Consider the following 69,348-nt stretch of genomic DNA (forward strand, 5'->3'; position numbering starts at 1 on the left):
GCCCACCTTGAGGACAGTCGGGAGTCTGGCCCCGACGGTTCCCACCTGGGGCTGCACCTGCTCTGGTCGCTGCCCACAGACCGGCAGCGGCAGCACGGCGGGAGTGGTGGTTGGGCCTCTCCCTCCTGCGGCCCGCACTGGCGCCCGGAGATCTGGCTTCCACACCCGGCCTGCCCGGGGTGGCCTGGCTTTCTTTGCCCCAACCCTACCCGTGGCTTTCCCAAGCACGGAAGGAACTCGTGTGCTTGGTGGAGGCACCTGGCTGGGGCTCCTGAAGTGTGAGTGTGGGGGGTGGGCACAGCCCACGAGCTGGCGGGGATGGTGGGGAAGCCGCCCGGTCCTCCTGGGCTCTCCTGGCACGTGCCCTGCCGCCCGGTCCTCCTGGGCTCTCTGGTACGTGCCCTGGGCGGCCCGACCGGGGAGACCCACCTGTGCAGCCTGTCCTGGCAGGGCCCCCGCTGGGCTAGTGACAGGGTCTGAGCCCTCTCGGGAGCTCAGCCCTTGTCAGACGTGCTAGGGACGTCTGGCTCCCCCCCTGCTGTGACCGTCACTGAGTGGGTGTGCTTCAGGAAGGGGTGAGTGTCCCCACAGCATGTGTCCTCAGTCTGGGCAGACACCCTGCCCCCACACGCACCCAAAGGTTGACTCCACTCAGAGACGACGGCAGAAAGACCTATGGCAGGACGCCTGGGAGGTGACCTCCAAGCAACTGTGGAGAGAGCAAGAGCACATATCTGACTGAAGGCGGCGGGTGGAGAATCCTGTCTTCCGGTTGTTGTGTGGAGGGCCCACTCCCGTGTCTGCGGGCTGGCGTGTGGAGGGCCCCCTCCCGTGTCTGCGGGCTGGCGTGTGGAGGGCCCCCTCCCGTGTCTGCGGGCTGGCGTGTGGAGGGCCCCCTCCCGTGTCTGCGGGCTGGCGTGTGGAGGGCCCCCTCCCGTGTCTGCGGGCTGGCGTGTGGAGGGCCCCCTCCCATGTCTGTGGGCTGGCGTGTGGAGGACCCCCTCCCGTGTCTGATCCCCTCCCGTGTCTGTGGGCTGGCGTGTGGAGGGCCCCCTCCCGTGTCTGTGGGCTGGCGTGTGGAGAATGCCACCCTTGCCCCTTTGCTGATATGCATTTAAAGCTTGTGGCTGAGGGTCTGCTGGTGTTTTCTCCACAGAGGAAGCCGAGGAGAGGAACGCGCTCACGTTGGCTCGCTGGGTCTCTGGGACGGGCTGTGTCAGGAACCTGTCCCACAGCATGAGGCGTCCCGCCGAGGGCCGCGGCATTGGCTCTCCCGTCAGCGTCACTCCTGCAGGCTCCGCTGGAGACACCCAGACCCCAGGCCACTCTGCAGCACTGTCCTCAGCACATGCTGCCCGCCGGGCTGTGTCCACACAGATCACTGGACACAGGAACTCAGGGACACAGCAGACATGGGACACACAGAACCCTCCAGGCACATGGGACACAGGGCACACAGGACACACGGACACACGGACACAGGGACACAGAGACACAGGGACACAGGGACACACAGACACAGGGACACACGGACAGAGACACAGGGACACAGAGACACACGGACACACGGACACAGGGACACACGGACACAGGGACACAGAGACACAGGGACACAGGGACACACAGACACAGGGACACACGGACAGAGACACAGGGACACAGAGACACATGGACACACGGACACAGGGACACACAGACACAGGGACACACGGACAGAGACACAGGGACACAGAGACACACGGACACACGGACACAGGGACACAGAGACACAGGGACACAGGGACACACAGACACAGGGACACACGGACAGAGACACAGGGACACAGAGACACACGGACACAGGGACACAGGGACACAGAGACACAGGGACACACGGACACACGGACACACGGACACAGGGACACACAGACACAGGGACACAGAGACACACGGACACAGAGACACACGGACACACGGACACACGGACACACAGACACAGGGACACACGGACACAGGGATATGGACTACGTAAGACGCACAGGACAGTCGAGACACAGATGAGACACACGAGGCTTTGGGGGGTTAGTTTGGGGGCCACCCGGCGATGCTCAGGGCTGACTGCTGGCTCTGCACTCAGGAATCACCCCTGGGGCTGCTCAAGGGTCCCCAGGGGATGCCGGGAATCGAGCCCTGGTCGGCCACGTGCAAGGCAAGCGCCCTCCCCGCTGTGTCATCACTCCTGTCCCCAACACACAGGACACTGGAGACGTGCAGGTCATCTAAGCCACACAGGACACAAGGACACTCGAGACACTCCGGCCACGTGGGGAGTGCTGGCACCCTGCTGTGCTCCTGCCCCGCTCCGTGAGGGGCCGCCGGGCGCGGGAGCCGCCGTCACCGGGAGCCCGGCCCAGGTGCTGCGTGTCTTCGCGTGGAGACCACGCTCCTGCGCGGCCCGCTGGGCTGCCAGCCTCAGTTTGTATTTTTACAGTCCACTAATTAGGCCATTTTAACTAATTTGTTTGCATTTTGTATGAGCAAGTTGGGCTTTTGGATTGACTAATGTAATTGCAGCTGGTTTCTGCCAAATACAAATTACTCAGTGTAGTGTGAGCTGGAGAGAAAAGCAAATATTTAACAGACATCGTCCCCCGGAGACCCGCGTGGGGCCTTCCCCTGTGGAACGTCGAAGCAATTTCTGCCGCATCTGATTGAACTTCCGTGGCAGGGAACGACTTTTCTGTCGTTTTTCAAACATGATGAGATGCAGGCTCGGGTCCCTGGGGGCCCATCCACCGTGCCGGGGCCACACCGGCACGCCCACTCCACGCCAGCGCCAGGCCTCTCGAGACAGCCGCGCGTGAGTGGGTGCAGGCTGGGCTTCGGGGCCCGCAGCCTCAGACCCACCGAGCCAGAGGGGCTGGATGGTTGCGAGCAGACGGGGAAGCCGGGAGGCCCGGCCCGCCTGCCCCCCCCCAGGCCCATATGCATGTCAGCGGCCCCAGAGCTGCTGGTCTGGGCTTCGGGTCAAAGGGTTCCCACAAGAGAGAACACCCACTCTGGGACACACACACACACACACACACACACACACACTCAGACACACACCACCCTCAGACACACTCTGGAACACATACATACCCTCAGACACACAACCACCCTGGGACACACACCCCCTCAGACGCCACCAGCCATCAGACACACCCTCGGACATGCACCCACACTCACACACACACACTCCCTCAGACATGCACTCACACCCATACACACACAACCTTGGACACACACCCACACCCGTACACACACCCTTGGACACACGCCCATACTCATACAACCGCTCATCCTCGGACACGCACCCACACTCTCGGACACGCGCCCACACTCAGCTGTCCACCTGGGCTCGCAGAGACACTGGTCCTGAGCTCAGCTCTGGCCCTCTGGAGGCCCGAGGGAGGCCTGCAGCCTCTGCTCCCCACACATGCACAGCCGAGCAGCCGCAGCACGAGCACACATGTGCAGTCTTGTGCGAGCTTTGGTGCGTGCGTTGTGGTGCTAAAGATATCTCACCTATATGCGTGCACGTGTGGGCCTGAGTGCACATGTTGGTGTGTATGTGTGTGCTCAGGTGTAGGCATGTGTGTATGGGTGTAGGTATGTGCTTGTTGAGGACATGCATGTGCCTGCATGTGTGTATGTGCATGTTCAGGCACGCTTAGCCGTGATTAGACATACATGTACGTGTGGGTGTGTGCATGTACCCGTGTGAGTGGACATGCCTGCGTGTGCTCAAGCATGTGACACATGTGTATGTACCTCCAGGTGTGATGGGCATGTGTATGCTAATGTGTACATGTGTGCGTTGTGTGTGTGCTTGCACACACATGTGGAGGCGCCCCCTGGCTGTCTGCAGGGACAGGTGGCACACATGCTTGGCCAGTTGTCATTGGTCACCAGGTTCACAGTCGTCAGAGTCTATTATGGGGTCAGAGATGTGCAGACTGTCCGTGACAGCTGACGGGACAGCGTGAGGAGAGTCACCTGGGCAGGCGTGGGGCAGAAACAGGGGGCTGGGGGAGGGAACGATGGCTGGGAGAGGCAGGCCAGGGGCTGGGCCCCAAGGCCCGGGGTGATGCCGTGCTGAGACGGCGCAGGGCACGGGGCTACACACGCAAACACACTCACACACATGCACACACACTCACAGAGGCACTGGGCGTGGCAGTGGCTCAGGCACCCTCATGCCCCAGGCCTGCCGCACATGGGTGCCGCCTTCCTCTCGCCAGGGCCCCGCAGCGCCCCTTGGAGGCCTCGGGCAGCAGAACACTGGATAGGGGCTGGATGTGTGGTTGGAGCCAAGAGGGCAGGGTGGGCCAGGGGTGGGCCAGCCCGGCCACACGCAGGGGTGCAGCAGGGACCATGGCAGAGAGTCCAGGGGATTCTAGCCCCTACAAGGTCAAGGGAAAGAGAAACGGCCTCAGCGTGCAGAGCGGACCTGGCCCCGAGCCCCGTGGCTCTGACCTGAGCGCCCAAACAGCTGGCCAGAGCCGAGAGAGACACCTGACCCAAGACTGCGCCCGCTCTCCTGCGGCAGGCTGAGGGGGAGAGCGGGACAACAGGCACCCTTACGCTCCCGGGGCTCGTGGCCCTTCTCCACTCTGCACCCCAACAGAGCCCAGCCCCCGCAACACACACTCAAGCACACAGCCACACACTCACACAGTCACTCACACGTGCATAGTCACACCCTCCCACATGACGACACACATGCTCACAATGCACTCAAACACACACTCACACACTCACACAGTCACACACGTGCACATGCCCTCCCACATGAGGACACACATGCTCACAATGCACTCAAACACACACGCACTCACACAGTCACACACATATACATGCTCTCCCACATGAGGACACACATGCTCACAATGCACTCAAACACACACTCACACAGTCACACACATATACATGCCCTCCCACATGAGGACACACGTGCTCACAATGCACTCAAACACACACTCACACAGTCACACACGTGCACATGCCCTCCCATATGAGGACACACGTGCTCACAATGCACTCAAACACACACTCACTCACATACACACTCACACATACTCACATAGTCACACACACTCACACAGTCATACACACACATGCACACCCACTCATACTGACACACATGCAGAGTCAGACCCTCCCACATGAGGAAACACATGTTCACATACACTCAAACACACACTCACACACATGCACTCACACTCACACACTCACACACGTGCACAGTCACACCCTCCCACATGAGGACACACGTGCTCACAATACATTCAAACACACACTCACACAATCACACACTCTCACACACACACACACACACACGCCAGGCCCCAGGAGTCCCCGCTGTCACCTCAGGCCTGTTTCGGCACCGGGAGACAGTGGTGCATTCACTGGTTCCAGATGAGACTCGCAGGAGGGAGCCATCGAGTGAGAACCGGGTGCTGGTGTGCCTTTTCTGACAGAACCGCATCCCCATGGCAGCCTTGCCTTCAGTGTCCTCTCAGGTCCTGTCTGGCTTCCGGTGGGTCCCACAACCCCCCAGGCTGTCCACGGGACCCTCCCCCCCACCCCGCGCGCACACACACACACACACACACACACACACACAGAGGCTGAGCCCCCAGGCAGTGGGGAACCTGCCCTTCTGCAGCCCCACGTCTGGCCACTGGGGGCGCCCGAGTCAAGTCAACCACCTGGCTTGAGACAGGAAGTCCCACTTCTGGCATAACTGGAAGATTCCGAAACAGCCAGAAGCGAGATACAGCAGGCAGGGCTCTTGCCGTGCATGGAGCCCCACCACCTCATACGTTCCCCTGAGCCCCGTCAGGAGTGAGAATCCTGAGCACTCTTGGTATGGAGCCCACCCACCCCAGCCCCCTAAACATAGCCGTCACAGAGCAGCAGAAACAGAGGCACTCACAGTCCCAGGGGCCCGGGGCAGGGACCAAGGAGACAGTTCTCAAACCCAGAGGGAGGAGCCCAGCCGGGCAGAGGAGAAGCAAAGACAACTCTGGGTCAGAACTTTAGCAGAGCCCAGGGCTAGGGCTCGGGGAGCCTGGGAGGGGTGTGGTGAGCCCCACTACCCATCGGCATCCTGGGAAACGGGGACCCAGCTCTTCTTCTCGGCTTCTACGCCTTTGACCTTCAGACATGGAGGTAGGGGCAGCGTGAGGCTGGAGGTGCAGTGGGCACTCCTCAGACTACGCCCGCCGGGGATTAGCGACCCCTGGTAGGGGGCCCCAGGTGAGCTGCTCTGTGCAGGGATGAGGGACAATGAGTGAGTCACTTTGAGCAGGGGTGAGGGAGGATGTGGGTGAGACACCCTGAGCAGGGGTGAAGGAGAACTAAGCTACCCTGAGCTGGTAGAATAAAAGATGAGTGAGCATCCCTGTGAAGGGGTGAGAGAGGATGTGTAAGCTGCCCTGAGCAGGGGTGAGGGAGGACGAGTGAGCAGCCCTGAGCAGGGGTGGAGGTGTCTCAACAGGCATTGCCAGGGTGGGACTCAGCTGTCAGGAAGCACGGTGGGGGGCAGGCAGAAGAGATAAAGGGTTCTGCCTCAGGACACCTCACTGTCCTGAGCACCCCTCTCAGAGCCAGTTCCTGGGGGCCAGGCTTGTGGCTCAGAACCGGATGGTGGGCAGGGGGGAGGGGGGAAGAGAGAAGCAAGGTGGAGAAGGCGGGCGTGCAACTCAATTACAAGTTGGGGTGGCCGGGTGTAGCAGGCTTCATTAGAGTAACAGATTTCTGGGGCTGTGCATTCTCCAGGGGGAAAGGAAGTAGCAGAGATGAGATGAGAACAAAACTGAGAAGGAACTAGCTGATATCACATGTTTTCTCCTTGGTTTCTGCTTGCCCAGGTCTGACTGGTGCGGCTTATAATTAGTCTCTGCTTGCAGATGTGAGGTTCCAAAGACTTGTGGATTAAGGAGAAACTCTAGAATTTCTCAGTCCCTGACAAGTTGTAACGTGAAAAGCTACACTTAGTCCATTAAAGATTTTCCACAGTGACATTTGAGTGCAGCTGGAGAAATACGCCACCTGGCCATTTATCATTCTCCCGGCCCGGTGTCGGAAAGGGGCCGCGAAGGAGAACAAAACAAAATGGATTGCGTGCGTGGAGGTGAGCGGGCGACTCCTGATAAAAGTGCCTCGCTGAATGTCAGAAAATGTCGTGGAGAGCCATTTGCAGCGACCAGAGCTGCCTCCCCCAACAAAGGCAGCAAAACAGGGCAGAGAAAGGCGTCCTGCTTCTGCGTGAATGAGCAATCAGCACTCAGAGAAGTTACCCAGAAAGTTGTTCAACTCGATCGGAAGCGCTTCCCCCTCATGGGGGCCTGGCAGAAGCTCCCTGGGGCAGGACCGAGGGCCTCCCTTGCACAGGTGGGTGCTTCTCTGGGCACTGGGCACGGGGACTGGCTGCCTGGCCGTCCCTCCCAGGCTGCCTGGCTAACCTGCAGACCCCCTTCCTCCCTCTCTGCCCTGCCACATGGGTGACCCAGACTGGGCACAGCCTGGCCATGACCTGCAGCCCGGCTCTCACCCCAGGCCAGGCCTTGTCCACGTCCCCACAGTCCCCCCGACCCACACTTTCCTCCAGGTGGGCGATGTTCTGGGCATGAGGGTCAGTGGTCTTTGGGGACACGGTCTGCCTGGCCCTATGGGATGGGGATGTAGAAGGGAAGAGAGTGACGCTTGCTCTGAAGTGCTCTTGAGGGAACCGACCCCCTTCACTTCCCAACTCGGTGCCTCCTTGCCAGACGCAGAGGTCGGACTACCTTTCTCTCTTTTTCCCAAGACTTCCAGAAGCGCTTGCATCTGTCTAGCATTGCGCGCATGCGTGCGCGCGCGTGTATACACACACACACACACACACACACACACACACGATCTTTTGTTGACCCACCCCCCCAGCCTGTCCTTACCGGGGTCTCGCACAGCTTGGCCTGGGGTCGGCCTGAACACATCTCACACCCGAAGCTCCCGGAAGAGCAAGTCTGGACCCGGGTTCGTGCCATGAGGGGGCAGAGGCAGGTGGGGGCTGGCGCCTCTCCAGCCGCCCACCCAGACCCTATTCCAGGGTCCTCGCTTCCTCCTTTTGAATCAGGGTTTCCGTGGGAGGAACTCAAAAGACATCTGTTTATTATTGAAATTGAATTGCCCTCAACTTGTTGACTTTCAGGCTTAGTTTAGGAAGAAACAGTGACTTGTTTAGAGAAGGAGTCCAGCAGGGGCCAAGCCGGTGAGGGGCGTGGGGCCCCAGTCTGTGATGGCCTCAGCCAGGGGGACAGGGGGGGAGGACAGGAGGAGACTCACTGTCCACCCGCCAGCTCCGAGTCCTGCTCTGGTGGGGACGTCTTCAACTCAAGTCAAGAAGCATCTGTCCTCAGAGGAGAAAGAAACTGCCCAATGCGGCCACTTGGAGCTAGAGCTGACGCAAACCTTCCTGGTTTGTCTTTCAGAGCAGAGCCGAACCCTTGTCCCAGCAGCCCAGACTGTCCTGGGGAGGGAGGGGGAGGTGTGGGAGCCAGGGCTGCACCTGCCACAGCCTGGCCCCCTGCTGGCTTCCAGCCGTCCCTCTCCCCAGAGGGGTGAGGAGGAAGGTGAAGACTCTGGACCCTCTCGCTCACAGCAGGAGCTGTGCAGCCTGCCCTCCCGCCCTGCCCTGCACAGAACTGCCAACCCAGGCCTCGCCCCAGGGAGGCCGAGAGTGTCTGAAACTTCGGGTAGGCCCAGAGGAGGGTTTCAGGCGAGCCCACTAGAAAAAGCCTTTATTGGGTTGTCAGGCAATTTCACAATTTGTGTTTCAAAAAAATAAATAAGCAAAAGACTTTAAAAGGTCGCCTACTTAAAACAGTCGCCTATTTAGTCCCATCACCCCAGGTACATTGAAGGCAAATTTGGTAACCATGCTCAGGAGATGCCATCCATCTCCAGCCAGCCCCAGTACCGAGGCTCGCACAAAGACCCCTCTTCCAGAAAGCCTTCCTAGCTTTCTCCCCGGTGTCCTCCTGGGGTCCCAGACAGGATTAGTCTGATCCTTACCAACAGGCATACAGTACCTAGAAAAGGCTCTCTCCTGCCTGCGCTTTCTCTCTTTCTTTCTCTTTCTCTTTCTCTCTTCCTCCCTCCCTCTCTCTCCTCTTTCTCTCCCTCTCCCTCTTTCCCTCTCCCTCCCTCCCTCTCTACTCTCTCTCCTTTCTGTCCCTCTCTCTTCCTCTCTCCCCTTTCTTTTCTCTCTCTCCCTTGCCCTCCCTTCCTCTCGCCCTCTCTTTTCTCTCTCTCCCTTGCCCTCCCTTCCTCTCACCCTCTCTTTCTCCCTCCCATCGCCACCACCACCCAGGTTCTCTCCACAGCTGCTGTTCACAACTGCAGTGCAGGTTCCTCTCCTCTCCTGCCCTGAGATGTGGGACTGTCCTGGTTTCCGTGGACAGAAGTCTCTCCTCCCTGGGCAGTGCTGGTCCACACGGACTGGGAAGTGGGTGATGAGGGAGAAGCAAGTGGGCAGTGAGATGGGTTAGCTCAGGGTGAGGCGAAGGAGCTGGGTCACCCACATCATCCTGGCCCTGCCTTTCTGTCAATGTTTTCTTTCCTAATACTCAGGCGTTTAAGCCATTTCCCCAGCTCCATAGCAAACTTGCCTTGCTTTAAAGAAAGGTTTGCCACCGCTGGTGCAGAGAAGAAAGGGAGAGGGCACTTTCTCCCGGAACTGGGGCACCGCAAACGGGGGCTCCGATCAGCATAGAAATGTAGCACTTCCCTCCCTTGTACCTCACCAGGTAGTCACAGGGGCAAGATTCCGGCCCCACCACAGCAATTGAGTTTTCACATTGAAAATTAAGATTCTACGAGATTCTACGTGGAGATTGAAACTGCTCGGTCCCTGAAATGAGTGCTCCTTCCCGTCCTCGTGCTACCTGTTGTTGCATTGGGGTTTGGGGAGACCGCCTCCATACACATTTTCAATCTTTTTCATGCAAAACTTCTTCAAAGTCAGCAGAATACTCAGACCCGGTGCAGAGAAGTGAGGCAGAGCAGCTTGGTAGATATGCCAAGTTCAACAAACTGATAACTATTATTTTATTTTCCCACCCATCCATACACAAAATAATCCTATCTAACATAATCCAAAATAACCCTTCCTTATTTCAAATATTTCATTTTGGTTTCTCTCTCTCTCTCTCTCTCTCTCTCTCTCTCTCTCTCTCTCTCTCTCTCTCTCTCTCTCTCTCTCTCTCTCTCTCTCCCTCTGCCTGCACAGTTAGGGAGGCGAAAAAATCAGCATCCAGTTTTAAAGAGGAAAAGTTTCGAAATGTCAGAAAGTTCTCCCTCGGAAACAGCGGTGATGTTACTCACTGAGGCTCAGGGAAAAGTGCCTGACCGCTCTGCGCCTGGCCGGGTCGGGCCCCAGCATCTCCTCCCTTCCGCAGCTTCCCCTAGACCCACCGGAGCAGGCACCTCCGCCCCATCGGGGAATCGGGAATCAGCCTGGGAGAAGATGCAGCCTGGGGCAGTTAAGCACTTGTAACCGTCCAAACAAAAATTGTTACTGTCACAAGAACTCTTTCCCCTAGAGGAAACATTTAATCATCTGCATCTGCTCAGACCTGGCCCCTGGCAGGAGTGAGTCCCCTGAGCTCTTGACGGCGAGCAGGCGGCTTGGTCTCCTAACCCAGAGCCTCAGATGCCAGAGTGCAGTCGGAGTGCTGGGCCCTAGGACCCGGTCCCAGCCAGGGATGGTTGCTTCTGACCTGACACATCTTCCCAGCACTCCCCGAGTTTCCAGGCAGAGAGCATATATAGCTCCAAGGGAAAAAAAATACGTATATACTTTGCCCTTTTTAGTTTAATGGACAAACATTGTAATGCTAGCTAAATAGAAATTCTTCTCCGTTAATAGGTTCCTTTAGTTTGTAATAAATAGGAATGCTAATGACTAAAATTTGGTATTTGGTATGCATTAGCTTTTGTGAGTCGTGCTTACAGCCCTCATTGACATGCAATATGGCATGCTTCCTTTGAAACATATTTATAAAATAACTACAGTATAATTAAACCAACAAAGCCATCTTTTAAGTAAGCGTAATAGCTCAGTTTTTTTTTTTTTACCTCGCTAAAATTTTATTTTAAAAAGCTGTAGTTCTGCCTCGGCCCCACTGTTTATTCTATGCATCTAATATCTTCTTTGCATCCACAATCTATGCATACCTAATTCTTTTTGACAACTATGATTATTAATAAAGTGGTCATGAAAGATAGGCTTCATCGCTTTTTCCACAGAATCCTGGCATTTTTTGTTGTTGTTGTCCTTAATGGAAATGGTAACATATCCTGACAGAATATATAAGATGTGCTTTTTTCTTAATCGTTAACATTGTCGCGCCGACTACGCAGAAGCTGATGAACAGATGTGGCAGGTAATAATCAGAGTGGATGCTGTTTTATGCAATGTAACTAAAAATATTTTAATGATATAAAGGCAATAGATAAATAAAAGCAATCATGCTTAATTTTGCTTTCGGGTGCACGCCGACCTGCTGGCTGCTGCCGCCGGAGAGGGGAGCGACCGCCGAGCTGTCCCGCACGCTGGGCGCCGGCCCGCCGGCCCCGGCCCGCCTCTGCGACTTCACAGACGGGGAGACCCATCGGCCCGCGCGGCATCTCCGCGGCTGGGCCCCCACGGGCCGGCCCGCAACAGGTCCCGGAGCGCGGGAGCGGGTCGCTGCGCCCGGGACCGGCCGCGCCAGGCGGGTCAGCGGCCAAGACGCGGCTCCAGCCCGGCGTGGCCCGAGGCGGCGGCCGGCGCGCGGGAAGGCGCGCGCTGAGTGGACGGGCCCGGGGCCACGCGAGGGCCGGTGCGCGCGTGCTGGTCCGGGAGGCCGCGCCCCTGTGGCGTCCGCCGGGCCCCCGCGCGCAGCCGGACTTGGCCTTGGCCGCGCGCGCCGGGCGGCCCTTCCCGCGGGGCCCGGACGGCCCAAGCGCGGGGCTGCGGGAAGCGGCAGGCCGCGCGGGCGGGGCTGGGGAAGGGGCCTCCGGGCAGCGGCGGACAAAGCCCTCGCGGTGGCCCCGTCACCCCGCGGTGACCCCAGCTCCGAGCAGGCCACGCGGCGGCCCGGCCTCCCCGAAGGCGCCGGCGGGGACTAGCGTCCGAGGCCGAGGGAGCAGCGCGGGCGGCCGCTCCAAACGGGTGGCGTGGGGCGCGCGGGGCATAGCCCCGCGGCCACCCTGGGGACTCGAGCAGGTGCCCGGCGCTGGCCAGTGGTCTGCCCCTGCGCCGGGGTTCCCGCTTGCTTGGGCCGGCTGGGTTGGCGGCGGGAGGGACCGCTGCAAACAGCTGTTCCTCATACATATTTCATTACACAATCAGATAATGCGCCCCACCACCTTCTCAATTATTCACAGATAAACATTTTCAAGACGTTTTGACATCTGTCTTAGTGCCTGCTATTAATTTAGTAATGACTGCAGTTAAAAATGTATGGGCTGCGCCGTCGGAGCGGTCTGGGGGCTCCGGCCCTGGCGCGGGGTCTGGCGGCGCCGGTCGACGCTGGGGTAGGGATTAGCGGCCCGTCTGCGGATAGTGACTCAGGAAAATTGGAGGAGCGGCCCTCCCCCACCCGCAGAACCCTGCTTTCCCGCCCCGACCGGACAGACCCTGGCGAGTCCAGCCCTCAGCCCCCCATCCGGGCAGCAGGAAAGCCCTGGCAGTGCGGCTCGGCTTATCTGAGACCAAATACAACAAGAACAAGTAAAAGGGAGGAGGAAAGAAAACTCAGACAATCGCTCAGAATTCCTGACAACAAAGCCCCGCGCCACCAGCGGCGGTTCCTGGGGTCGGAGACCTCCACAGCTCTGCCTGCGGCCCCAGGCTGAGGCGGACGTGACAGGGCTTTTAGGAAACAGAAAAATAAACTCGCTCCAGTGACTGTCCACAGGGCAGAGGGAGCTCAGCGGCCAGAACGCGGCTTTTCTGCTTGACTGATGTGCTGAGACGGCGGTGCACGCCCTTTTTAAAAATCTCGGAGTTCATTGATCTTGAAGCAATAAAATGTAAGAGTGGAATCTACAAGTCTACCGGTCACTGTTTCTGTCCGCAAAGGAGCTAGGAAAACCACCCAGGCCCGGGGCTGCCTCGGTATGCAGGCCTGTCCCCGCTGAAGCCCATGATCCACTCCTTCCGACGTGCATCCCAGTTGGACTTTACTGGCAAATATAGGAAAAGCAAGGCTGTGGAGGAGAGAGGCCCTGGGAGAAACTTCCCATCTGAGGAAGAGGAAGGCGGTGGGAATCTGTGCACACTCATTATTGTTCAAAACACCCGCAAGAACAAACACTTGCTAAATGTCTATAATCAAGCACCTTGGGCACAGTGGGGACTTGGGGGTGTACAGAGGATGGTGTGTCCTCCCTTATGTCCCTCATGCCTGTTTCTAGGACAGCTCCATCTGCCTGGCAGTCCCGCTGCCTCTGGCCCGTGCACAGTGGTCATCGGCCTGAAAGCCTCCTTCTTCCCTTTGTTCTAAGTGGAAGGACCCTCCCAAAGCGACCCTGTGGTGTGCCAGCCTGAGTTGGGAGCCAGGGGCCAGCACTGCCTCTGCCCAGAATGCTCTTGGCTGAGAGGGACAGGGGGCACACCTTTTTCCCAGTCAGCCTGTGGCCAGGAAAGCCGTCTGCTCTGAGTTTTCTGAATTTCCCAGAGAATGTTGACCCAGTAAACCTGATGTTCATGATCACTCCTCAGGAGAGTCATCTGGTGGGAAGGGGTTGGAATGGAATGGGGCTGGAGGCTGAAGTTCTCTCCGTTTTTAGGGTATAACTAAGGCCTGGAGGATGCCAGGGAAAGATCCTCTAACTCCTGGAGATGTACTGGAGCCAGGGGCACCCGGCGGAGAGGAAGCTGGTTGAGGTGGGAGCATGAAGCTCGGATGCTCTGCTATACAACCTGAACCACTCCACGGTCCAGCTCCAGACCCAGAGAGTCTGTGATGGCATCCGGCACCTTCCCCTGCCCGGAACTTCAGCCTCCGTGACTGGGCCTGTCTGTCCTGCTTTGTTCAGGTTCCCCTGGAAGCCTGCCTCCCTGGCCTCCTCCCTGGCCCCCGGTGCTCACACCCCTCACGGTCCCCTCCTTTCCTCTCCTCTCAGGTGACAAGCTCTGGCAGGTGAGGCTGGTAAGGGGGTGATGGGGCTCTGGGGGGCCCCAGGTCCGCAGTGCATCCCCGCTTCAATTCCTTAACCTTCCAGGAGGAGGAGGTGCCTGGGAGGCTGGGACCGGCCCTGGATGTCTCCACGTCCAGGGTGTGGGAACCTCCTCCAGGCCATTGTCGGGGCTCAGGTGTCTCCCTAAGGACCCTATCTGCCAGAGATGCCTCGATCGGTGGGACCCTCCAGGAGAGGTCTACGAGTTCAGGACTAGCCCAGACCCCAGCCTCGGCAGTATTTGTAACTGGGAACCCCGGACCCGCCCCTAGCCCCTCCTCCCGCCCCACAGGGGCGCCGACCCGCGGCTGCAGGAGCGCCGCCGGCCCCCTAGCCCGGCGTGGCCCAGGGCTGGCGAGCAAGAAGCGGCCCGGAAGGGAGGCCCGAGCCGGGGTCTGCGGGCCTGCGAGGGGCTCTGGTGCGGTGGGGCCGCAGTGCCGGGCGCGGCCGCGGCTCTCGGGGACCGCGGGGCTCGCGCGTCCCCGCGCCCTGGCAGGTGCGTTCTCTCGCCGCTTTTGGCTCAGCCGTCGGCTGTTCCTAGCCTTCGAGTCGAGTGACTGACCGCTCCGGCCCGACGGTCAGGCCCGGGATCCGAGACGACGGGCGCCCCACAGGCCTGTTCCGCTCCGGGCCAATCTAGAAACGCCCATGGACAGGGGCCAGAGAGTCGCCCACGCCACGAGGAGTGCGGGGTGGCCCCGGCTGGCCCCGGCGGGGAGGGCGGGCCGGTGCCGGATGGGTGGAGAGGGAAGGGGTGGGGGATGGAGTCGGGCTACCTTGGAGAGCGCCGGCTTGTCGCCGAGCTGAGGAGGGGGTGCGTGACCCCCCGGAAAATCACGCTAATGATGTAGGATTCCGGAGGGGGCGAGGGGCTGGGCGGGAGGAGGGAGCGGACGGGCACGGCGCCCCGGCGCGCGGCAGACAGCAGTGGAGGCACTGCCGGGGCTGGGCGCCCGACAGGTTAGGGGGACGCGGCGGCCGCCGCGGCGGGCAGGAGGGCGGGGGAGCGGCGGAGGAGAGGCCGCGGAGTGCGCGAAGCGAGCGCAGAGCGCGCGGCGCCGCCGGGAAGGAGGCGCTCCCGCCGCCCGATGAATATTTACCCGCCGCTGATCGCTGCGCCCCGCCGCCCTCACCTGGGCACAGGTAAGACCCTCCGGCGCAGGCGTCGCGACCCACCCCGAAACACACCACCGCCGCGGCCCCGGGGTCCCAGGTCGGGCGGAAGAACCGGGCAGCGACGGAGGGGGCGCAGTGCGGTCAGGGAGGGCCTGGGCACGGGCTGGGAACACCGCAGGCCACCTGCGCCGACCGGCGCGTGCGTGCATGACTGCGGGGGCGCTGCAAGGGCATACCCCGACTTTGCACCGGACACCCCGGGCTTCCAGCCGTGCGCTCACCTCGCCCCTCCCGGGTCCACCCGCGGGCCGGGCGCCGCACGAGCCTTTGTACGCGGCGCGGGCTCCGGGAAGTCCTGCCCGCGAGGCTGAGCACCGCGCTTCTGCGGGCAAACCCTACACAAAGGCCGTCGGCCGGTCCCGCGCGCTGCCCGCCGCGCTCGGGAGGTGCTGGCGCACTCCAAGGCAGCGGCGCCCAGGCAGCCACCGCCGCGCGAAAGTGCCCAGGACCCAGGACTGGGCGGCGCTTCGCGGTGCGGGTGAAGGAGGGGGCGGGCACGGCGGGCGGGACCCCAGGGCAGCGCGCGGTCCGGGTTCCGTGCCGCCGGGACGCGGGAGGAGCCAGGGCCCGAGCGACGGGGCGGAGCCGGCCCCGGGACCGGAGTCTTGGAGGCACTTACCTGGCCACCTGTTGAGAGTCCGTTTGGGGTCGGCGCTCGGGCGCTGCGCGTGCTGGCCACAGACCTAGTAGCGACGCCGGAAAAGGTGCTTTCCTTCGCGACCCCGCCCGGCGCCCACAGGCCCGCTCAGGCCGCGCCCAGGACCTCAGCGGGGCCGCCCGCGCCCTCCCGCCGCCCGGGCCCGGGCCGCGGCGCGCGCCGGCTCAGCCTGACTCCCGGCGCGCAGAAGTCAAGAGCGGCCGCGCCGCCGCCTCCGCGCGCCTTTCAGGGCCCGCGCGCGCCGCATTCTTGTGCCGCGGCCTCCGGGTCCCCCCGACAAAGCCCCCGGAGCCAGTCGCTCCCTTCCCGCTAAATCCCCTTCGGGGTCAGTGCGCCAGCAGCGCCTGGCCAGCCCGCGTCTCTTAAAGACCTGCATCCCCTCCGCCCCGCGCCCCCGACCCCCGCCTCCCCCTTTCTGCACCGAGCCCCCCACCCGTGCCAGAGGCCCCGCGGCCCTGACCCGCCGCTTGCGAACCCCTCGCCCCCTCCCCTCGCCCCCTCCCGGGAGCAGCTGCCGCTCCGGGACGGGCCCCAGAGCTGCGATTCCATCGCTGGCCGGCGTCACCTTCCTGGCTTCGGTCCCCTAACTCTGCCCCGAGGGTCAAGGCCCCGCCTTTGCCCGCGGAGAGGGTCGTTCTCCAAGTTTGAGCGTGTACTTGACGGGTAGGGTCGGGTGGGAAGTGGGGCGGGGCGAGCGGGCAACTGGGGAGAGGCGGAGAGCAGAGTCCCTGGCGAGCAAGCCGGTCTGGCCTACCTGGTGGGCCCACCTGGCCTGTGGGCAGGGGTGAAGGCTGGGGGCAGTGTATGAGAAGCTGAGCGCCAGAGCCAGGAGTACTAGTTGGCTAGGCCCACCGTACCTTTGCCTGGGGGAAATGTGGGTATCCCTAGAGCCCCCCAATTGGATGGAAGAGGGCTGACCCCACAAAGCAAGTCCTCTGTGAGGCCCTCCAAAGTGGCCACCCTGAGTGCCTGGGAGCCCCAGAGAGCCCAGGAGCAGCTTACCAGGGGTTGGAGAGGGCCTGGGCAGGAAGAAGTCACCCGGGAGGGAGGGGACGGGCAGGTGGCTGGGGCTCTACCTAGGCAGCGCCCCTGCCCCAGGCCTGGGCACGGTGGGGTCTGCCTGGACTTCCTTTAGACCATGATGTCTGCGCCTGGGCAGACGCCGGAGAGCCCAGCTCGGGCTGTGCAGTGGTTTTGCCGGAACTAGCAGACACTGCACCTATGTGGGACCTGAGGCGTCAGCCTTTCCCCTAAGCCCAGGATATGATTCCCCGACTGAAGGCTTGCCACCCTCTGCCCAGGACCTGGCACACTGGTTTTGGCTGTTGCAGAGGGTCTCCGCTAGCCATGGGCAGCCTTCTGGGCCACAGGGACCAAAGTAGCTCAGGTAGCAGGAGCGTGGAAGCTGGCCTGGTCCTCGTCCATCCCTCTGTCCCAGCAGCAGTCCTGTCCCACTGCCTGCCAGAGCTTGGGCGATCAGCCTGAGTGGCGTGGGTCTCTCAGAGGTGCTCCAGGCCACACTGGCTGGCCTGCTAGATCCACTTGCCTGGACCTGTCAGTGGGCATCCTGGAGGCTCTAGATCAGCTTGCCTGGTTTGAGGATATGGGGGGCGGAGGAGCCTGCAACCACCTTCCGTGGCTCTCATTAGGCCTGGGGGTGCTGAGAGGTGCGGCGGGGCCGAGGCGGCTTTTGAGCGGTCGGGCGCTTCATTAAGCGGCGCTAACAAGGCTTACAAATGCCCGACCCGGAGCTTTCTGCAGTGCCTGGGCCTTAGCAGGGCGCCGGCCTAATGAGGGTCACTCAAAGGGGCTGATCAAATATTCAAATTTCCCCGCACGCCGGGAACTTTTATGTGCGGAGAAAGTTGAGGCAACTGAGCTGTGTTTACTGTCCAGGCAGACAATCGCTGGGCGCTGTGCGCGGGTCCGGCGGGGCGGGGCTGGGCGCGCGAGGGAGCAGTTGTTGTTGTTCATTCAGAGGAAGGTAATGCGGTCCTTGAAGGGCTCCTCGGCCTCCCCGCCTGTGAGTCCCGCTCCCCCAGGCCAGCGGGGCGCGGGGAGGCCTCCCAGCCTGGGGCTGCGGGCTGGCAGGTGCCCCCTAGGGCCCAGCAGCCAGGCTGAGCCAGTTGGAGTGGACGTTGCACCCATGCGCCGGGTCCTCCGCTCCCGAAACCTGCAGAGCCCCTGGCTTCTTAGTAACCCGGTCCAGGAGAGGGTGGGGTCTCCGGCAGGGTCTCCCCGGCTGGGAGCCTGCTGGGTTGATGCTGACACCGGTGACCCTGTGTGCACGCAGGAGGGTCCCCTCTGAGGCGCTCAGCCCCTTACTCCCACTCCCGGACTGGTGAACCTCGGGCCTCGGCCTGGCCACTGAGGCTGGACGCCAGGAGCCGGGGCTGCCAGGGCACGGGGGACACCGGAGTCGGTCATTGGCTTGCCCTCCTGATGTACTCGCTCTGAGAGACAGCTGGGCGCGGGCACTCCCAGGGCCCCGGGACCAGCTCTACGGTACTCCTGCTGCCCAGAGAGGCCTGCCAGGGACACGGGACTCCGAGCTTTCCGCTCCCAAGGGCCTCCCCACCGCCTTACGCCTGGAACGGGGCAAGCTGCGAGGCGGATGCGCCCGTTTCCCCTCCTCGCTCCTCTGGCACCCCCAGACCGAGCCCCGCGGAGCCCGCGCTTCCAGCTCCACCTGGTGGAGCCGAGTCCCAGCCACGCGGCCCCTCCCGCTCCCCGCCCGAACTCACCGCGGCGGCCGGGCACGGGGTTCAGCGGGGGTCCGTCCGCACCCCCACCCGCCCGCGCCCCGCAGCGCGGCCGCCCGGGAGCGAGGGAGCGGGCGGGCGTGTCGCCGAACTAGTCCGGGCCCCGGCGGCCTCGGTGCCGGCGCCGGGCGGGGTGTTGGATTTCCCGGCTCGGCTCGAGCCCGCGGCACCTGCCCCGCGCCCCGCGGCCGGGCGGGCGGCGGCGGCGGGGGGAGGCGGCCTCAGCCCGGGCGGGGGTGCGGGGCGGGGACGGGACGGCGGGGTTCGCCCGCCCGCCCGGCGCCGGGGTCCTCGGCTCCAGGGGATGCAGTTTCGGGGTCACGAGCTGCTTTCAAGAAAGTTGAGCACAATATTCGGAACCCACCCGTAGGAATTCTCCCCCACACGCGCACAATGCCCACTCCCGCCCCTTTCTCTCCCCCTCCCGCTTCCTCCCCTGCCCCGCCCGCCCGCCGGGGCCCTAATCCTCCCTCCAGAGAAAGGGCCGCGAAGAAAGGACCCAGGTCCGACTCGCGTCCCCGAGTGCGGCCGCCCAGCTCGGCCAGGCCCCGGGCCTGCGCTGCCACCCCCTCGCCCGCCTCCCGCCCCCCTCCCCCGCGTGCCCAGTGCCCGCCTTCCCGCGTGCCACCCCGGGTCCCCGGCACGGACTTCCCTGAGGACGACGCAGGGCGCGCGGCCAGGGGCGCGCTGCTGGGCGCGGAGCGGGCTGGCGGGGCCGGGGGCTGCCGGTGGGCGCCGGTGAATTCGCCCCGCCGCGCTCGCTCCTCCCTCCCGCCCGCCCGCGCGCTGCGCCCTCCGCGCCGAGCCCCCAGATCTGCATCGGAATGTGGAAAGGATCTTTTTTAAAAAAAGTTTTGAATTCCTCAATGATTTTTCTTCTGGAAAGGCAGCTTAGGGTAATTATGTCAGCTTTATTGAGCGCAGATTAAGTTGAAGTCTGGACGCTGCGTTTCAATATGCGTCGTACACGGGCCTACAATGCGGGCACTGTTGGCGACTGTGTGTGAACCCTTTAAAAATACACACTTTTTAACACCAAACGGAGTCGCAGCTAAATATGCACAGAATTAGGGGAGCGCGGCCGTGACCCGCCGCGGTGTCCAGTCCCGTCAGCGGGCCGTAGAGCCCCACAAAGGGGCTGCTCGAGTAGGGCCCTGCCCGGCGGCGCCCACCTTGGAGTCAGCCCCAGGCTTCGCCAGGGCCTTTGGGTCGGCTGAGGGGGTGGCGTTACCATCCTGGAGAAAGTGCCGGATTTTCGCTGGACAGATGAGCCGTTTTCGGGCCTATCTGCTTCCCGGGCAGCCTCCGAAGTCCGGCGCCCCGCAGGGCGGCGAGTGGAGCTCTGCAGCCGCGGGGGGCTGCGGCGCGTATGCGGCGGGCTTCGGGCCTGGGCCGGGATGGGGGTCGGGGTGGGGGAGCCTGCGGGAGTCGGGGGACGCACCGCAGGTGGGCGTCTAGGCCGGAGAGCCGGTGCGGCTGTTCACAAACGCGGGGAGGGCGCCCGAGCCGGGCGCAGGCGGGCACGGGCTCCGGCCCAGCGGGGCGTCGGCCTAGGGTGAGGCTCCGGGCTGGGCGCACGGTGCACCGTCCCGACTCAGGACCCCACCCTACCCTCGTGCTCCCACGGAGGCACAGGAGTACCCTCCCCCGGTCCTGGGGTGGGCGCTTCGACCCCCGCCCCCGCTCCCCTTGCCCGGCGCATCCCTTCGACAACTGCATTTTGGATTTCCTGCAGAACTTTGGGGGACCAGGGAAGACGGAGGCTGGAGGCAGGCGGTGAGTCGGCGACGGACGGCGGGGCGGGGGGAGCCGGGAGCGAGCAGGGGAAGTGCAGAGATTAAGAGTTGCAAAGATTTAAAAAAAAAAGAAAGAAAAAATCTCTCTCTCCCCCCCGGCGCTCGCGCCCTCCTCTCCCCTCCCCCCCACCCGGGCTAAGTGGTAAAACCGTCCTTACGTTCTCGGTATTGATTGGCAGCGCTGACAGTGATTGGCAGCGGTTGCCATGGCGACGCCACAACGACACGCCGCAGACCAATAGAAAAGCGAAACAAAATGTTTCAATGCCGCACTCACTGTGGATTTAGGGGAGATATTATGAGGCTGTTGTCATTAGGGCGATCGCGGCGGAGTCGCTGAATCCTGCTCGGCGCGGCCCGCGCGGCTCCGGCCCGGCTCGGCTCGCTGCGCGCGCGCCGCTTCCTCCCTCTATGCGGCCGCGCGGGGGTGTGTGCGCGGGGCTGAGCGCGGGGTGCGGGTGTCCCCGGCGCCCTTCCTCCTCCCCCTCCGCCGCCGCCCGCCGCCCCCGCCTCCCCCGCTCCGCCCCCCGCCGCGCGCGCTCCCCCCGGCCCGCGGCGCCCCGCGCCCGCGCCGCCTCCCCGCGCGCGGCCGCTCGCTGACTCTCTCCTCTCCTCCAGGTCAGCCCATGGTTTTCCGCTCCCCCCTAGACCTCTGTTCCTCCCACTTCTTGTTGTCCAACTTGGCGGAGTCTCACCACCGCGCCCCACTTCTGGCGAGCGGCGGCGGCGGCGGCTCCAGGGCGCCCCCGGAAGACCCGTCCATGTTCCAGCTGCCCACCCTCAACTTCTCGCCGGAGCAGGTGGCCAGCGTCTGCGAGACGCTGGAGGAGACGGGCGACATCGAGCGGCTGGGCCGCTTCCTCTGGTCGCTGCCCGTGGCGCCCGGGGCGTGCGAGGCCATCAACAAGCACGAGTCCATCCTGCGCGCGCGCGCCGTGGTGGCCTTCCACACGGGCAACTTCCGCGACCTCTACCACATCCTGGAGAACCATAAGTTCACCAAGGAGTCGCACGGCAAGCTGCAGGCCATGTGGCTGGAGGCGCACTACCAGGAGGCCGAGAAGCTGCGCGGCCGCCCGCTCGGCCCGGTGGACAAGTACCGCGTGCGGAAGAAGTTCCCGCTGCCGCGCACCATCTGGGACGGCGAGCAGAAGACGCACTGCTTCAAGGAGCGGACTCGCAGCCTGCTGCGGGAGTGGTACCTGCAGGACCCCTACCCCAACCCCAGCAAGAAACGCGAACTGGCGCAGGCCACCGGCCTCACTCCCACGCAGGTCGGCAACTGGTTCAAGAACCGGAGACAGCGCGACCGCGCCGCGGCGGCCAAGAACAGGTCAGTGGCGGGCGCGCGGCCTGGCCGGGGCGCGGGGCACGCGGGGGATGAATCTGCGGGGGCCGGGCGTGCGGGGGCCCACTGCCACGTCCTCCAGGCTCGCTCAGCGGAGCCCACGGGCGCCGCGGGCTTCTCGTTTCCACATTCGTCAAGCCTCGGGCGGAGTCGGGGAGGCTCGGCGGAGCCAGCGGGTCCCCAGGCACAAAGGCGGATGGGCTGGCGGAGTCCCCATCCTGCCGCAGACCCTCGAGCTCCCTGACCACTTCAGAGTGGGGAGGCCTTGTGCGTGTGTGCATGTGCGCCCGCGTGTGTGTGTGCACCTGTCCTCCTGTCCCTGCTAGACCGGGCATCTCTGTCCACTAAGTTGAAGAGTGGGCAGGAACAGGCTGACCCAGCGCCGCCCAGTTGCCCTGGGACTGGCGGTCTTTGGCTCAGGACAGGGGAGAATTGAGGGCCAGCTTGGAGAAGAGGGGAGCTGCGAGAGCGCAGGGAGGCCGGCGTCTGGTCTGAGAGCCAGAGCTCCCGGCCTGGCCGGTGCTGCCAGCGACCGAGGGTCTGCGGGCTGCGTGGCTCTGGGCAGCGAAGGGCCAGGCCAGCCCAGGGCTCTCTCCTGGTCGGAGGTCCCACTTTTCGCTGGATGGGGGGCGCCCCGCTCGGCTCCAGGCGGCAGCTGGCGGGGACCAGCGGCTCAGGGCGCCGCTGCCTTCTCCTTGCCAGCGCCCCGCCGCCGCCGCCGTGCCGCGTTAGCATCCCCGGTCCTGCGCTTTGCGCGGGATGCACAGAGCTCGGCGGGGACCCTCTGCACGCGCTGGGAGCGCCGTCAGTGCGGGCGCGCTCGGGGGCGCGGGGCCCAGAGGCTCCTGGACTGGCTGTGCAGGGCCGAGAGGCTGGGGAGGGAGAAGGGCCGTCTTGGTTCCGCCCGGGTTTCGGCTCCTTCGGGGCTCCGGGTCGGGCGCCTAGGCCTTCCCGGGCCTCAGGCCGAGGTCCCGGTCTCTGTGGGGGCCAGCCCTGCCCCGGGAAGTACCGGGAAGCCCGGCGAGGGGCGGCCCGGGAGCCTCCGCGGGAGCCAGGAGCGGCGGGCGAGAGCGCGAGGGCGCGCGGAGCCGCGGCTGCGCCGTGTCAGGGCGCTGCTCTCTGTCTCCGCAGGCTCCAGCACCAGGCCATCGGGCCGAGCGGCATGCGCTCGCTGGCCGAGCCCGGCTGCCCCACACACGGCCCTGCAGAGTCGCCCTCCACGGCAGCCAGTCCCACCACCAGCGTGTCCAGCCTGACGGAGCGCGCGGACACCGGCACCTCCATCCTGTCGGTAACGTCCAGCGACTCGGAATGTGATGTATGATGGCCAAGGCCGGCCCTTCCGCGCCCTCCCTCCCCTCCCTGCCCTCCGAGGCCTCCTCGGTCCCCAGAACCAGCCAGAATCAGGACACACCATCGTACACGCACGCAAGCACACACTCCCACCCCAGCAAAACCTAAAACGCAGGAGAAATAAGTCGAGCTCAGCCCATGAACAGCCCCAGCTACCGTCTGCCACCACCGTCACCCCAAACGCCCGATCGCCGCATGCAGGACCAAGCGGCCGGCACACACAAGGTGACAATTGTACACTTTCTGGGACAAGCTTCTCCTCCGGTCCCCTCGGACCGGCACCCCACCTGCATGATGATTTATTTGTATCTGGGAAAATATTCTCTCTAGTTTAAAACGATCTAAAAGCGTCTACTGTAACAACAGCAGCAACAACAACAACAAACCACAATGAGACAACAAAAGCTAAACAGACAAAAAGAGAAAAAAAAATGAAACTGCCATCTCCGTTCTTGAATTTGTTTTTGAGAAAAAAAAAAGAACTGGAGAGGAAACGGCCGAGGCCCGCCCTTTGTTGCCCGCGCGCTCTTTCCTCCTCTGTTCTGAAGTCTAAGTATCGGTCAGACAAGATGCAATCCTGTTTTTTGTTCAGCAGACAATCATTTTCTTCGTAAGCACCTTTTTCTCTCCACTCTGTCACTGCCTGTGTGGGTACTGGTTATAAATGTGGAAAAAGAATAGTTATGACTGTAACAGATTTTTATTTTTATTTCAAAATTTTATATGAATTATGTATATCTTAATGATCGGTCATTTTCCCAGTTTGTAATATATGTGTAGAAATTGCCTGTATATGATATTGCTTCCCCCCCTTCTCTCTCCTCCCCTTTCCTCCACCTCTACTCACCTCACCTTTCCTCTGGGCACCCCCCACCCGCTTGGCCGCCCTGTGGGTCCGGTGCGGTGGTGTGGGTTAGGAAGAGGGACCCGTCCTTGCGAAAGCGGAGAGTGAGCCCTTAGTATTCTTATGCAAAGGCGATTTCCGTACTTCTCAGCTGCTTTGGCGAGACCGCTCACTCTCACCGGGCTTTCACTGTTCTCTTAACTGCGTGTTTATCTATATGTAAAAACTTTCTAAAGCAAATACAGTATTCTCCATTTTCTTATCACTCCACAGACTGGTGTTTTTGTCCCTCCCAGAGCGGCAGCCCAGGGTGCGGCCCGCCGGCCTGGGTTTACACCTGGGCACTCAGGCCTGGGTGTGGCCTGTTGGGGGGGCCAGGTTGGGGGCCGGCTGGTGGGACCAGAGCTAAAGCCAAATCCCTACCAAGATGCACATTGGCTGAGGAGGATCCCCGCCTCGGGGACACTGTTAGCAAACCCAGTCACTTCGGGTTTCTTGTTGGTTTTTTGTTTTTCCGCTTCTTAATTATTTACTTTTTATTTATTTTTGTGTGTGCTAGGGACTTTGGCCATTCTTGGCTTTTTGCGGGTGGTGCAGGGCGGCTTTGCGAAACGCCGACCCCCTCCCCAAGGCAGCCAGAAGCTGTAGGCTGGGTCTTGTTTGGACAGTGGTGGGGGAAGGGTGGGTGCACTGGGCCGGGGTGAGCAGGGGGCTTGGGGAGGTTAGACCCTGGAATGCGATGGGGACGGACCTCGAGACTCCGGGCTCCCATTTCCTTCCTGCCTTTGGGCACCCACGGGAGGTTGTGCGCCCGAGGCCTGGCAGAGCTGGTTGGCACCAAAGTGAAACCCCGCGCCCCGCCCCGTGCACTGGTCGGTGCGGCCCTGCGGTGCTCCGAGTCGGCGCGGCCACCGGCGCCTCCGCCGCTTAGGGCCAGGGCGGCTGCGGGTGAGGAGGAGCCGGGGCGGTAATTCCAGAAAACTTGCCCTCACTTGAAAGGGCAGTTTCCAAAGCAGGATTAGGGCGAAACGTGCCTGGAATTTCGCGCCCGTTCCAAACTAATTTTGACTTCCGATTTCCGATTTCTTTTTGTCCCTGTCGGGGGCAGCACTCTGGGGGAGCCAAGGCGGTTTGGGCCGGAGGTTTTGGTGGGGGTGTCCTGGGGCCGTGCGATGGGAGGGGAAGGGGTTGTCTCAGCCAGTTCTGTGGCAGCCTGACCGCGGGGTGCACCCTCAGGCTCGAGAGTCCCAAGCCGGCTACAGTGACACACACACCTGGTGGGGACATGGGGCCTCCCAGCTCTGCTCTGACAGACAGCCTATGGGGGTGGGGGACAGGCCCAGACTGGAGGACACTCACCTCCCCACAGAGCAGGGTCCAGGCCAGGCCCGTGCCAGCTCTGGGCTGTGGGCCTTGTGTTACGCTCCCCTCTCTGCAGGCGACACCAACCCATGTCCAGTACTGGCTGAGCACGGGCACCTGGGGTTGCTGGCTTTAGGGGGCATGGGCAGGGGTGTCCCATGACCTCGCGGGCACCTGGATCCTGTGCCTGCCTAGGACGTTAGCAGGAAGGGCTGTCTCAAAGCGGGCAGGCCTGGGGTTCCTCTCCGCCGCGGGGCCTCCAAGCTTGGCAGGTGGGCAGTGGCCAGGTGGTGAGACGCCGTGAGACTGGGTGCCCTCCGTGGACTCAGCAAGCACCTCCTCGTGGACCCCGACTGCTCTGCTGCCCCGTGGCTGCTGTGGTGGGGAAGGACTTGCGAGCAGAAGGGTCTCCTGCCTGCCCGAGCTGGAGGGGCGGCGGCCTGTCTGCCCCCACTCTGGCCCCCAGCCGGGCCTGTCAGTCCCTCTGAGGACCCCGTTGCCGGTGGCTGGCGGATTCTTGCAATGGTGTCTGGGGCCCAATGGGAGGCCGGAAGCTTCCCCCTCCCGGCACTGCTGGGCCCTCTCCTGTGGGGGTGCAGTCCAGGCTGGTCTCTGGCCTCCCCAGGAGGACCCTCAGGCCCACTGTCTTCGTCCTGACTTGGGCTTTGTGTGCTGGCCCTGCCGCCAGGGGGGCCCTTCCCAGGCTCTCCTGCTGCTTCTACCCCAGCACCACACCGGGCTGGGCTCTGGGCTGAGCTCTGGCCTCCCTCCCACACACACACACACCAGTCCCGGTCCTTTGGAGTCTCAGCCCCCCTTAGCCCTGGGGTGCAGGCAGGGCAGCAGGAGGGAGTGGGAGGGGGAGCACACTGGCCGGCTCCGATTTCTCCGGTCAGCTGAGCACAACTTTCCATTCAAGTGTATTCATGCAGCTGCTGATTGAGTTCTGCTGGCCGGCAGGCGGGGCTGGATGGAGCGGTGGCCCAGGGAGGCCGGCAGAGGCCACCACACACACTCACACTCACATACATTCACACACACGCACAAATGCACACACGCATGCACACATCCATGCATGCATACACGCACACACATGCATGCACATTCATTTACATATGCACAGCACACGCATCCGCACATGTGCACAGCCAGCTCAGGGTGGCGCCTGCCCTCACTCCTTCCTGCCCCTCCTGCCCTACAGCCCAGCTGGCCTGCCCAAATGCCTCTCTGCAGGGCTCCTGGGTCCTGACTCAGACGCCAGAGTCTAGGTCCACAGAGCTCCTGTGGACACTCTCCAGGGCGCACACACTCAGTGCCCAGTGCTCATGCATGCACCAGCCTCCCAGGGTGCACACAGTGTGCTCCTCCCATGCCCCCTGTCCAGAGGAACACAGGACTCCAGAACCACCCGTCAAATAAGAAATGCCGGGTGAGGGGTGCTGGGAATCCACCAGGGGATGCCCAGAGCAGCAGGGGCAGCATGGACTGCAGCAGAGGGGCCTGAGGCACATGAACACACACACACACACACACACACACACACACACATGCAGGGGCAGACCAGAGCCCCTGAGAGAGGCACACGAACAGATGCACACACCCCCAGATGCACACACGGGCAGACCAGAGCCCCTGAGAGAGGCACACACACAGATGCACACACACAGATGCACGCACTGGGCAGACCAGAGCTCCTGAGAGAGGCACACGCACAGATGCACGCACGGGCAGACCAGAGCCCCTGAGAGAGGCACACGCACAGATGCACACACACAGATGCACGCACGGGCAGACCAGAGCCCCTGAGAGAGGCACACACACAGATGCACACACACACAGATGCACGCACGGGCAGACCAGAGCCCCTGAGAGAGGCACACGCACAGATGCACACCCCCAGATACACACACGGGCAGACCAGAGCCCCTGAGAGAGGCACACACACAGATGCACATACCCCCAGATGCACGCACGGGCAGACCAGAGCCCCTGAAAGAGGCACACACACAGATGCACACCCCCAGATGCATGCACGGGCAGACCAGAGCCCCTGAGAGAGGCACATGCACACACACACACAGATGCACGCACACACACAGATGCACACACACATGGGCAAACCAGAGCCTTGGAGAGAGACATGCACAAAGGCAGACCAGTGCCTCTAAGATGTACACACACACACACACACACACACACACACACACTGGCAGACCAGTGCCTCTGAGAGAACATACATGCACAAGAACACACATGGGCAGAGTCAGCCTCTGAGGGACACGCACACGCACACACACACACACACGGGCAAATCAGAGCCTCAGAGACATGCATGAACACACAGACACACCCGCGCGCACACACACACACACGGGTAGATCAAGAGCCTCTGAGACAAGCATGAACACACTGACACCTACACCCACACACATACACTGGTAGACCAGAGCCTCTGAGACATGCATGCACACACAGACACAGACACACACAGGCAGACCAGAGCCTCTGAAACACGCATGCACACACAGACACACACACTTGCACTGATATACACATGGGTAGACCAGAGCCTCTGAGATACGCATGAATGCACACACCCACACGGGTAAACCAGAGCCTCTGAAACACGCATGAACACACACACAGGTAGACCAGAGCCTCTGAAACACGCATGAACACACACACAGGTAAACCAGAGCCTCTGAAACACGCATGAACACACACACAGGTAGACCAGAGCCTCTGAGACATGGATGAACACACACACACAGGTAGACCAGAGCCTCTGAGACACACATGAACATACACACACATGGGTAGACCAGAGCCTCTGAGACACACATAAACACACACACGTGTAGACCAGAGCCTCTGAGACACACATGAACACACACGAACACACACACATGTGTAGACCAGAGCCTCTGAGACACGCATGAACACACACACGCACATGGGTAGACCAGAGCCTCTGAGACACACGTGCACACACATAGGCCGGCCCTGCGGCAAAACAGGGTCCACAGAGAAGACTCTCAACCCCAGAATGGGGCCCTCAGGGGTCACCCATTCCCCCATCCCATGTGCAGAGCAGCACTTGTACACACGTGAGATCATACACCATGTGTGCACATGTGTGCATTCACGCGGTCACACCATGTACACATACGCTTGCACAGGCTGGGCCAAAAAGAGGGATGGAGCAGACTAGAGTGGGCCCTGCTCTGAGCCCAGGAAGGAGTGAGGGAGGGTGAGACTGAGGGCCTGGGGCAGCTGGGTTCCTCTCCAGCAGCTCCAGGAGCCCAGTGGCCAGCAGAGGCCCTCAGGAAGCTCGGGAGTGCCCCCTGCTGGGGGGTTGGGGCAAATGCCGGGCCCCTTAGCGCTCACCGCCTGCTTCCTGGGCCTGGGAGAGACCCAGGATCCCCCCCTCGCCCGCCCCTGACCTGCCCCTGGGACCCCTACTCCCCAACCCCTCTGTCCCCCAAGCCCACTCCCCTGCGCCCTGGAACCCCGCCCTCGACACACTCCCTAGCACAGGGGAGCCAGTGCGGTTGGGGGGGAAGGACAGGGCTGCCCCAGCCCCCTGCGCCGCCCCCCCCCCCCCGAAGAAACCTGGGCCTGGAGGGGGCGGGGAAGGGCCAGACACTGTCTGGGTGGCCAGGCCTTTGTCTGCCCCAGGCTCTGGCCTGGCTTTCTCCTCTGGCCTTTGAGGGTGGAGTACTCTGATGGCTTCCTCTCAGTCCCTGTCTGCCCTCCCCTCCCCTCTGCCCCCTCCCCTCCTCCCTCCCACCTGCCTTTCATTGCGTCCCACCCAGCCTGTTTGGCTGGGGCCCTCTGTGCCCCTCCAAGCCCCTCTGTGCCCCCTGAACCCCTCTGAGCCCCGCTGTGCCCCCCCTGCCCCCGACTCTCTGAGCCGGTTCTCAGTGGCCCCTGGCCCCTGGGGTCCTGGGCTGAGCACCAGCTCCTGTAGGTTCCCTCCTGCGGGGACTCAGGCTTCTGCGGGTCCGACAAGGTCGCAGGCAGAGAAGGGTCTGGGCCGGGGTGGTCGTGGGGGCGGGCCAGGCGGGGGCCGTGCCCTGGGGCCACGGGGCGAACCGCAAGTCTAGCAAATCCGCGGCAGCACGGGCCCTGGCCCCTGCCCAGCGCCGGCCGCGCGGTCTCGGCTGCGCGGAGCTCTGCTGCCACCTGGCGGCGGGGCGCGGGTCTGGGGGTGATGAGGGGCGGGGATTGCGGGCCGCTGGGGGGCTGCGGGGGTGCTGGGGTGCGGGGCTGCGGGCTCAGACGGCCTTGGCTTGGCGCCTGCAGTTCCCACCTCTCCAGTCTCTGGTGGGCTCGAAGGGTCATGTGACCCCCCACTGTGCCGCCAAGTGCCAGGAGCCCCTGCAGACCTGCTGGGCCTCTGCCTGTCCCGTGGGGCGTGGGAGGGGAGTGGGGACCTGAATCTGTGGGGTGGGGGGGCGGGGGGGGCCCAGGCGCTGTCACACCCCTGCAGTGACAGCTGGGTCCTACCCCGCCCAAGAGGGAGGAGGGGTGGGCCGGTCTGGTATCCCCTCTAACAGAGATCAGCACCGCCTGGGCTCTCTCCCCACCCCAGGCTGCAGTAAAGAAACAGTGTGTGTGTGTGTGTGTGTGTGCGTGTGTGCGTGTGTGCATGTGCGTGTGTGTGCGCGCATGTGTGTGTGCGTGTGTGCATGTGCGTGTGTGTGCGCGTGTGTGCATGTGTGCGTGTGTGCGCACGTGTGTGTGTGCATGTGTGCGTGTGTGTGCGTGTGTGCGCACGTGTGTGTGTGCGCGTGTGTGCATGTGTGCGTGTGTGTGTGTGTGTGTGCATGTGTGTGCGTGTGTGCAGGAAGCCATTCCAAACCCTCCACATGTGGCTTCTCTGGACCTCTCCTGGGCCCACGGCGCCCACCCAGGCTGCAACCTCAGGGTCGGTGCCCAGCGGGGTCCCAGCACCACTAGGAGTGCCCGGTGCTCTGAGCCCAGAGCACTGCCAACATAAAACAAAGAACATTTGTCCATCGAGACACGCATTTCAGGCTCGTTTGTCGCGCTGTGGACACGAGAAAACCAACCCTGTTCGAGTTGCTCTGCGGCTTTGTCCTGTGTCCAGGGGGTCTGACAGGCTTCGAAGGCCCAGCTGCCCCCTGCCCTGGATTCCAGAGGAGGAGACGGAGCTCAGGAGGAAAAGCAAGACGAGACCCACCATGTCTGCCTCTAGTGCCCCGTGCCACGAGAGCCCAGCAGACTCTGCAGAATTCTGGGAAGGCCTGAGGGATGCAGGCCCAGTCTCCACCCTGTCCACGGCGGCTTGGCCTTGGGGCTTTGTCTGTTCCTGGCTCTCCTGAGCTCGGGGTTGACTGCCCTGCGGGCTGCCTCCTCAGAGGGTGTGGCGGGCAGCACACACTCACAAGGGACAGGGCAGGACCCTGGCTCAAGGGAGTCACGCTCGCCTGTGAGACCACCGTGTCCTTAGGTGATGAGAAGCAAACAGAGGAGATGTGTTTGGGGGTCCCAGGCACGGTTCTGCACGCTTAGCCACGGGTTCGCCCCAGGTGGTGCCGGGCCAGCCCTGCCAGGCTAGCGGCCACGGGCAGGTGACCTAGACCTTTTCTACGGAGCAGGGCGCCAACCCACACAGGGACACAGCGGGACCCGGTAGGGTGGGCTGGGCACAGTGGGGTCGAGCACAGTGGGGCTGGTGCAGTGGGAATCGGTACGGGGGCTGGTGTGGAGTGTGATCTCCTGGGATCTGCACCTCTGGCGCTGGGTGTGTGGTGCGGGGGTGTGGTGTGCTCCTCCTGCACGACTTGCTTAGGGACAGGAGCCACGGGACCAGTGACCCAGCTTGGGGAAGTTCTGCCCCGTCTCTGCCTCCCATTCTTGCCCCAAGCACATGTCCACTCCTGGGCTGACCCAGAGTGTTGGCCTTGGCGACTCGTGGCCAGTACATCCCGGTCTCCACCTCCCTGACCCTTCAATGTTGTTTCCCTGCTGCCCCCCAGGCCCCAGGTGGGCTGTGCTGTGCTGGCCCCTCCCGCCCCCCTCAGTATGCCCCTCCTCCGCATCCCTCCTCAGCCCTCCCTCAATGCACCTCCCGCTCCTTAGTCACACCCCTCTCACAGGCTGCTTCAGCCCCTGCTGGATGGGGTCCCGTGCGGGTGCCTCCTGTGGCAGGACAACCCGCCTGAGACAGCTCCAGCCACAGCGTGTGGCTCGGCCTCCCCACACCGCTGGTCGTGTCCTCCAGTCACAAGGGGCCCAGGGTCTGGTCCGGGGGCTGTGAGGGCGGCTGGAAGACACCTCCAGCCGCGGAGTCTTAGGTGCCCCGCCACCGGGACTGGCATCTGTCACTGCCCTGGAGCCAGCCCTGCGTCTGCACTGGGCGGGCTCTGGGGGAGGCGTGGGTGTGGGGTCTGCTGCGGCTGTGCCCACTCAGTTCTGCCCCCTTTGGGGTAAGGAATGAGATGGGCTGATGGCAGTTCAGCTCCGCCCCTGGCCCCGCAGGGACACACGTGGGCACCCCCTGCCTTGCTTCCATGCCCGGGACGGGCGGCTGCACTAATGGCCCCCACCAGGAGGGCCGGGGAGAGGGGTCTGGGGCGCATGCAGGAGCGTTGTTCCGGACTCTTCCCTGCTGAAGGCTGGCCGCACTCGAGCGCACAGCACGCTCCAGTTACCGCACAGAGCCGCGGGCACCAGCGCACAGGCTCATCAATGATGCAGCAGGAGCCGGCAAGTAAGGGGGGGTTGGAGCAGAGCTTGCTGTGTCGGCTCCCGCCACGGCTGCACAGAGCAGGAGCCCAGCCTCAGTTTCCCCTGGGCTCTCTCCTCATTTGGGCTCAGCTCAGCCCTGGGGTCACTGTCCAAGGAGCTGGTGCTGTGGTTGGCACGGCCGGTGGAGGAAGGACAGGGGTGGCCCCAAGGACCCGCGGCAGAGGACGCAGACCCACCCTCCGTGCCTGCAGACTCGCCCCCGGCCCAGCATAGCAGCCCAGATAGGATGAGGAGCAGAGGGGGCACCCCAGGGTCGGGCACGGAGCAGAGGGGCAGAGCAGCAGCAGGATGGTGTGTGGGGCATGGACCAGCAGAGGGTGTATTAGAACCCGCCTGCTAGGACCAGTCTCGGGAAAGTTTGAGAAGTCGAGGTGCTTGTCACAAGGTCCTGCTTACTGGTGTGTGACTGGGCTCGACAGGCAGGTGGTGCCGAGCTCCTGGTGGGGCAGGGGGTCCCCTGTGCTGAGATGTGGGCAGTAGAGCAGGGGCCATGTCATCGGGGAGGTGAGGGCGGCAGATCTACAGAGGCGTCCCGTGAGCACTGTCAGCTGAGCCCCAGGCCTGTGCTGTGGGCTCCAGTGTGCAGCCCATGCCCAGCCCAGCCAGGCCCCCTGACCCCTGTGCTGTCACGTTGAGGGGAGAAGGGCAGGAAGTGGGTGCGGGGCTCCTCTGCCTCTATCTCAGCCCCCAGCAGAGTCTGTGCGCCCCATGCCCGAAGGACAGAGTACCCTGGGCCTGTCCGTTGGTCCTTTCCACTACTCGTGGGCACCCCTGGGAGACTGTCAACCCCCCAGGGCCACCGACCCTCCAGCTGGCAGACTCCACTTCGGCTATCCCCTTCTGGGCCAGCGTGGGCCCGGACAGTTCAGGGTCCTCGGCCAGGGGCTCTTGGCCTGCGGCAGGGCTGAGGCCAGGGGTTATGTCTTCTGTTCCCTTTCATGGCACATGTCCAGGGTGGGTGAGGGTGGGCAGACAGGCAGATATATGCAGCTGGACAGCTGGACAGACAAACGGGCAGATGACGGGTGGATGCACCTGTGGATGATAGGTGCATTAAAAATGGATGGAGAGACAGAGGAAGGGATGAATAGGGGAAAGGAGGGTGGAGAGATGGGCAGATGGAAAATGGACAGCCGGACAGGTGCCTGGACAGACAGGTGGATAGGTAGACGGATAGTGGGATGGATGGTGGATGGGTGGACGCATGGGGGTGATGGACAGACATGAGCACATGGGCTGATGGACGTGTGGTGCGCGGGTGGATGGATTGGCAGATGGTGGGTGAGTAGAAGGTTGAATGGGTAGATGGGTGAGGGGATGGGCCAATGGGCAGGGAACAGAAGACTGATAGAGGACAGAGAAACTGGAAGCATCCTGGGACCAGCCTGAAGCCAGCGTTCTCTGCACTGCGTGGGCTCCTCTCCAGGGGACTCCTCTGAGTGCACCCACCAGAGTGGAGTGGAGCAACACTCTCCCCGCCATGTGGCTCTTAGCCCAGGGAAGGAAGGAGACTCGAGGCGAGGGACCAGAGCTGTCTGCTTGCTGTGCGCCGCCTAGGTTGTAAACAAGCTCCTGGGTGTGTCTGAGCCCAGAGGAGTGTGGGACTGAGGAAGAGCTGAGGGATCAGGTCCCAGCGGCACTGGGAAGAAGCATGCAGTCCTGGAAGAACGTCCCTGTAGCTCTGCCGCTCTCCTTCTGCTCCCACCCTGGCTCTGTAAGCTGCCGGGTCACACCGTCCATCTGCATGGAGCTCAGTGTCCAGTGGGGGAAGATCACACCATCCATCTGTGTAAAGCTCAGTGTCCAGGGGAGGGACAGTCACACCATCTATCTGCAAGGAACTCTGTGTCTGGGGTGGCGGGACAGTCACATCACCCATCACACGGAGCTCCATGTCCGTGGGGACAGTCACACCACTTATCTGCACTGAACACCATGTCCAGAGGGGAGATGGCCACACCCACCTCCAGTCTGCTCAGAGCTCTGTGTCCAGGGACAGTCACAGCATTTGTCTGCACAGAACTCCATGTCCAGAGCATGGACGGTCACACCATCTGTCTGCACGGAGCCCTGTGTCTGGGGCGGGGGTAGGAGTGGGGACGGCCACACCAGTGTCTACACAGAACTCTGGACCCAGGTGAGGAGAGTGAATGAGGCTGGGGTGGGAAGGCAGTCAGAGAGCGCGGAGTGGGCAGGGACGGGGACAGTGAGGGTGAGTGAGGGTGAGTTCCTTCTCTGCAGCAAGGAGCTGTGAGGGCTGACTGGCTTAGCAGTCACGAGAGCCGGCGGCCACATCAGGTGTGTGCTGTTCTCTGTGCCTGGGCGGGTCCAGGTTCGGGGCTAGGAAGATCAGCCCACATCACAGCAGCAGAGCGGACACTGGAACTGGGTGACCAGACAGCACTCCTCCACAGACGTCACCCAGGCTTGTGCCTGCTGGCTGCTGTGGATAGCAGGTTTTTATCTCAATGACCAACAGGACACCTGGCACCGTCAGAGCCACGTCAAGACTCCCAACCTATCCCTGCCTGCACCCCCTGGGGGCGTGAGCGCCCTACCTGACTCTGGGTCAGGGAGGTCTCGGCAGCTCTGGGGTCTCAGTGGTCTTCCAGGAGCGACAATCTGTCGAATGGCTCTGATGGGTGCTGACAAGCTGGTGTCCACACAGCCTGCCCTGTGGACAGTAGTATGCAGAGGGCAGAGGGCCAGGGGAGACAGCTGTGACTAGCAGGATAGGGGGAGGCTTGTCACTGTGCGAGGCACCAGCCAGAGTCACATCCCAGCACCGATGGCAACTGTCCCCCCAGCTCAGGCGATCAGTGTTGCTGGATCTTACTTAATCCATTAATGGAGAAGCACAGGTATTACTACATCACTCCCTGAAAAATATTTTGATAACTGTATTTCAAAATGACTGCTTTCCTTTCAGGTCCTCCTCTCTTCTTTTATGCCTTGAAAGCTTTATTCAGACTGCCCAGAGAGGAGGGAGCTGGGGGTGGGGGGAGCGGGTGCAGCAGGGAACCGGGAGCCTGTTCTGAGAGGGAGGCCCGGAGGCTGGGAGCTGGAGAGGCCTGGGGCTGGCCAAGGGCACCCAGGGGCAACACGGTCTCCAGGCTGCCAGGGGTCACAAAACGCACTCAAGAGAGAGCCAGGACATTCCTCGTGTGTGCCGCTGGCAGCTCACACCCCCAAACTCCAGCAACCACGTGTATGGGTTCAGAGGAGGGAAGACAGCAGCAGGAACATGGAGGCTGAACCCAACTTCCTCCACCAGGAGACACTGGCTCACCGAGAGGAAGAGTGAAGAACCTGCTCAAGGGCACGAGTGCGAAGTCACACTCACTGAGGGTGTAAGTGTGAAGAACCTGCTCAAGGGCACGAATGTGAAGTCACATTCACTGAGGGTGTAAGTGTGAAGAACCTGCTCAAGGGCACGAGTGTGAAGTCACACTCACTGAGGGTGTAAGTGTGAAGAACCCCCTAGAGGGCACGAGTATGACGACTACCATAGAGGGCATCAGTACGCAAGAGAAACACGGCTCACAGAGGCTGCGGTGGTGCGTGCAGAGGTGAGTGAGGAGGTAGACGAAGAGATGGGTACAGAGATAGGTGCAGAGGTGGGTCCTGAGGTGGGTGTGGAGGTGGATGCTGAGGTGGGTAAAGAGGTGGGTGTGAAGATGTGTGTGGAGGTGAGTGTGGAGGTGGGTGCTGAGGTGGGTAAAAAGAGGTGAGTGTGGAGGTGGGTGTGGAGGTGAGTGAGGAGGTGGGTGTGGAGGTGGGTGCGGAGGTAAGTGTGGAGGTGGGTGCGGAGGTGGATGTGGAGATGGGTGCGAAGGTGAGGGTGGAGATGGGTGCGAAGGTGAGGGTGGAGATGGGTGTGGAGGTGGGTAAAGAGGTGGGAGCAGAGATGTGTGAGGAGATGTGTGCCGAATTGGGTGCAGAGTGTGAGAAGGTGGGTGTTGAGGTGGGTACAGAGGTGGGTGCGGAGGTAAGTGCAGAGGTGAATGCTTAGGAGGTGGGTGTGGAGGTAGGTATGGAGGTGGATGCAGAGATGTGTGAGGAGGTGGGTGCGGAGGTGAGTGCAAAGGTGAGTGTGGAGGTGGGTATTGAGGTGGGTGCAGAAGTGTGTGAGAAGGTGGGTACTGAGGTGGGTGCAGAAGTGTGTGAGAAGGTGGGTACTGAGGTGGGTGCAGAGGTGTAGAGGTGTGTGAGGAGGTGAGTGCTGAGGAGGATGCTGAGTTGAGTGCAGAAGTGGGGAGGTGGGTGTGGAAGCAGCTCAGGGGCTTAGGGAACCCTGCCACAAGGCTGGGTTCCACTCTCCTGAGTTTGGGAGGGACTCAAGCAGGTGCCCAGCACCCAGTCTCTGTGGAATGTCCCGTCCCAATTCTCCAAGCCCCAAAGCACAGCCTTTGATGATAAAACCTGCAAAGGATACAGGACCTTGTTTCCAAGGGCCGGAAGGGGCTGCCTGTGGGCCTTGGGCTGGGCAGGAGGCAGTACAGCGCCATCTCTGTCCAGCAGGTGATGCCACAACCCGCCTTTGTGCCTGCTTGGAGCAGCTCTGAGCCCACATCTGAGCCTGGAAGCAGGGACTCCACGTCCCCTTTCACTGACTTTGAGACCCCTGAGGCGCAGATAAGTCCAGGGAATGTCCTGTGCCACACTGCTCGCTGCCTGTTGTGTTTCTGATTCGTGGTCTCAGTGGTGTGAAAAACCTGCCCCAGCTACTGACCAAGCATGTGGGTGGGGTGCCTGAGGCTGCTCCCACGGCCCCTCCAGGGGAGCTGTCCCTAGGGTTGGAGCCTTTGCAGTGACCCCTGCAGTGAGAGGGCAGTGGCCAGCCCAGGGGGCAGAGAGCAGAGGAAACCCTGAGGTGGGAGCAGACGGGGAACCAGCTCTGCTAGGGCTGTTTCTGTTTCCAGTAAACATGGTGACAGCGCAGGAAGGTCTTAGCATCTGACGGCTGCTGGCTGTTCCAAGGGTCCACCAGAGAGGAGGGGCAGCGCTGGGGGCCTGTCTGAAGATCAGTCCAAACACGGCTTTCTGACAGAGCAGAGAACCAGAACATCATCTCTCCCCAGCTTCCCTGGGCATGGTCCCTGTGCACACCATACTCAAAAGCAGGGCAGAACTGAAGAGAAGCTTGTGAAGATCTCCAGGATGAAGTCCACACAGAGTTGTCTGTGTTGTAGAAAATTTGCTTTCACTGTGGGTGTGCGTATATGTGTGTGTGTGAGAGGGGCGTAATCATGGAGGGCTTCCTGGATGAGGTGATGAGTTCCTCTGGTCTGACTGAGACTTTGTTGATGAAGTGGCACACAGGACAGCTCCCTTGCACCATTCCAGTTCTACTGTGGCTTTCGGCACAGTGAGCCACTGATACATTGATAGAGAGTTTAGGGACAGAAGATTTTCCTGGCCCATTCTAGGAACCCACATGGGCAACCCATAGGGGATCCTGGCTCTGCCGCCCTATGGCTGTGTCTGAGAACTCGCTGGGAGGTTCCAAATGCAGCTGGCACGCTGTCCTCAGAAGTGAAGGGTGGAGGGCCTGGGTATAGCCAGGACATCTCCTGCAGGACAAAGTTAATAGTCTGCATGTTCTTTCCCTCCAAACAGTGCTCTGTAAGGTAGAGCCATGCAGCTCATGTGCCTCTGTCCCCAGGTGAGAGCACAGGGAGAGCTTCTGTGCTGATTTGCTTACAGGTTCCCTCTGGAGGGCTTCCTGGAGGGGATGACCAGGGCCATGTATCACAGGCTCAGTGCCCTGTCTCCAGGTCCCTCCTTCTCCGAGTAAACACTAGAGGCATCTTCTTCATGACCATGAGGGGACCCGCCCTTGGGGGGCCCCTCACAGCCAGGAGCTCAGGGCAGTGACTGCTAGTCCTCCTGTCACAGCTGTTCTGGGTGTGGGCAGAAGACGCCCCCTCTCCGATGCTCCCATCTCCACGCTGGTCTGAGAAAGAGTGAGGACTCAGAAAGTTCGCCTCCTTCATCCCAAGGTTCCTCAAGCCTTGGCCACCGCCCAGGGGCCCAGCACAGAGCTTATGACCCCTCGGATTTGTTGAGTCACATTATTCTTCATGGTGGATAGCAACATACTATGATGAATGACTGTCATTACAGATCAGATATGATTGCATATCATCAATTCTGTTTTTCCTTATTTTGATTTACTGAGTCACACCTGGTAGTGCTCAGGGCTTGTTCACTCCCAGCTCTGAACTCAGAGGTCACTCCTTGCAGGCTCAAGGGGTGCTTGGTCAGCCATGTGCAAGGCAAATGCCCTACCTACTGTACTCTCACTCCAGCCCTAAATTAGTATGATCCACAGAGTTCAGTGTCATTATATATACACATATATTCTCTATGTGGGACCTTGGGCTCCTCACTGGATCCAGCTCTGGAACGCTTTTTTCACCAGAAGCCCCAGCATCTAGAAGCTTCTGCCTGCAAACATCTCATAAAGACTGGAAGGAAACTCTGAAAAGGCTGCAGAGCCAGGTGGCAGTGAGCATGTCCCCCTGGCCCTAACCCCGTGTCAGGGCCAAGTTGGCCTGACTCCTGCATCTTCACCCAGCAGCCACCAGGGGCCTGCCACGGGGCATGCAGCAGCCCTGGATGGAGACGCAGCCCTGGATGGAGACGCAGCCCTTGCTCCCCCCAAGCTGGGCCAGCACGGGGTTCATCCCTTGAGAAGTACGTGGACATCCAGCATTTGAGACTGTCTCACTGGGCCGCCCAGGGGCCCAGCACCAGGTAGCACTAGTCCTTCTCATCCCTTATGCTTCTTCCTCTCCCAGGGGGATGTGGCAAGGTGATGTCTCCACCTGTGCGCCGATGCCACAGGCCAGATAACATCCCCGACTTTGTGCTGCGCCTCTGTAGCCAGTCTCCTGTGCCCTGCACATCTGCACAGAAACAGGCTGGCTTCTTCCTTGTCGGTGGCTGCTCGAACAGGCCTGAACGAGTCCTGGTGAGGGCACGGACGTCCTGGCAGTGCACTGCGGAGCTGAGTCGGGTCCCAGGAGGGGGGTGCTTGCTTGAGTCTGCAGGCATGGATGTGGCAGGGGCCAGTGTCTGGTCAGCAATGAAATGGTGGGTCCCGACAAGGTGGCCAGAGACTCTTGGAGTATGTCTCACTGAATAGGTCACGTCATGTGCCCCTAAGATCCGACTGTGCACAGGCTGAGGAAAAGGGGAACATTCTTGGAAAATCCCCCAGACTCATGGTGGGGTACGCGGTGTAAACAAAAGTCGCAGAGGGACGGGTCTGCTTAGGTCTTAGCCATAGCAGGGCCCACGCAGAGTGAGGGTCTGGGTGCCTCCTGCCCCACAGGAAGTAGAAGATGCAAAATCTCTACCCCACGAGAGGGGACGCTGTACTCACATCCCACATGAGGGAACACTACACTTCACACCCACAAGAAAGAAGAGATGCTGTACCTCACACCCCACATGAGGGAGGTGACACTGTGACACACTCAACGGGACACTGACCTCACCCTCACATGAGGGAACCCTACACCTCACACCCCACACGAGGACGAGGATGCTGTGGAGGGGACATTGCCTCACACCCCACGAGGGAGGGAATGCTATCCTCGCAACTCCTCTCAGAAAGTTGGGAAATTTTTACGTCAACACGTTCTTAGGTGCTGAATATTAAAAAATATATTATGAAAAATGTTCCGGGCGTGACAGAGAGGAAGATCCACAATGAAAGAAAATGATGTGACTCCAGAGCGGAGCGCGTTCATGACAGAAACGTTCAGCTGAACTCGGGACGCCCTTCCCGAGGCTGCTCTGGGGGAGACGCGGCACCCCAACTCTGGGGCGCGGGCACGGTGCGGGCACTCTCCCGCAGTCCCGGCGCCCAGGCAGCCGGCCCGCCGCCTCGGAGTCGCTCTGTCCCACGAGCACTTCTCTCAGAACACGTCGGACTCGGAGCCCAGCGTCACCTGGTGAGCAGCTCGCGTGCCCGCGGGGCCGAGCCTCGGCGGGGTGGGGTCCCCCCGGGCTCGGCAAAGGCTCCCAGCGCTCTGGAGGGCGGGAAGGCGCTTCCGTGGGGGCTGCAGGCCTCGGAGCCACGCGTGGAAGGCGACGCGGGGCACCACGCCCCCTAGCGGCCGGGGTCACGCCCGCGGGGCCAGGCGCGGCGGAGGCTGAGTCACCGCGGGCGCCGAGATACCGCGAGACTCGGCGGATCTCGCGACACTGGAGCGCTCCGGGACCCGTCGCGGCGTCCGGGTGGGGCGGGGACGACGGCGGTAACGGCGGCCGTTCCGGGACGATGCCGTCCCCTTTCTCAGTCAGCGCATTCCCCGTCAGCATTCCCGCCGTGCTCCTGGTAACCGCCGCCTGCGAGCCGCCCGCTCCGCGCGCCGCGCCCTGGGGGCGGGGCCGGGGGCAGGCCTGGAGCTGAGGCGGGGCCGGGGCGGGGCCGGGGGCGGGGCCGGGGCCGAGGCGGGGCCTGGGCTGGGCTGGAGGCGAGGCGAGGGCTGTCTGTGCGGGGCCGGGTCTGGGGGCGGGGCCGGGGATGAACTGGGGGCGAGGCCAGGGCTCTGGGGGCGGGGCGGGGGCTGGGGGCGGAGCCGGGGCTGAGGCGGGGCCGGGGCTGAGCTGGGGGCGACGCCAGGGATGTGTGGGCGGGGCCGGGGCTGTGTGGGCGGGGCGGGATCTGGGGGCGGGGCCGGGGCTGAGCTGGGGGCGACGCCAGGGATGTGTGGGCGGGGCCGGGGCTGTGTGGGCGGGGCGGGATCTGGGGGCGGGGCCGGGTCTGAGCTGGGGGCGACGCCAGGGCTGTGTGGGCGGGGCCAGGGCTGAGGCGGGGCCGGGGCTGTGTGGGCGGGGCCAGGGCTGTGGGCGGGCCCTGGTGCCGCCTGCAGGGGATAGGGGCGTGGCGCTGGGGCTTCTGGTGTTCTGGCTTTCTGCACTGGCCTGGAGGTGTGTCCTTGACTGGTTTAGTGCCACCTGAGGCCTCCTGGAGCAGAAGGGTCAGACACACTTTTCTGAGGTCCAGGCACGGGGGAGCTGTTGTGGGACACCAGTCTTGGGGCTGTTGGAGGTCGTTGGCGTAGCAAGATGGGACCGTGCTTATAATGCTGCTTTTGGTTTCTCGAGCTTGAGACAGTCCTGTGACCTGTCACCAAGGGTGCCCCGAGTGGGTCCGTCACCGGCTGAGGACAGTCTCAGAACAGGCACCTCCCAGAGCACACACTTAGAGACCCTCTTGGCGGGCCCTGTGGGACCCTGGCATGAGGGGACGGCTGCCTGGTGCCTCTGTCAGTAGCAGATGTCACCTCCCTCCTGCAGGACACAGATTGGACGGAGCCGTGGCTCGTGGCGCTGGCCGTCTTCCATGTGCTCAGCCTGCTGCTCACCTACTTGTCCTCTCGGAGGTACCAGGTGCAGGTGGGACACTTCGTGTGCCTGGGTGAGTAGGGCCCACTCGGGGTTCTGCGGGGGCGGGGGGGCGTGTCTCAGGGACCTGGTCTGGGAGTGTGTGGCTGCCGTGTCACTCACCCTCCACTCGCTGGCCTCATTCTGGGGTGCTGTCCCAGGAGCCGAGCTCAGTGCTGGCAGTTTGGGGAGGGGAGGGAGCCCAGCAAAGAGCTGCGTTGGAGGGGCTGAGGATGTGTCCTGAGGAGAGGGGCAGAGACGGGGCTGGGCCGAGGCCTGGGTGTCCGCCTGTGCCCGGACAGGAGTGCCGGAGGCCTGGGAGCACAGTCCCTGCGGCCTGGTGCGGGAGGGCCACCAGCCACAGGCCTTGGACTTTCTGCTGGGCCCACGCGGCCTGCTCTGCCAGCCGGGCGCAGTGACTGCCTGCTGTCGCCAGGAGCTCAGCTTGGCCAGCCCCCGGGGAGGCGGGAGTGCGCCCAGCCTTGGAGGACACCGCAGGGCTGCCGCGCTGGACATTTAGGCTGGAGGGGACAGGATGCAGGAAGGGGGTGGCGCGTGGCACAGGGAGCCCCAAGTGCAGGCCCTGGGTGGCCCGCCAAGGAAGGGGACGTGGCTCAGTGACCACACTGCGCCCAGGCCTCCTGGGCATCGATGCTTGTGGCTTCTGTGCGTGACAGGCCACCTAGTTTTCAGGTATCCATTGCACCTCCCCCCACCAAGTAGCCCGTCCTGTGCACCCCTTTGTGCGGGCGCTGCGCTTGCCACATGGTCTGAGAACCACGTGTTCGCACACGTGTGTGTGTGTTTGTGTGTGTGTGTTCGCTGCTGTTCTGTGCCTCTTGTGTGCTGGCCCTGCCATGTCTGACAGTTCCTTGTAGCAGGCTGTGGTGTGGGCTTTCCCTGCTCGGCCCTGGGTGCTACATCTCTCCTTCGTGGCTCAGTTGGTTCTCAAGCCAGCATAGGACTGGGGGGCTCTTTGCTGCTTTTCTCTCGAGTCACTGCTCACCTGACTCCTGCCTCTGGCTCTCAGCTTAGGGGCGTGTTCGGCCTGGGCTTGGCTCCTTGGCCCCAGGTGCTCTCTGCGGGCTCTGTGCTCAGCTGGGGTGTATCGTGCTCTCGCTTCAGTGGGTATGTTTAGTCCGTATGTAACTTTTCCTCCTCCACAGTGGACGTAGACGTTGTTTCCCGCCCAGCTTTGCATTCTCTTGTAAAGGGTGTGTGGCACTCACAGTTCACACTGAATTCTCACGCACGGCCCTTCTCTTTCCAGTCATCCTAGTCTATTGTGCTGAATATATCAACGAAGTGGCAGCCATGAACTGGAGGTGGGTCTGGCTCCCTGTCTGCTGTCTGGGGTGGACACAGGAGCATCTTGCAGCCGGGCTCGGGGGACTGGGACCATGGGCCATCAGTCCTGGGTGGCCAGATCCCAGGAGACAATGGTCCTGCTCGCAAGACCCTGCAACTTCTGGCCACAAGGTGCTTCGTCCCTTACCTGGGCCTTTCAGCTTGCTGCCCTGTGTCTCCGTAGTGTGACATTTTGCCCCTTGGGAAGATGAGCACCGCCAAGCAGGGATCCACTGCATCCCCCGTCCCAGCCCAGAGCCAAGTGACTGTCACTGAGCTGAAGACGTGTTGTCTTAAGAAAGAGACTTTATTTTAGCTGCTGTGATTTACAGTACTGCCCATGTGGGGGTTCCGTGCACTCTGTCTGCCCTGACCATGGTCTGCTGTGCCCTGGAGACCAGCCATGGGTCCCTCCCGTACATGTGTGAGAGATCGTCTGTATCTGGCTCTCTGTGACTTCACTCAGCACAGCCCCTCCGGCCCCTCCACAGAGCTGATGGCTGGTGCTGCCCCCGTCCTGCTCCCCCACTGTCCTGTCCCCCCATGGTTGAGTCGCCTGATCTCCCTTGGTATCCCTCTCCCATGAGAAGTGGTGCTGGCCCCACGGAGCAGGGCTGATGGAGGTGAGGTGGCCATCACTATGATACATCTGCTCACGCTGGGCTCGACCTGGCAGGTCCCACTGTGGGGGCTGCCTGCTCAGCTCGAGTGCTGGGCACTGCCACTGACCAGCACGGTGATGGTGGTGACAGACTGGCATCCCCCTGCCGTGAGGGTGGGCCTGCCTCTGGTACAAGTGCCCTCAGCTCCCTCTGTTGGGTAGAGAATGTCAGTGAAATGTTGCTTGTGTCAGGTAATCGAGATTTTTCTCCAAACAGGTTATTTTCAAAGTACCAGTATTTTGACTCGAGGGGGATGTTCATTTCTCTAGTGTTCTCTGCACCGCTGCTGCTCAATGCCTTGATCATTGTGGTACGTATGGGGCAGACTGCTGTGAGGCCTCGTCTGTGCAGGGGTTCCAGTGCTTAGTGTGTCTCCAACAATTGGTTCTAGATCCTCTGGGTTCGCAAGACTCTGATGGTGATGACCGACCTGAAGAACTTGCAGCAGAAGAGGAGAGAGAGGCAGAGGAGAAGGAAAGAGGAGTAGCCGCCCAGTTTCCCTCCCGCCGCGTTGTTCCCGAGTTCCAGGGTCTGCGCCGTTGAGCCCTCCCCTGGCTCATGGCTGTGGCCCGTCCACGCCACGCGCACTTGTTCTCTGACTCTCGGACCCTGACACGGGCTGGCAGTCTCAGGAGCCGAGCTGCCTTCCCCTCAGACTGTGATTTGAGCCCTGTGTCCTGTGTCCCCTGGCCCTAGAATCTGAAAATGGTCCATGGGCATCAGGGTTGCTGAAGTAAATGCCAGCTCTGGGCACGGCACTTCCTGTCTGTCTGTGTCTGTTATTGGGGTGGCAGTGCCAGCCCGGGGTGATCTGGCCCACTGTGGGGGGGCTCTGGAAGCAAGCCTTGGACACCCAGTGAGGGGGCCTCCAGACGCCCACTGCCGTCCCAGTGGTGTGGACAGACCGGCCTTTCCGTCAGGGCTGGGCGTCAGCTTTGTCTGGGTCACAGGGTTGAGGCTGCAGACAGAAGCGGTTTGCGAACAGCTCCCTTCCCTCACAAAGGAGGCGTGTGCTTTCAGTTCTGGGAAGAGGAGGATCTGTGTCAAAGCTCTAACGGTAGCAACTTAAGGCTGTAAGCTTGACCTGAGTTTAAAACTGTGGGTGCCGCTTGGACAGGCCGGGAATGAAGTCCTGGAGCCCAGGTGAGTGTGTTTGTGGGTGATGGAGGCTCTTTGCGGACACTCAGGCATGGTGGGTGGGTTTGCTCCCTCCATCATGTTCTCCAGCCCTTGGAGCCTCTCCTGATGCTGACTTCCGTGTTAGAAGTGAGGCGGCGGAATCTCCCAGGTCAGCCTCTTGTAGTTCTCTGGTCCCTCCCTGCCAACTTCTTGTACTGACATAAGGAACTCGAGGCCCGTGTCCCGTTTTGTCGGTTTTCTATTGACGCAGCCTGTGTGTTCGGAGGTGTGGGCCGCATGCAGCTGTGTGGCTCTGGAGATGGTCGCCTTGGGACGCTGATGCTGTGGCTTCCGAAGTGGCCCAGAGAGGCCAGCCACGGGGCTGGTGGTGTGAGCGGGAGCAGCTGCAGGGACTGGAGGAGCCGTCCTGTCCTGTGGCACGGTGAGGAGTCTGTACTTGGCCTTCTCTCTACTGGACGGTCCCTGCATGCAGCCTGACAACCTGTTTTCATGCATGAAGGTGCGGCGGCCACGCTCACTGGTGAATGACTTCTGTCAGTGTGAGCCTGGCCCTTTCTTCCTCGGCACATGCGGGTTTCAGACACAGCTCTGTGCTTTTTCTGCCCTCATGCAGTGGGGCGCCCTGTCTCCTGCCTTGCAGTGGCCTTCTGAGTGGGCGTGAACCTGAGGAGGAGGGGCTTGTGCCTGACTGGGATGGAGCATCAACTCTGAGCTGAAAGAACGATCATGCTGTGCCAGTGCACGCTACCGAGGAAAGGGGACACAGGCTAATGGTGCATTTTGAGTGTCCAAACTGCGTCCGCAGATTGACTGCAGTGATTTATTTAATACCTCAGAGTGCTGTGTTTGATTCCTGGGGACAGGGAGCAGGAGCCCAGGTCACCGCAGGAGAAGCAGTGGCCACCCCCAGCAGTGTCCTCACTGTGGCACCCTGAGGGGCGTTGGGCAGGAATGGACGCGATACTGCCTACTGACTGCACAGCCATGGCTCCCGCACCCACGGACGAGGCAGCACCAGTGTCCCTGGCTCAAGGAAGCAACAGCCATGGCTGGATGGTCCCTGAGTGTCGGAGTGTAGCTCTAGACATTTTAGGGTAACATTGGTGTGTCCTTTCTCCCTTCCGCAGGAGCTCAGGTTTAAGTGCTCTGGAGACACTCCCCTTCCTCTGTACACTCTTCCCTGTGCTCTCCTCCCCAACCAGTTAATCACCTCTTCCCCAATCAGATTCTGTTAACTTGCAAGGTCAGGTCCTTCTAGGACATTGAACTCGTATTGTAAGTTAGATGTTGCTTTTCTCCATCTTTGCATAGTTTATTTATTTATTTTTTTGCTTTTTTTGGGGGGGTCGCATCTGGCGATGCACAGGGATTACTCCTGGCTGTGCACTCAGGAACCACCCCTGGTGGTGCTCAGGGGACCATATGGGATGCTGGGATTCAAACCCGGGTCTGCCGCGTGCAAGGCAAACGCCCTCCCCGCTGTGCTATCACTCCAGCCCCTGCATAGTTTACTTTAAAGCAATGTCCTTCTTGTATGGACATAGGAAGACAGTTAATATTATGCTTTTGTATCTTGGGGAGTTAATTGACTCCGAATAATATTTACTCCTGGGCATCTGCCTTCTCGACTCAGTTGCCCTTACTTCCTAGCACCCCAAAAGCAGGGTCCTGATGAGGGACTGAATGGGCCCAGGGCAAGCTGTGAGCTACCCTGGCATTGGAATGGGCCAGGCTAAACGCTATAATACTTAACTATAAGTTAAGAGCACGGTCATGAACAAACTCTGTCATGACCCAAAAGAGGTAACTGGATAAGGACCCTGCTGGCGTTAGGAAGACTAACCTGGCCTGAGGACTGCGATCCGGAATATATAGTGAAATGTCCTCAGGAAGAACCAAACTTTAAGTTTGATCTATCTCTTACTGTGCTCATGCAGAATGACATTGCTAGAAATATCAGAAGTAGCTTTACTACAACTATTTAAGTGGAATTCTAGCTGAGGAAAGAAGAAAGTGACACACCCTCGTTGCGATCCCACTCTTGGGCAGATCTAGTAATCTGGAGTAATTTGCCCTTGAGTTAATCTCCTGGAGGAGTGGCCTTACCTCTCTGTTGATTTGTTAATGTTCAGCCCACCTTCCTATCACCACCCTGCGTGATTGCTATTTAAACTAAGACTGTAAGAGTGGGGGGAATTCGGAGAGAGAAGCAGAAGAGGAATCAGAGGAAAATGGAGAGGAGATTGGAATAAACTGCAATTGACACTGACCAGCCTGGCCCTCATTCCTTCCTTCGCCTGCCCATTGCCACCGGCCTCCCCGGGGTGGGGGAAGCGGAGACCTCCGGCTGGCAAGAGAGGCAGAGCACCGCGTCCCTTTGTGAATACTCACCTGAGGTCTGTGGGCTGATCAGCATGGGGTAAAGCCCCCTCTCTGTCGCCAGTGGGAAAGAAACTTGGCTTCTTATCTTGACAACATGAAAGATCGTCCATGAATTCTTTTTTTTTTTTTTGGCCCATACCACTCCTGGAAGCTTTCAGGTCCCCCTGGCACTGCAGGGTTTGAACCAAGCTCAAGCCGGAACCTTTGAACTGTCTCTGACCCCACCCAAGAGTCTCTAAAGACATCCTGGCATACTTTGCGGATCTGTATTTGTGAAATGTTTTCCTGGGCATTTTTGTCTCTCGCAACATTGTATTCCTCTTCAGCCAACTCCTCATTCCCTTTCTCTCATGTGGGGTCAGTACCTGGCACTGGGGCAGGGGTGCTCCCCTCAGCCCTTCTTGCCTGTCCTGGGTGCCTGCAGTCCCACTGGAGGGGTGTGGTTTCAGTATACAGGTGTGATGTTACTCTGCAGGTGAGACCTCAGGGTACGATTGTGATCTCACGGCACAGCTCTGACCTCATACGGGTGAGACCTCATGGTACAGGTGGGACCTGATCGTACAGGTGAGCCCTCGTGGCACAGGCGGGACCTGATCGTACAGGTGAGCCCTCGTGGCGCAGGCGGGACCTGATTGTGCAGGTGAGCCCTCGTGGCACAGGTGGGACCTGATTGTGCAGGTGAGCCCTCGTGGCACAGGCGGGACCTGATCGTGCAGGTGAGCCCTCGTGGCACAGGCGGGACCTGATCGTGCAGGTCAGCCCTCGTGGCGCAGGCGGGACCTGATTGTGCAGGTGAGCCCTCGTGGCGCAGGCGGGACCTGATCGTGCAGGTGAGCCCTCGTGGCGCAGGCGGGACCTGATCGTACAGGTGAGCCCTCGTGGCGCAGGCGGGACCTGATCGTGCAGGTGAGCCCTCGTGGCGCAGGCGGGACCTGATTGTACAGGTGAGCCCTCGTGGCGCAGGCGGGACCTGATCGTACAGGTGAGCCCTCGTGGCGCAGGCGGGACCTGATCGTGCAGGTGAGCCCTCGTGGCACAGGCGGGACCTGATCGTGCAGGTGAGCCCTCGTGGCGCAGGCGGGACCTGATTGTGCAGGTGAGCCCTCGTGGCGCAGGTGGGACCTGATCGTACAGGTGAGCCCTCGTGGCGCAGGTGGGACCTGATTGTGCAGGTGAGCCCTCGTGGCGCAGGTGGGACCTGATTGTGCAGGTGAGCCCTCGTGGCGCAGGCGGGACCTGATCGTGCAGGTGAGCCCTCGTGGCGCAGGCGGGACCTGATTGTACAGGTGAGCCCTCGTGGCGCAGGCGGGACCTGATTGTGCAGGTGAGCCCTCGTGGCACAGGCGGGACCTGATTGTACAGGTGAGCCCTCGTGGCACAGGCGGGACCTGATTGTACAGGTGAGCCCTCGTGGCACAGGTTGTACCTGATTGTACAGGTGAGCCCTCGTGGCACAGGTTGTACCTGATTGTACAGGTGAGCCCTCGTGGCACAGGTTGTACCTGATTGTACAGGTGAGCTTCGTTGTACAAGTGAGATATTCCACGGGTGAAATCTCATGGTACAGGCGAGATCTCACTGTACAGAAGACACATTATTACAGGTGAGACCTCATGGTGCAGGTATGACCTCATACAGTTGCAGCCTCATTGTACATCTGAGACATTATTATCTAGGTGAGCCCTCATTGAATAGGTGAGACCTCACTGTAGGTGAGTGTGAGTTCAAAAGTGTGGGTCACAGTGTGTTCCGCAGGCCAGAACCATTGCCCTGGCCGGCTGACAGTGACAGACATCAGAGGAACGGGGAATGAAGGAACAGGGCCCCTGGCTGGTTGGCAATCAGTGACCATTGCTTTCTTTTCCTCACAGAGTTAGTTGTTGGTTACATAGAAATTGTGAAGGGTGCGGTACATGTAAGTGGGCTTGACCGTTATAGCAACAAACATGTAAAGCCATTCCTCCAGGGGAAGTTCTGAAGATCAACCCAGGGACAAAATCTCAAGGGGGCAGGCGGTGGTTAGCACTCAAGATTACTAGGAGATCCACGCAAGGGCAGGAACCCATCTAAGGTGTATTGCTTTCTCCTCCGTTAGCTAGTAATTCATTTATTTCTAGTCATTTTGTACGAACACAGTAAGAGACATATTAAACAAGGGAGGCTCTTCCTGGGGACATCTCACTATATATCACAGACCACAGTCCTCAGGTCAGTCTTTCCTAACCCCACCAGGGTCCTTTTTGGGTCATAACAGAATTTGTTCCATGATTATGCTCTTCCTATGGAGTTTAGCCTGTCCCTTTTTGATGCCAGGGTAGCTTACAACTTTCCCTGGGTCCATCCAAGTCCCTCATTGCGACCATCCTTTTGGGGGTGTTAGGAAGTTAGGGCAACTGAGGCTTAAGTAAATATGATGAATGCACAGGAGTAAATATTATTTGGAGTCGATGAACTCCCATGTTACAGAAGCACAGCATCAACTGTCCTCCCGTGTCTATACAAAAAGGACATTGCTAAACCCTGCAAGGACATAAAGAGAAAAGCAGTGTAGGATTATTAGTGCCTGATGGAATTGGGTGTGTCTTGGGAGCACTGTGATGAGAATAACCCAATAAACCTAAGCTCCCTGCGGAAGGAGCAAGGACAAACCAATGTTGCCCAGCAGGTGAGACCTCGGGGTACAGGGGAGGTCCCCTGGGGAGGCCTGTCATGTGGGTGAGGTCTCCGACAGGTGGGGAGGGGCTGTGTTCTGCTGACAGGTCCCTCTACTGGCTCAGAGTGGCGGCTGCGCTGGAGAGAAGTGTCCATGGTGACGGGCAAGACTTGCCCGAGGGCCGGATGTCCTGAGCACTGCTGGCCGGTCTTGCACTGGGGACCCAGGAAGACCCTGTGGGCCCTGCCCGGGCTCACCTTCGCAGCACCTGCTCACGTGCTCCCGGCTGCCACGGCCCCCACACGACCACTTGGGAGCGTCTGGTGCTGGGCTGGTGCCTCCCACACTCGTGTGCCTGGTCACTAGTTTTTCTGAATTTCGGGTTTCTGTGAGGAAGGGGCGTGGGTGAGGCCAGGGGCCAGCGTTGTGCCGGCGGGGCGGGGGCTGCCTTCCAAGGTGCCTGCACATGGCTTGTTCCGACCTGGGGTGCTCACCAGGGTCCGCTGGTCAACTGTCTCAGCCCCGTGTGCCTCAGACTCTGCTCATCGCAGCCCACCTGCAGAGAGGAATGCCCTTGTCGGGCCTCTCCCAGCCTGAAGCTCTGCACAGCCCCGTGTCCCCGGCGGCTGGAGTCTTCACCAGCGAGTTTCCCTGGGCCCACCAGAGGGCGCCAGAGCACCAGGCCAAAGCGCGAACTGGTTCCCACAGCTCCCTGGAGCCCAAGTTTCTTACCTGGTTTACACCCACACACCCACACACACACACAAAGGAAGGCACATACATAGGCACGAACACATGCACACATGCAGCTACACACATGCACACATGCACAGTCACATGCACAGTTACACAGTCATATGCACAGTCATATACACATGCAGAGTTATACATACATGCACAGTTACACAAGCACACATGCATACAGTCACATACACAGTCACACAGTCACATGCACAGTCATACACATGCACACAGTCACACATGCGCACAGTTACACACACATGCACACAGTCACACATGCGTGTGTGCACACACAGAAGCCTTTGCTTTTAAGACTCTCCAGGCCTGCCTTTCTACCACAGGGCTCGCGCCCGCCCTTGCCCTACCTCCGGTGCGGGCATAGGGCCTGGGGACACTTCTCTGGAGACTGACTGGAAGTGACCCAGGCCAGCTCAGGGCAGGGATGTTCCTCTGGTTCCAGGGTGCCGCGGGGCACTTGACGCTTCTGCTGTGCCAGTGTGGAGGGAGTGGCCCTGCCCCAGCTCTGGCCAGGGAGTGGCCGCGTTCCTTGCGGACACTGAGGTGGGAATGCAGGACGGTGGCCACGGTCCTTCCCTGTCCCTGCCCCAGTCCTCCTGCACTTCTGAGTGCGGGTGTCTGGAGGCCGTGTGCCTGGGGGCCCGCGAGACCACGTCAGCTGGACACGGGGGGCATGCTCAGCCCTCAGGGCTGAGGGGAGAAGGGGTTTCTGGTGGGGTGACATCTCTGTCCTAGACGGAAAGTCCATCCGAAGAAGGGCAAGTGGGCAAAGGCGACTGCTGCCACGGGGACCTTCTTCCTCACGGAGCCTCAGCCTGAGTGTGCTGGGCCCAGCGGTGCCGCCTGTCCTGGGGCCTGCAGCTGGCGGTGGGTCCCCTGGGCAAGCCTCACTGCACGAGTGCCACGCCTGGTGTGGGGCGGCACCTGGGAGGCTCTCCTGTGCTCCCAGAGCCTTCAGGGGCCCAGGGCCAGGCCCCGGCCATGCAGGAACATAAAGTCAGGACCCCCAGTCATGTGGGACTCGTTCAGGTCACGGGTTCAGGGCGCCTTCCCAGAACGCTGGACTCTTCCTCCAGGCCTTTCTGCTGCTCTGACCAACCTGGCAGCCAGACACTGACTGTGGGAGCCTGGGAGCACTGTGCGCACTGTGGGAGCACTGTGGGGACCCCTGCGGGCCAGCAGCCGTGATAAGCACGGGGTCACTGAGCAGGCTGTGCTCTGGGCAACGCTGCTGCCTCCCATGACCAGAACCGCTGAGGCATGAGTCTGGTTCCTGCAGCCCAGCCCAGGCCCCTGCCTGCCCCTGGCTCCCGACACGCCACCTTCTGTGCCCTTTGACCCTGTGGCACCTGCTCTGGGCACACCGGCTGGCGTCTGGGGGTGGGGCTGGTGGGCGGGGAGGGGCTGGTGTCTGGAAGAGGGGCGTAGGGGAGGGCCTGGTGTACCACGGCTGGGGCTGTAGCTCTGCCCTGGCCCCCGGCCCTCGCACAGGGTCTGCTCACAGGCCTGGGCCCCAGGAGCTTGTAAGCTGTCTGGGCACCACGTTTAGACAGGCATCGCCAGCTGTGTGCGCTGCCCTCAGCCCCCGCACCCACAGGCACCAGGTGGCAGCACAGCTGGAGGAGGGTGGCAGCTTCTGCTCCTTGGTCAAGGACGTGAGGTCCAGCACCTCTCCCAAACCCACGGGAGCCTCTCAGGCAAACCCTCGCCTTTTCCGTGAGGCACTTCCTCATGATGCCAGAATATCTGTGTGTTAAGGTGAAACTGAATTCTCAGGCATCACAGAGATCTCTGAGTGGATTCCCCAGCATTCACAGAGATCTCTGAGTGGATTCCCCAGCCATCACAGAGATCTCTGAGTGTATTCCCCAGCCATCACAGAGATCTCTGAGTGGATTCCCCAGCATTCACAGAGATCTCTGAGTGGATTCCCCAGCCATCACAGAGATCTCTGAGTGGATTCCCCAGCCATCACAGAGATCTCTGAGTGTATTCCCCAACCATCACAGAGATCTCTGAGTGTATTCCCCAGCCATCACAGAGATCTCTGAGTGGATTCCCCAGCCATCACAGAGATCTCTGAGTGGATTCCCCAGCCTTCACAGGGATCTGTGAGTGGATTCTCCAGCCATCACAGAGATCTCTGAGTGGATTCTCCAGCCATCACTGAGATCTCTGAGTGGATTCTCCAGCCATCACAGAGATCTCTGAGTGGATTCTCCAGCCATCACAGAGATCTCTGAGTGGATTCTCCAGCCATCACAGAGATCTCTGAGTGGATTCTCCAGCCATCACTGAGATCTCTGAGTGGATTCTCCAGCCATCACTGAGATCTCTGAGTGGATTCTCCAGCCATCACAGAGATCTCTGAGTGGATTCTCCAGCCATCACTGAGATCTCTGAGTGGATTCTCCAGCCATCACAGAGATCTCTGAGTGTATTCCCCAGCCATCACAGAGATCTCTGAGTGTATTCCCCAGCCAAAACAGAGATCTCTGAGTGGATTCCCCAGCCATCACAGAGATCTCTGAGTGGATTCTCCAGCCATCACTGAGATCTCTGAGTGTATTCCCCAACCATCACAGAGATCTCTGGATTCTCCAGCCATCACAGAGATCTCTGAGTGGATTCCTCAACCATCACAGAGATCTCTGAGTGTATTCTCCAGCCATCACAGATCTCTGAGTGGATTCCCCAACCATCACAGAGATCTCTGAGTGAATTCTCAGCCATCACAGAGATCTCTGAGTGAATTCTCAGCCATCACTGAGATCTCTGAGTGAATTCTCAGCCATCACAGAGATCTCTGAGTGGATTCCCCAACCATCACTGAGATCTCTGAGTGGATTCCCCAACCATCACAGAGATCTCTGAGTGTATGCCCCAGCCATCACTGAGATCTCTGAGTGGATTCTCCAGCCATCACAGAGATCTCTGAGTGGATTCCCCAGCCATCACAGAGATCTCTGAGTGTATTCTCCAGCCATCACAGAGATCTCTGAGTGGATTCTCCAGCCATCACTGAGATCTCTGAGTGGATTCTCCAGCCATCACAGAGATCTCTGAGTGTATTCAGCCATCACAGAGATCTCTGAGTGGATTCCCCAGCCATCACAGAGATCTCTGAGTGGATTCTCCAGCCATCACTGAGATCTCTGAGTGGATTCCCAAGCCATCACAGAGATCTCTGAGTGTATTCTCCAGCCATCACTGAGATCTCTGAGTGGATTCTCCAGCCATCACAGAGATCTCTGAGTGGATTCTCCAGCCATCACTGAGATCTCTGAGTGGATTCCCCAGCCATCACAGAGATCTCTGAGTGGATTCCCCAGCCATCACTGATATCTCTGAGTGGATTCCCCAGCCATCACAGAGATCTCTGAGTGGATTCCCCAGCCATCACTGATATCTCTGAGTGGATTCCCCAGCCATCACTGAGATCTCTGAGTGGATTCCCCAGCATTCACAGAGATCTCTGAGTGGATTCCCCAGCCATCACTGAGATCTCTGAGTGGATTCCCCAACCATCACAGAGATCTCTGAGTGGATTCCCTAACCATCACAGAGATCTCTGAGTGGATTCCCCAGCCATCACAGAGATCTCTGAGTGGATTCCCCAACCATCACTGAGATCTCTGAGTGGATTCCCCAGCCTTCACAGGGATCTGTGAGTGGATTCTCCAGCCATCACTGAGATCTCTGAGTGGATTCTCCAGCCATCACAGCGATCTCTGAGTGGATTCCCCAGCCATCACAGAGATCTCTGAGTGGATTCCCCAGCCATCACAGAGATCTCTGAGTGGATTCTCCAACCATCACAGAGATCTCTGCGTGGATCTCTATGCCACTGAGGTCTCAGGTGGAGGTGCAGTGGCTGACAATGGCTAGACTCCGTCTTGGTGGGGTTGCAGGGAGCACAGTCTTGTGAGTTTTCCCCTTGAGATGGGTCTCACTGAGGGTGGGGAACCTGGTGGAGAAGGAATTGGGTCTTTTGCACCCACAAATGCTCTGATATTCCTCAGTGGTCCCAGGTTAGTTTGGATACCTGAAAGATGCTAAAGAAGTCAGAACTTCCATTTTTTCTGAAATGGCTTTCCAGGAAGGGCCAGAGAAATCCCGGGATGCAGGGCCAGCTGGCTGAACCTTGGGGCGCTGTGCATGGACGCCAAGCCCTGGGCCTTGTCTGAGCCATGGCTCTTTCCTCCAAGGAATTTGAGTCTCCAGAGAAAGACGGTCATCGCCGAGTGCTTACCCCAGTGTCCACACACACCTTGCTTGGCTAGAAAGAGCGTTTGCTGCTTCTCTGACAGTCTCTGTGGACATGCTGGAGACTTGTCCTGCTCTAGTCAGAACGTATGAAGGACACAAATGGACGATGTCCAGCCCGGCATGTCACAGAGCAGCCGTTGTGTGGACCTGGCAGTGCTGGGCTTGTTCTGGACTCCCAGAACCCTCTGGCTGGCAGCAGTGGGGACAAGCCTAGGCATGGGCAGCCTCCTCTTGTCTCGGGCTGAGAGCCTCTGAGTCACATCCCTCAGTGCAGCGAGGAGGAAGCACAATGGCTATTCGGGAGCAGGCGGCTTTGGAGCTTTGGCCCAGCTTCCCGGAACCTGTGTGTCTTGCCTGAGTGTCCCCCCATGCGGGCTAAGGCATAGCCAAGAAGGTGGTCTCTGCAGTTTGGCCACGTCCTTGGCTCCAGGCTAGCAGCAGCACTAGCTGAGGAGAGGCAAAGCCCCCCCAGCAAAGAAGCAGCCAAGTGCAAGCTCCCGGGGCTGTGAGAGATGTGAGGGGAGGTCAGGTCAGGCGTAAATCTGAGGGGGTGTGTCTCAGGAGAACTCTGTGTTTATCTAGTTTGAAAAACAGGATAGATGCGAGTGGGGGCAGATAAGACATCTCTGGGGTCCAGAGCCCCGATCTATAGAGGTCAGACCGGAGAGGGCGGGGGCCGCCGCTGCCTGCCCTGCCCTGGGATCAAGCTGAGGCTCTGCTGGGGGCACCGAGGATCCTCCACCCCATCTCCCTGGTCCCGGCACCGTCACCCAATTACCAGACACTGTGACAGCCTGATTGATCTCTCTAATCACCAATAGCGCTCCAGCATTTAGCCAGTAAATAGCGAAATCTAATTAATACGCCTCAGCACTGGGAAAACTTAATTTCCACTGTTGTCTGTACTTTGGGATAAAAACAATTCTATTTCCTGTGCTATTTAGGATTTGTGATGATAATATGTAGAGACACCAAATGAAATGAAAATATAAAAATAAGCAAACAAAACTAATTATTAAAGATTTGTGGTGGGATTTATTGCCCACGCCCAGAACTCGTTTCTTTCCCATTTCCGACAGGAGACCATAAACCCTGACACTCTGGGGTCATGAGACATCTCTGGGGTCCAGAGCCCTGGTCTGTAGAGGTCAGACCAGTGAGGGCAGGGGCCGCCACTGCCTGCCCTGCCCTGGGCTTGAGCTGAGGCTCTGCCTGGGGACAAGGAGGGTCTGTGCGGTGGGTCATGGCACCGCCCCAGCTGCAGGACAACCACATGGGGCCGTGGTCCCTGGTCCAGTCATGGAGAGGCCACTGGGGTATGGCAGCTGTTTCCATCTCAGGGCCTGGTAGGTCACCTGGCCGAGTGTCCTCCTGGGGAGGCGACCCTGACCGAGTATCCTCTCCTGGGGTCAGGAGACCCTGACCGAGAGTCCTCTCCTGGAAGAGGACACCCTGATTGAGGGTCCTTTCCTGAATGTCTTCTTCTGGGGTCAGGAGACCCTGACCAAGGGTCACCTGGGGCATGAGACTCTGACTGAGTGTCCTCCCCTGTAGATGATGACCCTGACTGAATGTCTTCTCCCAGGGGCAGGAGATCCTGATCGTGTGTCCTCTCCCGGGGGTGATGACCCTGACCAACTGTCCTGTCAGAGCAGGACATCATAATGGGCAGGACTCCTGGCTGCTGACTCCCATTGCTCGTGGGATCATCCTGAATCTCAGGAGGAAAGAGCCTGTGCCGCCATGTCCCTGGTACTCAGGATGTGGGTGTCCCCAGGAGCTGCCCTCTGTGGTCAGATGAGCACTCCAACCTGGAGCCCAGGGCCAGCCAGGAGAATGTCACCCCCATAGGCACTTTGAGGAACCTGAGGGGGATGGGAGAATCTGAGAGCTGTGTGTCCAAGGGGTGAATCTGGGAGGGCGTGTCTGAGAGGGGAGTGTCTGAGGGGGCATGTCTGAGGGGTGAATCTGAGGGGGAGTGTCTGAGGGGAGAGTGTCTGAGGGGGCATGTCTGAGGGGTGAATCTGAGGGGGAGTGTCTGAGGGGAGAGTGTCTGAGGGGGCAGTGTCAAGGTGGAGGAGTGTCTAAGGGGGAACTTGGTAAGCTCAGGAGGTGTCTCTACAGCAGGCATGGTGAGGGCTGGCCCATGGTACTGGCTTCACTGTGTCCTCTCACTCACAGCAGCCTAGCCTGGCCCTTGGCTGTGGCTCTGACAGGAAGCTGCAACTTTGCACAAGCCTGAAGCTCATGATGGCGTTAGAGCCTGCCCTGTCAGCCTTGCTGATCTGTCTCTATGGAGTAAATGTCATCTGACCTTTACAGATGAGTGACTCATTTCTGTCACAGTCAACTACAACCCAACTTTCGTTTTCTGAGGCACAGCTTCAGGGCTATAGCCTTCCCCTAACTTTTCTAGGGATGTTTTGATGAAACAGTGGCAGGAGAAGTGAAGGACAGGGAGACCATGGCTAGCCAATGTGTCCACAGGTGACTCAGGGTCTGAAAGGGAAGATCTGGGGGGCTCACACAGATATTTTTTTATTTTGGTCTTGGGGTACGCAGCCTTGTGACCCCAGGCCCTCTGTCTGTGTGCTGGTGAGAGAGCAGGGAGAGTGGGTCTGGTGACTGCAACCTTCCTTGGCGTGAGGCCGACCATCAGCCGACCTGCCCTCACAGCTCCCCAGAGGAATCTGGAGCAAGATATGAGAGCCCTTCAGTGACCAAATGTCCTCTGTGTGGCTTTGCCTCCTGCTGCTCCCTCAGGTGACAGAAAGGCCGATGAGCTTGCTATGGCGGCAAATGAGACTCCAGGTCAAACAGTCTGTACCGCCTGCTGGATGGTCCACAGTCCTGCGTCTAGTAGCTTCATACATCTGTGCAGGTGGCGTCAGTGCCTGGGTCAGGGATGGCATCAGAGCCCATGGTCAGACAGAGAGTCAGAGCCCGAGGCTGGGGATGGCGTCATGTTGGGGGTCGGAGACCACAGGCGTCAGTGCCCAGGGTCAGGGACACGGCCAGTGCCCGGGGTCAGGGATGGCGTCAATGCCTGGGTTGGGGACACGGCCAGTGCCCGGGGTCGAGGACACGGTCATGCGGGGTGTCAGGGATGGCGTCAGTGTCCGGGCCAGGGACATGGTGAGTGCCGAGGGATTGGGGATGTCAGTGCTCAGGGGTCTCGGAGAACATGGTCTGAACAGAGTCCGGCTGTGCCCTGCGTTCTCGCTCACGTTCTTTCATGAGCTGATCTCGGTACAGAGGGAACCCAGGTCAGGGCGCACAGGGGACACAGCAGGGTACAGAGGGGACCCAGGTCAGGAGGTAGAGGGGACACAGAGCAGGGTACAGAGGGGGCCCAGGTCAGGAGGTAGAGGGGACACAGAGCAGGGTACAGAGGGGGCCCGGGTCAGGAAGTAGAGGGGACACAGAGCAGGGTACAGAGGGGACCCAGGTCAGGAGGTAGAGGGGACACAGAGCAGGGTACAGAGGGGACCCAGGTCAGGAGGTAGAGGGGACACAGAGCAGGGTACAGAGGGGGCCCAGGTCAGGGCACACAGGGGACACAGCAGGGTACAGAGGGGACCCAGGTCAGGAGGTAGAGGGGACACAGAGCAGGGTACAGAGGGGACCCAGGTCAGGAGGTAGAGGGGACACAGAGCAGGGTACAGAGGGGACCCAGGTCAGGAGGTAGAGGGGACACAGAGCAGGGTACAGAGGGGGCCCAGGTCAGGGCACACAGGGGACACAGCAGGGTACAGAGGGGACCCAGGTCAGGAGGTAGAGGGGACACAGAGCAGAGTACAGAGGGGACCCAGGTCAGGAGGTAGAGGGGACACAGAGCAGGGTACAGAGGGGACCCAGGTCAGGGCACACAGGGGACACAGCAGGGTACAGAGGGGACCCAGGTCAGGAGGTAGAGGGGACACAGAGCAGAGTACAGAGGGGACCCAGGTCAGGAGGTAGAGGGGACACAGAGCAGGGTACAGAGGGGGCCCAGGTCAGGAGGTAGAGGGGACACAGCAGGGTACAGAGGGGACCCAGGTCAGGAGGTAGAGGGGACACAGAGCAGGGTACAGAGGGGACCCAGGTCAGGAGGTAGAGGGGACACAGAGCAGGGTACAGAGGGGACCCAGGTCAGGAGGTAGAGGGGACACAGAGCAGGGTACAGAGGGGACCCAGGTCAGGAGGTAGAGGGGACACAGAGCAGGGTACAGAGGGGACCCGGGTCAGGAGGTAGAGGGGACACAGAGCAGGGTACAGAGGGGACCCAGGTCAGGAGGTAGAGGGGACACAGAGCAGGGTACAGAGGGGACCCAGGTCAGGAGGTAGAGGGGACACAGAGCAGGGTACAGAGGGGACCCGGGTCAGGAGGTAGAGGGGACACAGAGCAGGGTACAGAGGGGACCCGGGTCAGGAGGTAGAGGGGACACAGAGCAGGGTACAGAGGGGACCCGGGTCAGGAGGTAGAGGGGACACAGAGCAGGGTACAGAGGGGACCCGGGTCAGGAGGTAGAGGGGACACAGAGCAGGGTACAGAGGGGACCCGGGTCAGGAGGTAGAGGGGACACAGCAGGGTACAGAGGGGACCCGGGTCAGGAGGTAGAGGGGACACAGAGCAGGGTACAGAGGGGACCCAGGTCAGGAGGTAGAGGGGACACAGAGCAGGGTACAGAGGGGACCCAGGTCAGGAGGTAGAGGGGACACAGAGCAGGGTACAGAGGGGACCCAGGTCAGGGCACACAGGGGACACAGAGCAGGGTACAGAGGGGACCCGGGTCAGGAGGTAGAGGGGACACAGAGCAGGGTACAGAGGGGACCCAGGTCAGGGCACACAGGGGACACAGCAGGGTACAGAGGGGACCCAGGTCAGGAGGTAGAGGGGACACAGCAGGGTACAGAGGGGACCCAGGTCAGGAGGTAGAGGGGACACAGAGCAGGGTACAGAGGGGACCCGGGTCAGGAGGTAGAGGGGACACAGAGCAGGGTACAGAGGGGACCCAGGTCAGGGCGCAGAGGGGACACAGAGCAGGGTACAGAGGGGACCCGGGTCAGGAGGTAGAGGGGACACAGAGCAGGGTACAGAGGGGACCCAGGTCAGGAGGTAGAGGGGACACAGAGCAGGGTACAGAGGGGACCCAGGTCAGGAGGTAGAGGGGACACAGCAGGGTACAGAGGGGACCCAGGTCAGGGCGCAGAGGGGACACAGAGCAGGGTACAGAGGGGACCCGGGTCAGGAGGTAGAGGGGACACAGAGCAGGGTACAGAGGGGACCCGGGTCAGGAGGTAGAGGGGACACAGAGCAGGGTACAGAGGGGACCCAGGTCAGGAGGTAGAGGGGACACAGCAGGGTACAGAGGGGACCCAGGTCAGGAGGTAGAGGGGACTGAGCAGGGTACAGAGGGGACCCAGGTCAGGAGGTAGAGGGGACACAGAGCAGGGTACAGAGGGGACCCAGGTCAGGGCGCAGAGGGGACACAAAGCAGGGTACAGAGGGGACCCGGGTCAGGAGGTAGAGGGGACACAGAGCAGGGTACAGAGGGGACCCAGGTCAGGAGGTAGAGGGGACACAGCAGGGTACAGAGGGGACCCAGGTCAGGAGGTAGAGGGGACACAGAGCAGGGTACAGAGGGGACCCGGGTCAGGAGGTAGAGGGGACACAGAGCAGGGTACAGAGGGGACCCAGGTCAGGAGGTAGAGGGGACACAGAGCAGGGTACAGAGGGGGCCCGGGTCAGGAGGTAGAGGGGACACAGAGCAGGGTACAGAGGGGACCCAGGTCAGGGCACACAGGGGACACAGCAGGGTACAGAGGGGACCCAGGTCAGGAGGTAGAGGGGACACAGAGCAGGGTACAGAGGGGACCCGGGTCAGGAGGTAGAGGGGACACAGCAGGGTACAGAGGGGACCCGGGTCAGGAGGTAGAGGGGACACAGCAGGGTACAGAGGGGACCCGGGTCAGGAGGTAGAGGGGACACAGCAGGGTACAGAGGGGACCCGGGTCAGGAGGTAGAGGGGACACAGAGCAGGGTACAGAGGGGACCCGGGTCAGGAGGTAGAGGGGACACAGAGCAGGGTACAGAGGGGACCCGGGTCAGGAGGTAGAGGGGACACAGAGCAGGGTACAGAGGGGACCCAGGTCAGGAGGTAGAGGGGACACAGAGCAGGGTACAGAGGGGGCCCGGGTCAGGAGGTAGAGGGGACACAGAGCAGGGTACAGAGGGGACCCGGGTCAGGAGGTAGAGGGGACACAGCAGGGTACAGAGGGGACCCGGGTCAGGAGGTAGAGGGGACACAGAGCAGGGTACAGAGGGGACCCGGGTCAGGAGGTAGAGGGGACACAGAGCAGGGTACAGAGGGGACCCGGGTCAGGAGGTAGAGGGGACACAGAGCAGGGTACAGAGGGGACCCAGGTCGAGGTAGAGGGGACACAGAGCAGGGTACAGAGGGGACCCGGGTCAGGAGGTAGAGGGGACACAGAGCAGGGTACAGAGGGGACCCGGGTCAGGAGGTAGAGGGGACACAGAGCAGGGTACAAGGGAACCCAGGTCAGGGCACACAGGGGACACAGCAGGGTACAGAGGGGACCCGGGTCAGGAGGTAGAGGGGACACAGAGCAGAGTACAGAGGGGGCCCAGGTCAGGAGGTAGAGGGGACACAGAGCAGGGTACAGAGGGGACCCAGGTCAGGGCACACAGGGGACACAGCAGGGTACAGAGGGGACCCGGGTCAGGAGGTAGAGGGGACACAGAGCAGGGTACAGAGGGGACCCAGGTCGAGGTAGAGGGGACACAGATCAGAGTATAGAAGGGTCTCGGGTCAGAGCGCAGAGGGGACCTGGGCCAGGCTGCAGAGCTGACCCAGGCGGGGCGCGGAGGGCCAGGACACAGGCAGGCAGGTGCTGTGCAGCTCTGAAGGACTCCCAGCATGCCTGCTCTCCTCCTACCCCATGCTCGCCCGCCTGGCAGCGTGGCCCGACAAAGACTGTGGGCGGCCTGCTCCCTCCTCTGTGCCCGTGAACACAGGTGCTTGTGTCTGTGGGAGACACCAGTGCTGCTGCCGTGAATCTGACCGTGGTCACCGCACACCAGTGTCCCCTTGCATTTCCCAGTTTCCCGGTGTCCTGAGGAATCAGCTCTGTTCACATGCTCCTAACCCTGGCCCGAGTCCTCCTGTGTTCGGTCTCTGAATGTCACCTGAAAATGTCACTATTGGTGAATCACACGCCTTCCAATTAGTGGTAACCAGATTATGGCTGATCAGACCCCAGAACCCTCATCTGCCCTTTGGGAAGGTCCCCTGCCTCTGTCCTGGGGTGACAGGTGGAGATGGAGTGATGTGGAGACGAGAGTGCCTGGAGGGCGGAGGACGCCGTGCAGGAGGCGCGGACGCTTTTGCAGGACACTGTCCAGGTGGAGTGGCGAGGCTGCGAGGGCCCCGGGCTGCCGTCTGGGACGGGAACAGTGTGTTCTGGAGGTACTGCTTCAGCCCACCGGGTACCCAGGCACTGCGGGGAGGGGTGGGCAGGGTCTTCCTGGCCTGTTGGCTCTGGTGTTTTCCTGCACCCCAGGTGTCATGTCAGAGAGAGAATCAGGGCAGGAAGTGGCTCAGCAACCCCCTCAAAGGTGAAGCTGCCCCACTTCTCATGGAAGCAGGGGTCCTGCGCCTGGCCCTGCCCACCTCTCTACATCTGAGATGCTTCTCACCTGCCCCAGCTCCTTCCCACTCTGCCTCGGTCCAGCTCGGTCCAGCTCGGTCCAGCTCGGTCCAGCCCTGCAGCCCTGCTGTGCTGGCTCCTGGTCTGCGTGCCCAGCACCCTCACGGCCATCCCTGCCCACACCCCTCTCTACCAGACGCCGCAGCTGGAAACGCTTTCACTGTCAAGCCTGCAACTGCATCTTTCTTGGAAACGATTGAATGAGGAGCCTGTACAGGAGTCCCAGGTAGAAAGGGGCAAAGTATAGCTCGTACGCAGTTTGAAACAACACAGGAACAAAGGAAGTGAAAGCACGCTGCCCACGAGACAGCAGGATCACTTTCCCTTCGTGGGAAAGCATTTCCGTAATTTTGCCACAGGTACACATCTGGGCTCTGCCCCCAAGACCCCGGCCCCACAGTCTGCGCTAAACGCAGTATCAGAGAAACCGCGGGAGAGGCAGGAATGAGCACGTCGTTAGGCCGTAGAGACACACTTGCCACCAGTTTCTTCTCAAATTGCCATTGGGGAGTTGGCACCCCAGGAACCACTGAGCCAGTCAGGGTGGTCTGGACAGAGACGCAAAGGGACGATGGATCTGAGGCACGAAGACAGTTTCTGAGACACGGGGACAGTGACGGACACATGAGGACAGGGAGACACAGGGACGGTTCTGAGACATAAGACGGTGACAGACAAGGACAGTGACTGAGCTAGGGGACAGTGCGGAGACATGGGGTTAGTGAGACACAGGGCAATGACCGAGACACTGGACAGACAGACGGGGACAGCGACTGGGAGGAGACGGGTGACCCTCCTGTTGTGAGCAGGGCCGTTTGGCCTCTCCACTTGACCTCTCCGCTCAGGTGTGCTGGGATAGGCTGTGGGCCAGCCTTGGTGGCCAGCCCTGGGCAGGCCTTTCCGTCTGTTCCTCTAATGGTCCACCTCACCCCTGCCACGACTTTAGGGGAAATCTCCGCTTCTAAATATTAAATGCAAATTTGATGCCTCTCATGGCATGTGGACTCCTTAAACCTTTCATCAAATGCAAAATTTCTAATAGTTTTCACGAAAGTCCGTGTAACGGGCCTGACGAAGCACAGGCCCAGAGCAGGATGATTGCTTCCAGAGCCGAGCCGGGGTTTTCTTGGCAGGCAGGGACTGTTTCTGGAAAACAGAGATTGCGAGCAGCTGTGCTTCCCCAGGCCTGGCACCGGCAGGCAGACCCGGGCTCTCCTGGAACCCGAGGACGCCAGCCGGGCCCTGTCCCCCCGCCAGCCCTGGGCGGTGCCCGAGCCTGGGAACCCTCGGCCCTCAGGCGTCCAGAGCTTCCCCTCTGCCACACGTGCGAGTGGTGCCCCTGGGAGCCGCCAGCCTCTCTGGCCCAGGGCGGGAGTGCTGCCTGGTGCTGGAAGGGCCAGGGAACATCACAGGGGTGCAGGACCCCTGGGTGCTGAGACCGGCTCCACAATGAGCATGGCCACTGCAGTGCCTGCTCTGGGCCCTTCAGCAGCACCTGGCAGGACTCTGACCCCCGGTGCTCCTGCTTCTGCCTGCACAGGGCAGAGGGGCCTGACCACAGAGCAGAGGGACGCTGACCACAGAGCAGTGGGACGGTGACCACAGAGCAGAGGGACGCTGACCACAGAGCAGTGGGGCACTGACCACAGAGCAGAGGGACGGTGACCACAGAGCAGAGGGACGCTGACCACAGCAGAGGGGCTCTGACCACAGAGCAGTGGGGCACTGATCACAGAGCAGAGGGACGCTGACCACAGCAGAGGGACGCTGACCACAGAGCAGTGGGGCACTGACCACAGAGTAGAGGGACGCTGACCACAGCAGAGGGGCTCTGACCACAGAGCAGTGGGGCACTGAGAGCAGAGGGACACTGACCACAGAGCAGAGGGACACTGACCACAGAGCAGAGGGTGCTGACCACAGAGCAGAGGGGTGCTAACCACAGAGTAGAGGGACGCTGACCACAGCAGAGGGGCGCTGACCACAAAACAGAGGGGCGCTGACCACAGAGCAGTGAGGCACTGAGAGCAGAGGGGCGCTGACCACAGAGGCGCTGACCACAGAGCAGAGGGGCGCTGACCACAGAGCAGAGGGGCGCTGACCACAGCAGGGGGCGCTGACCACAGAGCAGAGGGGCGCTGACCACAGAGCAGTGGGGCACTGAGAGCAGAGGGGCGCTGACCACAGAGGCGCTGACCACAGAGCAGAGGGGCGCTGACCACAGAGCAGAGGGGCGCTGACCACAGCAGGGGGCGCTGACCACAGAGCAGAGGGGCGCTGACCACAGAGCAGAGGGTTCTAACTGCGCAGGGAACCAGGCCAGCCTCCATCACGGCCCCTTAATGTCTTTTCTTTTTGCTTTTTGGGTCACACCCAGGGATGCTCAGGGGTAAGTCCTGGCTCTGCACTCAGGAATTAGTCCTAGCAGTGCTTGGGGACCATATGGGATGCTGGAGATCGAACCTGGGTTGGCTGCGTACAAAGCAAATGCCCTCCCCGCTGTACTGTCACTCTGGCCCCTTAACGTCTATTCTTATCTCCCTGTGAAGACGACTTAGGATTACTCTAAAAATAAGAAAATAACAGTAAGCTGCACTAAAATGGAATCACCCGTAACCTCCTCATCCAGAAATAACTGCTGTTGGTGCTTCGTTCTGTGTTCCTCCAGATCTGATGAATTTGCGAGCATTTTAGTTCAAAACCAAGATGCTGTAGAATATACTCCTTGGTAAACCCTTTTCACTGACGATCATTTCCAGCATTTTCCCACATCGGCATTGTGATTTTTGATGCTTATAGAATTTGACTATGAATTTATCTTATTTCCTGTTCTCCTGAGAATTACTTGGCATTCAGTTTTTCTGTAGTTTTGTGAGTATGCTGTGAAGGTTATCTTTAAACACACACATTGCTTCTCTCTCAAAGGCTTTGCTCAAGTGAATGTGTTTGGGGTCAGGCAGTTTGGGCCGTATCTGGTGGTGCAAAGCAGCTGCTTTCAGTCTGTGCTCAAAGGTCATCCCTGGCAGTGCTCTGGGGCCCTATGGTGCCAGGGATCAAACCCAGGTCCTCAGAAAAGTGTTCTGAAACTTTTGTACATATCTGACAATTGTCAGCAGCCTCCAACAGACCATTCAGGGGTCTGTGTGTGAGAAAGGAAAGCTGGAGCATTTGTGAGTGTGACAGGGAATCGGGGATGCTCACGTGAGTGTGACAGAGAATCAGGACTTGTGTCATGTGACAGGAATCGGGTCTCACATGAGTGTGACAGGGAATCAGGGCTCGCATGAGTGTGACAGGGAAGCTGGGCTTGTGTGTGACAGGGAATCGGAGCTCGCGTGAGTGTGAGAGGGAATTGGGGCTCGCGTGAGTGTGACAGGGAATCAGGGCTCGCATGAGTGTGACAGGGAAGCTGGGCTTGTGTGTGACAGGGAATCGGGGCTCGCATGAGTGTGACAGGGAAGCTGGGCTTGCGTGTGACAGGGAATCGGAGCTCGAGTGAGTGTGAGAGGGAATTGAGGCTCGCGTGAGTGTGAGAGGGAATTGGGGCTCGCGTGAGTGTGACAGGGAATCAGGGCTCGCATGAGTGTGACAGGGAAGCTGGGCTTGTGTGTGAGAGGGAATCGGGGCTCGCGTGAGTGTGACAGGGAATCGGGGCTCGCGTGAGTGTGACAGGGAATCGGGGCTCGCGTGAGTGTGACAGGGAATCGGGGCTTGCGTGAGTGTGACAGGGAATCGGGGCTCACGTGAGTGTGACAGGGAATCGGGGCTCGCGTGAGTGTGACAGGGAATCGGGGCTCGCGTGAGTGTGACAGGGAATCGGGGGTGCTCGCGTGAGTGTGACAGGGAATCGGGGCTCGCGTGAGTGTGACAGGGAATCGGGGCTCGCGTGAGTGTGACAGGGAATCGGGGGTGCTCGCGTGAGTGTGACAGGGAATCGGGGCTCGCGTGAGTGTGACAGGGAATTGGGGGTGCTCACGTGAGTGTGACAGGGAATTGGGGGTGCTCGCGTGAGTGTGACAGGGAATCGGGGCTCGCGTGAGTGTGACAGGGAATTGGGGGTGCTCGCGTGAGTGTGACAGGGAATCGGGGCTCGCGTGAGTGTGACAGTGAATCGGGGGTGCTCGCGTGAGTGTGACAGGGAATCGGGGCTCGCGTGAGTGTGACAGGGAATCGGGGGTGCTCGCGTGAGTGTGACAGGGAATCGGGGCTCGCGTGAGTGTGACAGGGAATCGGGGCTCGCGTGAGTGTGACAGGGAATCGGGGGTGCTCGCGTGAGTGTGACAGGGAATCGGGGCTCGCGTGAGTGTGACAGGGAATCGGGGCTCGCGTGAGTGTGACAGGGAATCGGGGGTGCTCGCGTGAGTGTGACAGGGAATCGGGGGTGCTCGCGTGAGTGTGACAGGGAATCGGGGCTCGCTTGAGTGTGACAGGGAATCGGGGCTCGCGTGAGTGTGACAGGGAATCGGGGGTGCTCGCGTGAGTGTGACAGGGAATCGGGGCTCGCGTGAGTGTGACAGGGAATTGGGGGTGCTCGCGTGAGTGTGACAGGGAATTGGGGGTGCTCGCGTGAGTGTGACAGGGAATCGGGGGTGCTCGCGTGAGTGTGACAGGGAATCGGGGCTCGCGTGAGTGTGACAGGGAATCGGGGCTCGCGTGATTGTTCTCTGGCTCCGGGTTGCAGCCGCTCCTGGTGTCGCTCTCAGGGCAGCAGCTTTGCTCTGGGTCCCAGATGGTGAAACTCCGCTTGGCCACGGGTCTCAGAGCTGAGCTGTGGCCCGGGACAGCCACTCGGTGACCGGCCCAGGCAGGGCCCCGGCAAGCGGCTGAAGGCGGCACTGGCGGCCTCTCACTTCCGGCGACGGAGGCTGTCCCGGACGCGGTGACCAGGGGCAGCTCGGCCCGGCTGACTCACTCTCGGGCCTGCACTCGAGGGAGCCCCGCGCTGCCCTGGGCTGTGACTGTCGCCCCACGGTGACTCACCTGTGACCTGGTGGGGGCAGGAGACGGCCTCTGTGGAGCCGGGGAGGCAGACACGGCTGAGACGCTTCTGAGGCGCCTGTGCTGAGTCATGCCCCAGGGACTTCTGAAGGAAAATAGATTAGGCGTCTCGGCGAAACAGGCTCTGCTTCTGCCGCCAAGTGCCAGGTCTGCCCACAAGCGCGGGGGCTTCTGTCTTGCGACCACTGCGGTGACACTGATGCAATTATGTCACCTTAAAACGTCTCATTTTGAAGGTTATTTCTAGCCTTTGGTTTGGAGGAGGCCATGGCCAGCAGCAACCTCTGCCCTTCCTGTTCTGTCCATGCATGCATTCATGCACATGCACACACACTCAGGCCTGTCACAAACACAAGCACACGTGCCCACATACAGGCACACACAGACACACAAGCACACATATGCAGGCACATCATGCACACAAACACATGTACAAGCACACACATGCATACACAAACATGTACACATATAGGCACATTGTACACATACATACAGGCACACAAGCATGCAGATATACAGACACGACACACATACAAGCACACTCCTGCACACACACACAGTACACAGGAACACACAGGCACACAAGTTTGGTAGCTGCCACCAGGATCACAAACCACAGGGGCTGCCGCTGGGGTGGTACATGGCCACGTGGCCACCTTCCCGGGACAGGGTACTACTGAGGCAGGGGGCCAGTGTGGCAGCGGCCATGGTGCATGCGTGCAGGGGCTTTGTCCCTGTCCCTGTCTGACCCTGTCCCTAGGCCCTGTCCCCTCCCTGCCCCTGTCTCTCTCTGGGCTAGTATGTCCAGCCAGCTCTCCTGACGTCTTTCAGGAGGCCGTGCCCCCGGGCTGGGAGTTCCCAGCTGGGCAGTGGGAAGCCCCTTCCACTTGGGGGCCTGGCAGGAGGTTCCTGGGCTGTGGCTGTGCCCAGAGGCTCCTCACCCCGTTTGTCACACACAGGCCCGGCGGGATGGAGCCAGAGCTGGCCGGACTACAAGTCAGCGCTGTGCTCGACCCCAAGGGAGCCCCCCACCCCGCTGCACGCAGCCCAGCAAGGGGGCCCGGGTGGGGAGTGCCTGACCCTGACCCTCTGGGGCGCGTCCCTCCCAGTTCCATTTGCAGGCTGCTCTGGGGGCTGCAGGACGAGCGTGGGGGGTGCCTTTGACGGGTCCTGCCCTCAGCAGCAGGCGTGCGAGGGGCAGTGGTGGCGAATTTAGATGCTGCCCATCAGCTCGGTAGGGGCCTGTGGCTCAGTGAGGCCATCCTCTGAGAGTCTGTCACCTTCCCCAGCTCTTGGGAGTGCAGCCTGGGTGGGTGTGTGTGTGTGAGGGTGTCAGTGTGGGGACGCGTGTCATGTGGGTGGTGTGTCATGTGGTGGGTGTGCCAGTGCAGGTGTGTGTGTCGGTGTGGGTGGTGTGTCACTGTGTCCTGGGTGGGCGTGTCTGTGTGGCCTGCTGTGTTTCGTGTGGTGTGTGTGGGTTTGTTCCCTGCTCTCCACAGCACCCAGTGACTTCTGGGCCTTGAGCTGTGCCGCCTGAGCTGCCGCCTGCCTGCCAGGACCCCCCGCCTCTGCCCGTGGGACCCGGTGGGAGACGCGCCTGCCCCCTACACGTGGCTGACACGTGGCTGCTCAGGGAGCGTGGCTCCTGCCTTCACGACTCGCTTCTGCTCCTTCCCTTTCGTTCCTGCTGGTTTGCAGAAAAGGTGACCTGT

At 60.7% G+C, this 69,348-nt stretch overlaps 2 protein-coding genes across 4 annotated transcripts; both read left to right on the forward strand.

Annotated features, from left to right (window-relative positions):
* Nucleotides 1-14,611: 14,611 nt before the first annotated feature.
* SIX3 (SIX homeobox 3) lies at nt 14,612-24,437 on the forward strand. 3 transcript variants are annotated; one of them, XM_004616042.2, is made up of 3 exons: nt 14,612-14,731; nt 21,246-21,960; nt 23,107-24,437. In XM_004616042.2, the coding sequence occupies exons 2-3, from the start codon at nt 21,254-21,256 to the stop codon at nt 23,297-23,299; spliced, it is 900 nt and encodes a 299-aa protein (XP_004616099.1). In that variant the 5' UTR covers nt 14,612-14,731; nt 21,246-21,253; the 3' UTR covers nt 23,300-24,437. The 3 variants fall into 3 exon arrangements, with proteins under 3 accessions (XP_004616099.1, XP_054977668.1, XP_054977669.1); XM_055121693.1 differs by lacking the exon at nt 14,612-14,731 and adding an exon at nt 15,112-15,378; XM_055121694.1 differs by lacking the exon at nt 14,612-14,731 and adding an exon at nt 20,766-21,054.
* Nucleotides 24,438-40,503: 16,066 nt separating this feature from the next.
* Nucleotides 40,504-44,480, forward strand: TMEM18 (transmembrane protein 18). The gene is made up of 5 exons (XM_004616041.2): nt 40,504-40,661; nt 41,627-41,747; nt 42,984-43,038; nt 43,939-44,032; nt 44,114-44,480. The coding sequence occupies exons 1-5, from the start codon at nt 40,605-40,607 to the stop codon at nt 44,207-44,209; spliced, it is 423 nt and encodes a 140-aa protein (XP_004616098.1). The 5' UTR covers nt 40,504-40,604; the 3' UTR covers nt 44,210-44,480.
* The last annotated feature ends 24,868 nt before the right edge of the window (nt 44,481-69,348 follow it).

This window comes from Sorex araneus, chromosome X (assembly GCF_027595985.1).
Source record: "Sorex araneus isolate mSorAra2 chromosome X, mSorAra2.pri, whole genome shotgun sequence".
Taxonomy (NCBI): Eukaryota; Metazoa; Chordata; class Mammalia; order Eulipotyphla; family Soricidae; genus Sorex; species Sorex araneus.

Coding starts and splice junctions, on each gene's coding strand:
- SIX3 (XM_055121693.1), top strand. CDS start 15,324: ATGAATATTTACCCGCCGCTGATCGCTGCGCCCCGCCGCCCTCACCTG. Junction 15,379..21,245: donor CCGCCCTCACCTGGGCACAG/GTAAGACCCTCC, acceptor CCTCTCCTCCAG/GTCAGCCCATGGTTTTCCGC. Junction 21,961..23,106: donor GCCGCGGCGGCCAAGAACAG/GTCAGTGGCGGG, acceptor CTGTCTCCGCAG/GCTCCAGCACCAGGCCATCG.
- TMEM18 (XM_004616041.2), top strand. CDS start 40,605: ATGCCGTCCCCTTTCTCAGTCAGCGCATTCCCCGTCAGCATTCCCGCC. Junction 40,662..41,626: donor GCATTCCCGCCGTGCTCCTG/GTAACCGCCGCC, acceptor TCCCTCCTGCAG/GACACAGATTGGACGGAGCC. Junction 43,039..43,938: donor GTGGCAGCCATGAACTGGAG/GTGGGTCTGGCT, acceptor TTCTCCAAACAG/GTTATTTTCAAAGTACCAGT.